Source organism: Acinonyx jubatus, chromosome A2, assembly GCF_027475565.1.
Source record: "Acinonyx jubatus isolate Ajub_Pintada_27869175 chromosome A2, VMU_Ajub_asm_v1.0, whole genome shotgun sequence".
Taxonomy (NCBI): Eukaryota; Metazoa; Chordata; class Mammalia; order Carnivora; family Felidae; genus Acinonyx; species Acinonyx jubatus.
The window spans coordinates 10062017-10134105 of record NC_069383.1 but is presented as its reverse complement, the minus strand read 5'-3'; the positions used below and the strand labels follow the sequence as shown (position 1 = coordinate 10134105).

Here is a 72089-nt window from a genome sequence, read left to right as displayed (position 1 = left end):
AGTGTTCACAAAAGACTGTATGAAAATATATGTAAAACTCCACTTGAAATTACCATGTTTACTTTTATTTTCACATTCATGTATTTTCGTTTTTTAGAAAAAGTTAATCGCAAAACATTATAAAGGAATTATATTATTCCACCTTAAGACCATAATAGTATTTAAAGAAAAATATCTTAAAGTCAACAGGTAAGGACTTCTTGCATTATGAAGTACTTTTTAGTGCAAAAACGAATTATATCAGGATATATAACATTTAACAAAAGTAGCTCTATGAAATTAAATAATTGACTATAATAAAAAGATACATAATAATAGCATCAACTTTCATTCATATGCAGGATTTCTACTTGCACCTATTTTCTCTGAGCCTTGTTAAAAGCCATAAAGGGCATGATATACATATTTTTTATTTTAGAGAGAGAACGAGAGTGCATGCAAGGTGGGGAGAGGGGCAGAGGGAGAGAGAGAATCCCAAGCAGGCTCTGTGCTCAGCATGGACGCAGGTTCCAATCCCATGACCCTGGGCGTGGTTATGACCATGACCTGAGCCAAAATGGAGAATTGGACGCTCAACTGACTGAGCCCTCTAGGGTCCCTGGACATGATATTTTTACATGGCACATAAGCTAAAAAGTAAGCTTTCAGTGGTTGCACAGACGCCCGCAAATGATATGACAGTCAAGAGTCGAGATGAAGGACTCTGTTACTCATGTTTGCATTGTTTCCCCTTGTGTAATGGAGCAGCACAGGTGGATCCTGCATGTGCAGTGGTTTTTTTCATCATAACTGAAGAAATGCAAACTAAGGAAATTCAGTTTTTTTATAATGGGCTACAAGAAAACCTGCTCAACCTTTGCCCTGGAAAGATATATTATCCTCATTATACATAGCAGTACACAAATCTTCCCTCTGCTCCAAAGAAAAATGCTATCTTCCAAGATTGTGCCATACAAACATCTTTGAGAAGATAATCCAGGACAAGAATCCAGTGCTTCTGTTCGTAAGATGCAGAAAGATGAGGCCCATTCACTGCCTTGTAACAAACCTCAATTTCCCTAGCTACAAAGTTGCTTTAAAATTTTGTGATGCGGGAAGCTGGTGGAGTAGGAAGAACCTGGGCTTTATCTCATCCCACTGATACACCTAGAAAGCACCCACATCAGTGTAAATAATGCATAAAATAATCCGAAGACTGGCAGAACAGATTCTCCACACCTAAATGTAGACAAGAGGCCAAATCAAAGAGTGTAGGAAGGGTGAAGATGTGGTCAGGAGTCAAAATGACTCATGGGACTGTCCTCAAAAGGCGCGGATGCTGCAGACCCAGACTGGGGAGAGGAACAGAATGTACACCAGCCAGCTTAGGCACGGCGAACTTACACTGAGAAGACAAATCCCCATAACATTGGTCTTTGAAAACCAGAGGGGCTTAACTTCATGAGTTCTTACCATCAGTGATGCCTAACACCTGGAACTTTAAAAAAAATCAGTGGTCTCAGCCCTGGGAGAGCCAGCAGGCAAGAAGAAATTGAGTGCCTGCCATTAAAGAGACAGAATAACAAACAGCCCCTGCTGAGGTATAGCATAGAAACGGCAGTTTGAAAAAATGCCTAGAGTATACACAAAGATTTGTTTACTATCTTAGGGCATTTGCTACAGGGGCAGGCATCCTTAGGAGACTTCTCCAAAAATAAAAGAGCTGGTAGGCACTATTTCCCTCCTGTGCCTCTGAGCCTGGATATAAGGACACCTGCTGGAAGAAGCATAGCCCTAACACTCTCCATCTAGCTTTCTACAGCACCACCTATGCCCTTCTGCAGATCTCCTCCCTCCAATCTGCCCTCAGCAGTTTTCCAAAACAGGTACGGGTCCCCTCCCATAGCAGAGGGGCACAAACTTTCTCACACCATATGCTTGACCTGTCTCCTGTGGACCTGTATCCTTCAACACTCCCTTGGAAGAAGCCCATTCAAGGCGGTGCCACAAGCATGGAAGTGTGCAAGTAACGTGGTGAAGGAGAGAGCACCACCACAAAGTGATGCCTGAAGCAGGGAGAGAGGAAGAAAACCACACACATCATTTCAACTGCAGCTCCAGCAGTGGGCTGCTGGGGGAAGACATATGGCCTGACAGCAGGCTCCACCCACTGATGAAAGCTTGTGAGGGTATAACACAGAGTAAGTACTGTGAAGTTCAGGGCTACTGCATCTCAGGGCTACTACACTCACATCAGGGTGAAGGTGGCCCCAGATTGGCCCATGAACAATGTAGACCAAACCCTGCCCACAATAAGCAAAGAGAGTCATTACAGATGATTGGACTAACGGCAAACATGGCTCAGCCACAAAAGTAGGCAACACACATTGGAAACCCCTGAAGTGCCTAGTTCGGTGAGCAGGGGACATTGCACTGCAGAGCACTACAGGACCTCTTCTTCAAAAGGCCACTTATTTCAAAAGCAGGAGACATAGCTGATTTTCCTTCCTAACACAGAGAAGCAGACACAAAGAGTTAGGCAAAATGAAATGGAGGAGTATGTCCCAAATGAAAGAACAGGACAAAATGACAGTAAGGGGCCTAAGCAAAATAGATAAGTAATATGCCTGATTGAAAAATGTAAAGTAATGGTCATTAACATCCTCACTGGGCTTGATAAAAGAGTGGAGGACTTCGGTGAGACCCTCAACAGAGAGAAAACATTAAAAAGAACCAATCAGAGATGAACTCAAGAACTGAAATGAAAAATACACTGGATGGAATAAACAGTAGACTAGAGGAAGCAAAAGAATATTAGCAATCTGGGGGACAGGGTAATGGAAAGAAATCAAGCTGAATAAGAGAGGGGAAAAAAATAAGAAGAAATGAAAATAGACTTGGGGAACTCAGCAACACCATCAAGTATAGTAACATTCACATTATATGGATCCCAAAAGAAAAGAGAGAGAATGGAACAGAAAATTTATTTAAAGCAACAATAGCTTAAAACTTCCCAAACTTGGGGAAGGAAACAGGAATCCAGACCTAGGAAGCACAGAGAGACCCCAACAAAATCAACACAAAGAAGTCCACACCAGGACACATAGCAATTAAAATGGCAAAACACAGAGATAAAGAGAGAATTAAAAAAAAAAAGCAAGAGAAAAGAAAACACTTACATACAAGGCAAACCTCATAAAACTATAAGAGGATTTTTCAGCAGAAATATTCCAGGGCAGAAAGAAGTGACATGATATATTCAAAATACTGAAAGAAAGAAAAAAAACCCTACAATCAAGAATACTCTATCCAGCAAGGCTATCCTTCAGAACAGCAGAAGAGATAAAGGGTTTCCCAGACAAACAAAAGTTAAATGAAGACATCACCACCAGTCAAGCCTTACAAGAAACATTAAAGGGGACTCTTTGCATAGAAAGTGAAGACTGTAAGTAGGAGTAAACATATAAGGTACAAAAGCAGTAAAATTAAGTATATCTATAAAAATCAGTCAAGGGTTTCACAAAATAAAAGGATATAAAAATATGACACTATATATCTTAAATGGAGCACAAAAAGAAGTAGAAATTTAGTGCTTAGAGAATAGGTTCAAACTTAAGCAACTATCAACTTAATATATACTGCTAGGCATTATATGTTATATATAAAACTAATGGTAGCCACAAATCAAAAACTGGTAATAAATATTTGAAAAAATAAAGAGAATTCAAGTACATTAGTTAAGAAAGCCAGCAAGCTGTGAGAGAAGACAACAAGAGAGGAACAAATAACTATGAAAATAACTATAAAAGTAGTAACAAAATGGCAATAAGTACATATCTTGCATTAATCACTTTGAATGTAAATGTGCTAAACGCTGCAATAAGAAAAATATAGGGTGACCAATAGAATAAAAAAGCAAAACCCAGGGCACCTGGGTGACTCAGTTGGTTGAGCATCCAACTCTTGATCTCAGCTCAGTTCACCATCTCATGGTTTGTGAGCTCAAACCCCATGTCAGGCTCCTTGCTAACAGTGCAGAGCCTGCTTAGGATTCTCTCTCTCCTTCTCTCTCCTGCTCCTCCTCCACTCCTTCTGCTTCCCTCTGTATCACAATAAATAAATAAACATTTTAAAAAAGCAAAACCCATCTATATGTTGCCTATAAGAGACTTTTTTCAGACCTAAGGGTACATGCAGAGTGAAAGAGAAGGGATTGAAAAGCATTTATCATACAAATGGAAGTGAAAATAAAGTTGGATAACAATACTTAGACAAAATAGACTTTAAAATGAAAACAGTAACAAGAGGCAAAGGAGGACACTATATGCTAATAAGGGAGAGAATCCAACGAGAAGATAAAACAGTTGTAAATATTTATGAACCCAACCTGAAAGCACCCAAATACATAATAAAGCTAATAACAAACATAAATGAAATAACTGATAATAATACAATAATAATAAGGGAACTTAACACCCACTTGCATCAATGGATAGATCATCCAAACAGAAAATCAACAAAGAAACAATGGATAACACATGTGAATGAAAACTGGACCAGATGGATCCAACAGATACATTCAGAATATTTCATCCTAAAACAGCAGGATACTTTCTTTTTAAGCACACGTTGAACATTCTCCAGAATAGATCACATATTAGGCCACAAGACAAATCTCAACAAATTTTTAAAAAAGTTATACCATGCATTTTTTTCTGACCACAACACAAAGCAACAAGCCATCAATAAGACAAAGCCTGCAAAGAACACATACATGGAGGCTAAATACTATTAAACAATAAATGCATCAAGCAAGAAATCAAAGGAGAAATTTAAAAATACATGGAAGCAAATGTAAATGAAAACACAACTGTCCAAAATCTCTAGAATGCTGTTATAAGAGGAAAAGCTGTTATAAGAGGAAAGTTTACAGCAAAGAAGGTCTGCCTCAAGAAGAAAGAAAAATGTAAATAAAAAGCCTAACTTTATTCCTCAAGGAGGTATAAATCCAAAACCAGTAGAAGGAAATATAATAAAGATTACAGCAAAAATAAATGAAACAGAAACAAAACAGATCATTGAAACCATGAGCTGGTTCTTTGAAAAGATCAACAAAATTGATGTATCTTTAACAAAGCTCATCAGAGAGAGAGAGAGAGAGAGAGAGAGAGAGAGAGAGAGAGCTCAAGCAAAAACAGAAATGAAAGAGGAGAGGGGCACCTGGGTGGCTCAGTCAGTTAAGCATCTGACTTCAGCTCAGGTCATTATCTCATAGCTCATGGGTTCTGGCTCCATGTCAGGTTCTGTGCTGACAGTTCAGAGTCTAGGGCATGCTTTGGATTTTTTGTCTCTCTCTCTGCCCCTCTCCCTGCTCATGTGCACATTCACACACTCTCTCTCTCTCTCTCTCTCAAAAATACATACACATTAAAAAAATTTAAGAAATGTAAGAGGAGAAATAACAACTGACATCAGTGAAATGCTAAGAATTATAAGAGAATATTATAAAAAACTGTGTGCCAACATATTGGACAACATAGAAGTAATGTATAAATTCTTAGAAACATGTAACCTCCCAAAACTGAATCAGAAAAAAATACAAAATTTGAACAGATAGAATAGCGGCAGTGAAATTGAATCATCAATCAGAAAACTTTCAACAAATAAAAGTCCAGGGCTAGATGGATTCACAGGTGAATTCTATCAAACATTTAAAGAATTGTTTTCAAACAATTCCAAAAAAAAAAAAAAATAGAAGAGGAAAGATTGCTTATGAATTCATTCTATGAGGTCAGCATTACCTCGATACCACAACCAGATAAAGCCACCACAAAAAAAGAGAGAGCCACATGCCAATACCTCTCATGAACATCAACACAAAAATCCTTAACAAAATATTAGCAAACTGAATCCAACAATTTATTATAAAATCATTCACCATGATCAAGCGGAATTTATTCCTGGGATGCAAAGATGGTTCAATATTCACAAATTAATCAGTGTGACACATCACACCAACAAAAGATAAAAACTGTGTGATCAATTCAATAGATGCAGAAAGAGTATTTGACAAAGTACAATATCTATTCATGATAAAAAAAACTCTCAACCAAGTAGGTTTAGAGGGAACACACCTCAACATAATAATGGCCATATATGAAAATCCACAGCTAACATCATACTCCATGGTGAAAAACTCAGAACTGTTCCTTATGGTCAGGACCAAGAAAAGAATTTCCACTCTCATTACTCTTTTTTTTTTTCAACACAGTCCTGGGACACCTAGCCTCAGGTATCAGACCAGAAAAAGAAGTACATACGATTCACATTGGTAAGGAAGAAGTAAAGCTTGGAGTATTTGAAGATGACTCAATACTATATAGAAAGAACCTTAAAGACTCCACCAAAAAACTACTAGAACTGATAAGTGAATTCAGTAAGGTCACAGGATACAAAATCAATACACAGAAGTCCACTGCATTTCTATACACTAACAATGAAGTAGCAGGAAGATAAATTAAGAAAACAATCTCATTTACAATTGCACAAAAAGGAGTTAAATACCTACGAATAAGCTTAATCAAGGAGGTGAAAGATCTGTGCTCTGAAATCTATAAAGCATTGATGAAAGAAACTGAAGATGAGACAAACAGAAAAATATTCCATACTCATAGATTGGGAGAACAAAAATTGTTAAAATGTTTATAGTACCCAGAGCAATCTACAGATTTAATCTAATCTCTATCAAAATACCAACAGCAACTTTCAAAGAACCAGAAAAAATAATCCTGAAATTTGTATGGAACCACAAAAGATCCTAAAGAGCCAATGCAATCTTGAAAAAGAAGGATTAAACTAGAGGGAACACAATCCTGTGTTTCAAATTACACTAAAAAGTTGTAGCAATCAAAACAGTATGGTAGTGGCATAAAGGCAGACACATAGATGAATAGAACAGCATAGAGAACCCAGAAATAAATCTACAACTATATGGTCAATTAATCTTTGACATAGGAGGGAAGAACATGCAAAGAGAGAAAGACAATCTCTTCAACAAGTAGTTTTGGGAAGACCAGTATGGTTACCTGCAGAATAAAACTGGACTACTTTCTTACACCATACACAAAAATAAACTCAAAATGGAGTAAGGACCTAAATGTAAGAACTGAAACAATAAAAACAGTAAAAGAGAGCACAGGCGGTAATTTCTCTGACATTGGGCATAGCAACATGTTTCTAGATACATCTCCTGAGGCAAAGCAAAAATAAACTATTGGGATTACATTAAAATAAAAATCTTTTTCACAGAAAATTAAATAACCAACAAAGCAAAAGTCAACATATTGAATGGAAGAAGATATTTGCAAATGGCATATCCATAGGGGTTAATATCCAACATCTATAAAGAAAGTATAAAACTCAATACAAAAAAAATAATCCAACTTAAAAATGGGCAGTAGACATGAACAGACATTTCTCCAAAGGCAACATCCAGATGGTCGACACAGGAAAAGATGCTCAACATCACTCATCATCTAGAAAATGCAAACGAAAACCACAATGAGATATCACTTTACACCTGTCAGAATGGCTAAAATAAAAGACACAAGGGCCTTAAGGATTGATTGACTAGGTTATGGAGAAAGAGGAACCCCTGTGTACTGTTGGTAGGAACAGAAACTGGTGTAGCCGCTGTGGAAAACAGTATAGAGGTGCCTTGAAAAGTTAAAAATAAAACTACCATTTGCTCCTGTAATTACAGTATTGGGTATTTACCCAAGGAATATGAAAACATTAATTCAAATGGTATATGCACCCCTACATTTATTGCAACATTATTAAAATAGCCAAATTATGGAAGCAGCCCAAGTGGACATCAATAGATGAATGGATAAAGAAGTGATACACACAGACACACAAACACCCTCACCCACACACACATATTTAGGCAATGGAATATTACTCTGCCATAAAAAAGAATGAAATCTTGCCATTTGCAATAACATGAGTATATCTAGACGGTATAATGCTAAGTGAAATAAGTCAATCAGAGAAAGACAAATACTATATGATTTCACTCATATGTGGAATTTAAGAAATCAAACAATTGAACAAAGAAAAAGAAACAAACCAAAAATCAGACTCTTAGCTATAGAGAACAAACTGTTTACCAAGAGGGGAGGTTGGTAGGGGGGAAGGGTGAAATAGGTGAAGGGGATTAAGAGTACACTTATGGTGATGAGCACGGAGTAATGTGTAGTATTGTTGAATCACTATATTGTAAACCTGAAATGAATATAATAATGTATGTTAATTATATTGGAATTACAACAAAAAAAGAGAAAGATTCCAAAGTTAAAAAAATAAAATAAAATTATACAATATTATCCAGAGTTGGAATCAAGTAAGATAATGAGTTTCAAAATATCACATTGGCATAAAGGAAAAAAGAAATTCAACTTTTAGACTTATGGTGTTTTTTTTTTTAAAGCTCATTAACCTTAGCTAAATAGTAGGCTTTCCCAGTCAATGACAATGTGAATTTAAACAATATCTGAGTAGTTTTACAACAGGCCTACAGAGGCTGTCTTCATAATATTTACCATTGTGTAGCGAACTATGTTAGTACCAAGAAAAAATACAAAATGATAAAAATTTTGTAAAAGTTGTTTATGTCTATTCAAGATCATATTACCATATGTTGTAGATTTTTTTACGAATATTTCTCACAATTCTAATTTTATACACCTTCATAGAAATGTGCTTATAATAACATAAGAACACCCACTTTTATACTAATATAACCATTAGCAAAAGAACACAGAGAGAATAATTCTGTTCAACAAATTTATTGTCCCAAGACATGAATTCTATATGCTATAGAAATATAATTCCAAACATAGAAGTTGTTTTATTCTCCCACTATTATAATTAACATTCTTTCCCTAATCCATATGCCCACCAAGAACAGAAAGAAAAAAAATAAAATTTTCCAAACAGAAATGTCATTGCCCTAGGGAAAAAAATCCAAAATACCATTCTCTTATCAATATCTAGAATTTGGGGAGAAAAATAAAACTTTTGGTTTATGAAAACATAGGGATGAAGGAGTGTTTAAACAGCAGTCTTACAAAGTTTAATTTTTTTTAATGTTTTTTTAACTCTGAAACAAAGAGAGAGACAGCAGGAGCCGGGGAGGGGCAGAGAGAGAGGGAGACACAGAATCTGAAGTAGACTCCAGGCTCTGAGCTGTCAGCACAGAGCCCGACGCAAGGCTCGAACCCACAGGGCTGCGTGATCCCAAGTTGGATGCTTAACCCACTGACCTCCCATGCACCTCTTGCAAAGTTTAAACAAGATAAAAAACATAATAAACTGTGACACTGATATTTACTTATTTTAGTCTGTAGCAGAGAGAGATGGGGTCTTTAGAATGTTTTTTAAAACTGTCCTTTCCTCTGTGAGCAGTGAATTTGCACAGGCATTCTTGAACAGAGAGCGTGTGAAAGATTCCGAGACAGGAATTTCTTTTATGAGTTTCATCAGTGAAAGAATGGACAGGTAGTGATATGTCCACTAAAAGAAAGGGTAGGAGAAGTAAACTGGCCGAACAGACAACCCTGTTCTTTCCTTTGGAGAAGGAGATTTGGGTTCTAAGACGTACTGTAGCATGAAAAAAGAATTATTACGGTTAGACAATCTAGGTCAGAAAAGTTAGGAATTTTAACGTAATCAATAAATTGCAAAATGGGTAGAATCAATTCAATAGTAAATTTGATTAAAAAAATAACTTGTAAAGGGGAGACTATTCTTGATTACAGCTTGTACTTGTATTTATTTTTTTAGAGGTTAAATTTCTTTTTTTTTTAATATGAAATTTATTGTCAAATTGGTTTCCATACAACATCCAGTGCTCATTCCAACAGGTGCCCTCCTCAATGCCCATCACCCACCCTCCCCTCCCTCCCGCCCCCCATCAACCCTTCTCTTATGGTTTGGCTCCCTCCGTCTCTAACTTTTTTTTCCCTTCCCCTCCCCCACGGTCTTCTGTTAAGTTTCTCAGGATCCACTTTTATGTGGATCCTGAGGAACTGCACTTGCATTTAAAAAAAATTAAAAAAAAGAAGTACATAGCTGCACTTTACACAGACTAGTTGAGAGAAAAGAGCCTAACGCACTCACCTCCCTAAGAACATAATTAATATGGGAGTAGTCATGGCTGAGCCAGCTTTAAAAGAAAAAAAAAAAAAAGACAAAGAAAAAAAACCCAGTACCTCCTCTCTCTCTTACCCACACCTACTCAATCCTATAATTACTTAAAGGGGAAGACTAAAATCTATCTTCTCACTGAGGCTTTCCTGATGACCACATGTGGAGGTGGTCTCTTGACTGCTCCTGGCTATTTCCACCTCTGCTTTCTACTTTGGGTTTCATTTCTGTGAATAAACCATCTTTCACAGGAGACTGCAGACTAAAAAAAAATTCTTGTAGTGCAGGGACCATGAGAGACTGGTAGTTTTCTCCCTTAGCAGTACCTGGCATCGCACATTGATAGCAGCTAGGAGCCCCACAAATCACCTTTGAGATAATGTAGTTTAGACACTAGAGTGACCAATATAAGAAAAAAAAAAGATTAGTAAAACTAAATAAATAAAAACTAAAGGAAAGGGGAAGAATTGTGTAGAAGGAAATTTCACATGTATGTGCATACAGTGTGCTACAACAAAACATCGTGTCTCTTTGCTCCCTGGGAACCATGTATGGCTCTAGCCTGATTACCATTAGCACTAACTAGAGAACCATCTAAGGATTGGTTGTTCAATTGCCCCATACACATTTAACCTGGAACAACAGTAAGATTAAGTAAAGAAATTGGTAATATTAGGAGTGTTGCAAAAGAAATCTCTACAAATAGTAAAATATGGGACTACTGTCCCCACATAGAGTGAGTGCGTAAATAAATTGAAGTGACAAAGTTAAAGGGGAAAAGGTACCAGTCTATTTAGGACCTTCCTGTGGCTATGTCCTCTGAGTTTGCTCATAAATAAGACAATTTAGTATATTTGAAAGATAAACAAAACTTCTGATAAGCAGATAAAACCTCAGGTAGGCAGAAGCAAATTAATATTTATAATATAGTATATATTTACATAATTATATAATGTACAACTATATTTTATAAAATACATAATACATTATATATTATTAATCTAATATAAATATCTTCCAACAAGGAAAAAAATCTATTAATTATCTCTTCCTCTGTGTTTAATTCCCCTTTCATAAGCCTGCATTTGACATTATTTACACTGCCTTGTAATTTCTTTCCATTCAGTCTCCTCTGTATATATTTAAGTTTTTCTAGACTAGAAGGTGTAGACAAGGACACTGCCCTAGGAATGAATCAGTCCTATGTTCAAAACCAGTCTTTGCCCTTCAGTTGTTCAACTTCTCTAAGAATTAACTACTTCAATTATAAAGTTTAAAAATTGGACAATTATATTCCAGGTTTTCTGAAACATATAAAAGGTGCCTAGCACATAATTTCTCACTTAGTAGGTGCTTACAAACAAAATATCACTAAATATAACAATGCAAATGCACAGTATGTAGGCATAAAGCTGAAAACCAGGGTAATCTCCTTATGGGGAAAAATTGTAAAATGTAAAACACTAACATGGTCCTGAATAAATGGAGAGACATGGAAAGTTCATAAACAGAAAATGCAACATCATAAATGTATCAATTCTCAACTGATAATAAACTCAATCTTGTTCCACTAAAAATCTCAATAGCGTTTTTGGTACAATTTAATTGGAAGTTTAAATGAAAGAAAATAGCAATGAAACTCAGGAGACAAAATGCAGGAAGAGGATAAGTTACTGATTTGCTACACTGTGTATCAAGAATATTTACATAGCCATGGTAATTACACTGTGTTCTTGATGCAGGGAAAGACACTAGAACAGCATAGAGAGCACTGAGGGATACACATGAATAATAAATGGAAATCTGATTACTCACCAGTGACCACTGCAGACCAATGGTACTTATGCAGTATACGGTGATACTGCAATTGGCTGTAACTACAGAAAAATAAAGGCAAACAAATCCCTACCTCACACCATATACCAATCATCTTCAACCTGGCATATGTGAAAACTAGGAGCTTAAAAGGACTGCTTAAGTCTTACATAAACACAGGTAGTTTGAAGAGAAAAACATTCTCAATTTTTAACTTCAATATCTGTTCTTCCATAAAACTATTCTGCCAGAGAATACACTTGACGTGAAGGCATCATTTATGGGTTGCTTTTTAAATGTCCTTTTCATTTTTGCCTATCTCCATGTTTGCAAAAGAGGGCCATACCTCTCACTCGTCCAAAATCATCTTGTGGTATAAAACTGCCAAAGTACCTGATAAAGGGAGAATTTAAAATGTTGATATCATTGGACCAACACACAGTATCCTTGCCATGAGGCTGTCTCATTTCCTCACTCTTATGTATATTAAAAAAAAAAAAAGCTTAGCATAAGAAAGGTAAAATTTTTTCTCTATTAAGATATTCTTCATCAGATTATTCCCATGTGGAGTACAGAAGTGATAAAGTCCAAATTATTTCCAAATATTTTAAAATTACTGTCAAATATTAAATGCATCACTCCTTTGGGAAAGTCTAGCAGTACAAAGGAGACAGAAGGAGAGAGAGAGGGAGGAGAGAGAGAAAAACGGATGAGATTGAATGAAAATTTAAGAAATGCTGATGATGTAGCCAGACCTTTATTTTATCCATACCACAAAATCAAGCTAGGAATCTATTTTAGAGTTGGAATTTAGAAGTTCAATGATTGCCAAGGGGAAGCTTATTAACACATTCATGTTACTTTCTAATGGAAAGTAAATCTCACTTGGGTGATTTGTCTGACAAGGATTGACTTTGCCAATTAGGTTATAGGACCATCATTTCCCATAAAATGAGTGAGTTTAACTATGGTTTCATGATTTTTGCTCAAATATATTTAAAATGTAAGGTAAGATAAAAACATTAATTAAAATATATATTGCACTTATAAGGGTATATTTAAATCAATTGTATTTTTATTTTCTTCTAATAAACTTTTAGTATATCAGGTTCAACAGGTTGCCTCTAAGTTGAGAAAGAATTACAAGAAATAATTAATGGTCTTTTGAAAAGTCTTAGCAAAGCCTTTTAGGTATAATTCCTAGAAACAGTATGTGATTGATCTTCATGACTAGGTAACAAATCTTTTTGAAAGTGAGGTCATTTCCAATTTCTTGCTATCAATAAAATTGAAGGGGGAAGTAATCAGCTTGTCAGCTGATATAACATTAAAAATAGGTTTTATGAGAAACCACTGTTATTTGCAATATAATTTGAAGAGTTTAAAGCACTGAGTAACAATGCTATTAAAGCAGCTTCTTTCATTTGTATCTCTCTATTTAAATACACAAAATTTCTCATCTGTAATAAAGAAAACTAGGAAAAGTTCTCATTCTAACAATAAGTAATAATCAGACATATATGAACTAATGGAAAAAATTTAAAAGTTGCCTTTGTCTCACAAAAGATTTAGATTTTATTTTTTACTTGCTATCTTTAATAATTACTCAGATAAATATCAACATGCTTATTTGTTCATTCTTATACCTCATACTAACTCAAATATAATGAAAAAATCCGGAAAAAAATTTAAATTATAGAGACCTTTGGAAACACAAAAATTCTCAAAATATTTCAAATTATGTTTACAGTTTTGTGGCAGCTATATGATAGGTGATTAGAATAATTTGAATCATAAAAGATATTAAATGTTGAACACAAGGCAAAAAAATCTGAATGTTAAATATGCTCTAACTGCCAATTTTATTAACTGGATGATTGTGGGTATCAAATTGCCATAATATTTTGATTCACTGGATACTTTTTAATGGTTTAATTTCATTTTTTTATTTTTTGAGAGAGAGAGAGAGCAAGTGGAGGAGGGAGAGAGGAAGAAGGAAGGAGAGAATTTTTCTTGTCATTTTTAAAAATTTACACCCAAGTCACTTAGCATGTAGTGCAATAATGATTTCAGAAGTAGAATCTAGAGATTCATCCCCAACATATAACACCCAATGCTCATCCCATCAATGTCCTCTTTAATGCCCCTTGCCCATTTAGCCCATACCTTCACCCACAACCCCTTCAGCAACCCTCAGTTTGCTCTCTATATTTAAGAGCCTCTTATGTTTTGTCCCCCTCCCTGTTTTTATTATTTTTACTTCCCTTCCCTTCTGTTCATTTGTTTTGAATTTTAAATTCCACCTGTGTGAAGTCATATGATATTTGTCTTTCTCTGACTAATTTCACTTTGCATAATTTATTCTAGTTCCATTCACTTTGCTGCAAATAGCAAGATTCCATTCTTTTTGATTGCTGAGTAATATTCCATTTGTGTGTGTGTGTGTGTGTGTGTGTGTGTGTGTGTGTGTGTGTGTGTGTTTCTGTGTGTGTGTGTGTACATCCATCTTCTTTATCCATTCATCTGTCAATGGAAATTTGGGCTCTTTCCATACTTTGGATACTGTTGATAGCACTGCTATAAATATTGGGGTACCTGTGCCCCCTTTGAAACAGCACACCTGTATCCTTTGGATAAATACCTAGTAGTGCAATTGCTGGATTGTAGGGTAGTTCTATTATTAATTTTTGAGGAACAGGAGGGAGACAATCTTAAGCAGGCTCTACACCCAGTATGGAGCCCAATGCAGGGCTCAATTTCATGACCTGACCATGAGATCATGATCTGACCCAAAATCAAGACTCATATGTTTAACTAACTGAGCCACCCAGACATCCCTCAGTGGATACCTTTTTCAAAATGACATAAGCTCTCTGTTGAAAGCCAAAAGTGACAAATACCCAAAACTTTATTTTTGCAACTATTTACATTTGTCGAACTACACACATGTCAAATTAAAACTTTCAAAGCAGTATATAATTTTTCAAGGTTTTTAGGAAATCTTGAAAAATTTTAAGACTGTGGCCATTTCCAAACGTCAATTCTAATTTGAAAAGCAGGAGAACATCTTTATAACTTAAGAAAAGGAATAAAATGTTTTATATAAGCAAAAACAGAGCAACTGGGAAAAAGACTGGTCATCTGAAAACAAAACAAAGCAAAATGTACTAATTTCTGTTAAAATGAAAATGACAACCAAACATGAAGAGAAAATAGTCACAACATATATAACTACCAAAGGAAAAATAATCAGAATAAATAAGGGACTTCTATAAATCAATTCTAACATTTCAACAAATTGGGAGTAACTGAGATGAGGACACACAAGTTGCCAATAATTATTTGACAATTAACTTTAATCAGAAAATGAAAATTAAAAGCATCAGATTGGGAAAAAATAGCCTAGCAATTCCACTCTAAAGATTCATTGGCATGTGGGCAAGAAGAAACACATATAAGAATATTCGTAATAAAAAAATATACTGAAAACAAACTAAGGTCCATCAAAAGAAAAATAAATTGTAGTATGTTCAAGTAATGGAATTATAAATACCAGTTTGCCACAAGGGTAAATCTCAAGCGATTTCACCACAAAAGATAGAATAGAAAGAAGGAAGGGGTAATGATGAGAGGTGGTGGACATGTTAATTAGCTTGATTGTGGTGATTACAGCACAAAGTACACATACATTAAACCATTAAGTTGTATACCTTAAAATATATACAATTTTTTATTTACCAATTATACCTCAGTCAAGCTGGGGGAAAAAAAAACAGCAGTAATAAGGGACTCAACTACATAATTAGATGTCAACCTAATGGATCTCATGATTTTTTTTTGATCTTGTGATTTGTTTAATTTTAAAGGAAAAGAACAAATAAAGCTATTTCATATTGCATTTATATAAAGTTCAAAATTAAGGGAAATCTGAACATCGTATTCTTTAGTCTTTCATATGTATGTGTTTATACCATAAAGAAAAGCAAGGAAAATCACAGGGAAAGAACATGTGCTTTGTTCTATTTAAAAAAAATTTTTTTAAACAGTTTATTTTGAGAGAAAGAGAGAGAGAGCGTGCACACACAAGTGGGGAAGGGGCAGAGGGGGACAGAGAGAGAGAGAATCCCATGCAAGCTCCATATTGTCAGCACAGAGCTCAATGCAGGGCTCTAACTCACAAACCACAAGATCATGACCTGAGCCAAAATCAAGAGTCTGTCACTTAAGCGAGCCACCCAGGTGCCCCTATGTTCTATTTTTAAAACTGTGTTGAGTTACATGATCAAGATGGTGACACACATTGTTTCTGACTTCAGTCCTCCTCCAGAAGATCAACTACCAACTATCCAAGACAAAACACCAGAATGAAAATCCCAGAACACAGGTGTGGAACTGAAACACCCCCCTGGATGACATAGACTGAGAAGGACCACAATGGAAGGAGGAAAATGGGACCCAGAGATATACATGGAACATGGAAGACAATGTGAACACACACAGGGAGAAAATGGCCAGCTAGAGCCAAGGAGAGGTCAGGAACAGATTCTCCCTCACAGTCCTCAGAAGCCAATCTTGCTAACACCTTGATCTCAAGACTTCTGGCCTCCAGAACTGTGAGAAAGTAAATTCCTGTTGCATGAATCCCACCCTCCCTGCCCCCCAATTTTTTAAATCCCTGTGTATTGTGTCTATGAGTGTTTATATTATTGTTAATCTTTCTAACCTGTTAGGCATATTTTAAAAACATTTACTATTTCATGGAATAATTCAAATCAGTTGTATAAAGGAGGAAAAAAATAAAGAGAAAATATTCCTCCAGCATGGGCTCAAGGAAGTCCTATGTCAGCATTCTGTGTCAATTCAAAAAAGTAGAATGGTTCTGAATCTGCAATGTGACAGCAAAACACACAGCAACATGTCATTGTTAGACAAAAGGAGACAGGTGAGCAAATTGGCTTCCAAAGTCTAGGGGAAAGGTTTTAGCTCATTACTCCATCACTTTTGTGGAATATTTGTAAATGGATAACCTCCTTACTTAGCCCTCAAGAAGAAATTCAAAAGAAGAAATAACTCTCAACATCTTTACTGGAGGATCATCTCTGAAGAACAAACATCATGTATTATGTCTATGTGTTCACATTAAATCACACACCAGTGTATGTAAGCGGATTTAAATAAATATTTTGATTCTTCACATTACTTCCCCCCCCCCAACTCTGTTCAGCCACCTACTACAAATATCTGTAAATACTCTGTAAATTCTAAATGAAACTTAGCTCCCTCTTTTTCGAAGCCTAGATCAAAACCGCTCTTGGGCATCTACTTGAAAAAATTTAAATCTCTGTTTTGAACGAGGAAAAATGCTTCCTGTAAAGTTTATAAAAATTCTTCATGACAATGTGTATTAATTATGTATAGGTAGGCTAGATAGTATTTTTTTGGATTCCATGTAAAAGGTAGATGTTATGTCCATTCTTCAAGTTTTGAAAAGCTTAGAAGTTTATTTCAAACACCTGTAATCCTTCCTAACTGCTTGAGCATTGGTTCAGAGACAGTTCTCTTCTCTTCAAACAACTCCAACATTGATTTTGAAATAAAAGGTTCCCAATGGGATTAAGAAGGTTTTACAGTGACTCAGGGTGAAGCAATAAACCTGAACTTTTAGGAATTTGTTTTATAACCTTGAGGTGTCTTAGACATACATGCTTGTAACCCTGGTTGATAGCCCTGTTGACATTGAAACACTCAATTTGTTTTACCTTTTTTCTTCAGGGGACCAAGCTGACTCACCCTGAGAAACAAGTTTATTTGATTTAGTTGGATCCTATTGTGCCTTCTATTTACAGGTCCACACACACCAACAAATGCCTTTTAAATAACTGTGCCCTTCCAGACAATTCCTTTTGGTCTCAACTGCTTTAGCAATGCAAGTGTATGAGAAAAAAACGAAACAATCATCGAGATTATTATTAGCATTAAGTTCATTTGAGGAACATGCAGCTATAAAATATCTTTAAATGTTTATTTAAGATGATACATTTTATATTTAAACCATATGTATATTATTTGTGTCATGCTAAAACTAAAATTTGTAAAGTGCTGAAGACTTTTTAGAACACAGTAAAAAGAAAAAAAGCAAGATTTCCCTCTATCATGTTCTTCATTTAATATAAAATTTTATAGAAGAAAAAAATAACAATTTATAAAAATATCATCTGGGAGCACTATGTTAAACGAAAATAAACTAAAATGGATAAAATAGGCATATACTTTGATATATAAATATACATATAATATATATGTTCTCTACGCCAACGAGTATCAGCTAAAAAAGTCTATTAAAAGGTCCTATCTAATTCTTATTATCTCTATCACATTATTGTAAAAAGTAAAAACTGAGAACAATTCAAAAATAATGGGCAAGAATGATATCAATAAAAACAGGACTTGAGCAACTGGACAGATATGATGGTAAGATGTTAGATGTCTATAATTTAAGTACAACTTCAACAAAATTTTGATCAATAACAAATGAGTAACACCAAAAAAAAATTCTGCAAAGAGATATAAAACACAGACAAATAGGGGTGCTCAGGTGGCTCAGTTGGTTAAGTATCTGACCCTTGATCTCAGTTCAGCTCATGATCTCAAGGGTTCATGAGTTCAAGCCCTGCACCAGGCTATGCACTATCAGTGGGAAGCGTGTTTGGGATTCTCTCTCTCTGCCCTTCCCCTGCTCATGCTCTCTCACTCTCTCTCTCTTAGAATACATAAATAAACTTATAAAAACAGACAAATTTTAGAAAAAAAATACACTTAAAGATAAAATGTTATCCCAGTTAAAGAAGAATACCAAATGATGATAAAAGAGCCCATAATCTCATTAAAAGATCTCATGAGAACAAGGTAATTATATCAAACTTCCACAAAATTTAAGAGAAAGCTTCACAATATGTAAAACAAAAATAGATACAGATACTTTGAGGAATTGTCAAATCTACCATCACACCGAAAGATTTCAACACTAATACTCTCACTTACAATTATATGCTAAATATACAAAAAGATATTGAAGACATGTAAGACTTGAATAACACAATAAACAAGCTTTATCTGTTGGCCATAAACAGGGCTAATTTCAGCTGCCATCACTGGGTAAAATGTACATGCCCCTAGCTGTTCTGATTGATTCAAGTTATATCTGGTTGTTTGGACCAACACAGCATTGGTTTTCACATAAGTTTTTATATTGCCTCTGAGCAATATATAAAACCCAATATGCAAAGATTATATTTTTAATGAATATGTAAAATGTCTAAAAATATTAACACATATATTAAGTCATCAAGCAATTATCAACATTTCACAACATCAACTTATCTGTATTGTCAGACTATGTTCTCTGAATAAAATGCAATAAAATTAGAGATGAATTTGAAAAAGAACTGAATAATTATAAAATAAAAACTTCTAAATGCCTCATAAATTCAAAAATAAATCATAAATATAATTTTAATTAAAGAGTTTACAATAAATGTGATAATTACTGGCAATGTAAAAATATTTATAAAAGGGAAAACAGAGGCATAGTAACTAACACAATCTTTAGAGATCAGAGTATTTTTATAAGTATTACTTTAAGAACCTCCCAACGGAAGAGTAGAGATTGCTCAGGAAAGGGGTGGAACATTTATAAGGCACATGATACAAAATATATGGCAAGATAATTGTTTACTTGTTTTTTATTTGTTTTCTTTTTTTTTTCTCATCCAGAAGCAATTCTTTTATTGGGGAAGATCAAATTTTTTAGGATTAGAATAAAAAGGAAACTTCTTTTTTTGTTTCTGCTTGGAAATTAAAAAAAAAAACGTTTTAAAAACTAGATTTTTAGATTACAAGACCTAAGCATTCAAAGGTTAAAATGCATTCTTTATTCTAAATATTAACTCAAACAGTAAAATTCAATGCTCAGAATATTGAACGTGTTTTTTTCCCCCTGTAAGTCATGACTCAGTGGAAAACACTGATTATGTTGTTGAATTATCAAGAAAATGCCTGAAGTCTGGACACAGTTTGTGGACCATGCAACTGGATGTTATAGCTAATGCTGTGGACAGGACAACAGTAATATATGCCTATTGTCAACAGACACAGCGAGACACAGCACCAGCAGATGGGACAGAAGATGAACCAGAGATTAAAATAAATTTATCAAGATACATTAGAGAGGCCACCACTGGCCCTTGGTGACAATTCAGAACTCTATACCCCCTTCTAATGCCACAAGGTTATAAACATTTCCCCTGCAGCTCAGACAGAGGAATAAAAAGAAAGTCTATTAAGAGGGGACACTATCCCTGATAGGAAGCTTAAATTTTAAATTGACTAAGCTTAAATGCAATACTGATTGAGAAATTAACCTTAAGAGACTGTTTTAACTGGAATGGCATAGAGTTTCCTTAAAGAGGCCAGATTCTATTTTCCTCCGTTGAGTGGAAATAAGAATTTAGGAGCGAGTTGATTGCAATCATAGGGGGAAAAAAAAACTAAGAAAATTGCAGTTCTGCACATCAGAGATGTAGCATATAAATTTAAAACCCATGGCTCACGTAAAAAGTGAGTGTGAATGCTTGCTGTGGAAACTGGCTATTTAAGTTGAGCTGAATGCGGGATTTGGTTAATAAATGAAGAAGGCAAGCTTAGAAAAACTAATCAGAGGAAATAATAAAAGACATGTTATATGGTGGAATATGAATTTCATTTTTTGGGCAATGTAGAATCATTTAGGATTTTAAAGAGTGGAATAACCACATTATTTAAGAGCCAAGTTTATTGAGATATAACTTCCATAATACCACATTTTACCCTTTACCGTACATTTTTATGAGCTTGGACAAATAGAGTCAGACATACCCCCAGCCACAATCCTCATGAATTCCATCATCCAGGAAGTCCCTCGTACTCTCTTCCATCCCCGGGTCTTAGTAGCCAGTGACCCATTTGCTGTCACTAGAATTCTGCCTTTTCCAAGATGTCTTATTAATGGATTCGTACACTATGTAGCCTATTTAATCAGGTTGCTTTCACTCAGCCTGACGCATTTGAAATTCATTCATGCTGCCGTGTGTATTCTCACTGGTCTGTTTCTTTTTTCTGCCAAGTCGTTCTCCAGTGTATTGATATACCATGAACTTGTTTCCAGTTTTTGTGATAGAACAGACCTAACTATAAACAGGTATGGGGACACAAATTTTCATGTCTCTTTATTAAAATAGATTGATATGGCTGGGTCATAGGTTGGTTATATATTTATTTTTACTAGCAACTGCCAAAATATTTCCCGACGTGGCTGTGCCAGTTTGCATCTGCACCAGCAGTATATGAGAGTTCCAGTTGCCCTGCATCCGTGCTGTTCGGGTGTGTTTTTGATTTTAGGTACTAGGTCTTCTAATAGGTATGTAGAGGTATTTTATTGTGGTTTTAATTTGCATTTTCCTAATGACTAATGATATCGAGCAGCTATATTTTGTTATCATTTTCCCTCCATGTATAGTTGCGATATTACCATTATTAATGTGGATGCTATTATATGCCATCCACATAGGGTTTTGCTGAAGTATCTGCACACCTTTTGCGTACTTTATGGGGTTCTTTGCATTTCCTGTTACTGACTTTGTTTTTTTAATGTTTTATTTATTTATTTTATTTTTGAGAGAAAGAGAGAGAGCACGAGTGGGGGAGGGACAGAGGGAGAGGGAGATAGAGGGTCCCAAGCAGGTTCTGTGCTGTCAGTGCAGAGCCTGATGCAGGGCTCCAACCTATGAGTAGTGACACTGTGACCAGAGCCCAAGTCAGAAGCTTAACTGACTGAGCCACCCAGGCGCTGCCCCTCTTGTTAGTGAGTTTTTAGAGGACCTTATATATTCTGGATGCAAACCCTTTTTCAAATTTGCCTTCAGCCAAAACTTTCTCTAAGTTTGCGACTTGTCTTTTCAGATCAGCTATGTGTGTTTGAAAGAGCCTGGCTCCAATTTATAGAATCAAACAGAATGGACAAGATTGGAGGCAGGAAGACTGTGTGGTTGCATTTAATTGAAAAACTAAACTCAATATAGTGATATTAAAGACAGAGAATCAATAGAAGCTATCAATTCAGACTTCCCAGGAGATGAAGGAGGAATAAAAATATGAACTAAGCTTTTTCCCCAAGCAAATGAAAGAAAATTTATTAAATCAATAAACATTCTGAAAAAAAGATATTTTTTCATTTGTTTATTCTATTTTAGTTTCATTTTCAAAATGTGAGCTATCATTTACTAGTGTCTAACTTTGTTTTTATCATGAGGCTTGATATGGTCAGATTCTGACATGTGCCATGGTTATTACCCTCTTCCAGGAGGTGAAAACTCCCTAGTCCATAAAATGTCATTGTCTTGATGGCCACTCTTATTCACACATTTCACCTCAGGGTGCCAGTTCCAAGAAGAGTACTTAGCACAGAGGAGGTCCTATGTGATTAATGAAAATGTGGATCTATGATTAATGTCATGTATTGATGTGTCTCCATACTCTTGACCACGTCCTAACCCATATTCTGAGATCTCAAGCCCAGCTAATTCCATGACCAGCCCCTAGGCTATTTCTTCAACTTGGCTCACATTTACATGATCCTTGCTCATCTTTCCAGTGCCACTGGATCCATATAGTGTCCCAAACTAAAACTTAATTATAGCTATTATTTGCTTTTATCGATATTAAGCACAGTTTTAAATCTGAGATGAATTTTTATCAGTTTCTGAGTACGTTAATAATTCCACCTATAACAAATTTTATCCGGTGCCCAAACTAATTCACCATATCCTGTATCCAAAAATCAAGTCACTTGGGGCAGGATACAAAAGTTAAAAAAGAAAAACACAAAAATTAAAAAAGAAGCAGACACTAAAAACTGTTGCATGTATTACTGTGTGCTTCTGTCTTATCAGAAAAAAAAAATAGTCATTGCATTTTATTCATGTCAAAGAAGCTAATGTTCCAGGGTAAGAATTATGACCTACTCTCATGGACTGTCTACGTTTTATTTATTTTTTATTTTAACATTTATTTATTTTTGAGAGACAGAGTATGAGCGGGGCAGGGGCAGAGAGAGTGACATAGAATTGGAAGCGGGCTCCGGGCTCTGAGCTGTCAGCACAGAGCCCGACATGGGGCTTGAACCCACGAACCATGAGATCATGACCTGAGCCAAAGTCAGAGCCTTAACTAACTGAGCCACCCAGGTGCCCTGGACTGTCTACATTTTAAAGAGTTGGTTGAAATCTACTTGCAATATATTTTCATATTATCAGAGCATACTCTATGTAAATGGTACATATTTTGAGAATTTTATAGAAGGAAGTTCTAGAACAGTTTTGAAGTCACAGAAACATTCTCTGAAAACACTAAAACTTTGACTCAAGAACAATCAAGTAATGACAGAACTTTCCCTACAGTCTTATCTCTTAAATTAGTTCTCTGATCTATTTGATCAAACTATAAATTATAACATTCAAGATGACAGACCAAGATCAAATTAGCCAAGTAAATTCAGTGGAGACTAGAAACATAAACGTGCTACTTAATATATAGTACAGACTAAAAAAAATGAATATCTCAGAATCTATGCATAATCATATTTTATTCTGTGTAGTCTAGTGTCTGTAGCCCAATCCATACTGTGAAATATTATTGACACATTTAACATTAAAAGAAAGAAGAAAACACATAAATATTCTGTGGAATTATCCCACTATTTTAACTTGATGGATTTGATAAATGTTCCCCGTTAAAACTGTAAAATTGTGTTTATTCAGCTTTCCAGTCAAAATAAATGTTGTTCTCAAGCCCACAGGTTCAGTGAAGCTTAGGGAAATCAAACAAAATCTTGCCTGCTTCATAAATTAGAAGCAAAACCTGTGAGGTAATGGAACCCATATCTTACTCTGGAATGATTCGCGGTGGAAATGGGAAATGCCCATGCAAACAGAAGTTGAAAAAGAGCGTGGTTTTACTTTCATAAACTAGGTGGGCCCTCTCAGGGTAAGGATAAAAGAAAGCAAATGTAAAATGATTCCCTATTTCTTTCAGCCAAACTAAGCATGACCACAAAATGGTGAAGATGAATAGAAGAGTTTAATGGTGCATCTGTCTTTATGCCCAATTCCATACATTGTTTTATGGGAGAAAAAGCTAAAACCAAGTTGTATTGGCATAGTATCAAAGTCCTGAGTGGATCTATCTTTAATCATCTGTTCAAACCTCTTTCCAATCATCTGCTCTGATACTTTTCAAGTGCATCTGTATTATATTGGTAAATTTTTACAATATAATTTTTTAATGTTTATTCACTTATTTTTGAGAGAGAGAGAGAGAGAGAGAGAGTGAGTAAGTGCACACAAGCGGGAGAGGGGCAGAGAGAGAGAAAGGGAAACACAGAACCCTATGCAGGCTCCAGGCTCTGAGCTGTCAGCATAGAGCCCGATGCAGGGCTTGAACCTGGGAACTGTGAGATCATGACCCGAGCGCAAGTCAGACACTTAAATGACCGAGCCACCCAGGTGCCCCTACGTTGGTAAGTTTTTAGTTCCTCAAATATAATGACTTTTATCCTTGATATTCTAGAATATGCTGTAAGGAACATGAATGCCAGTGTTACTTATTTATTTCTAATGCATTTCCAGACTCTGGAACTATGTCTGGTGGATAGAAGATGCTAAATGGAGTTGACTGGGTGGCTCAGTCAGTTAAGTGTTTGACTCTAGATCTCAGCTCAGGTCTTGATCTCAGAGTCATGATTTCAAGCCTTGCACTGGGCTCCATGCTGGGCCTGAAGCCTACTTAAAATAATAAAAAAAGAAGGTCTTAAATAATCATGTGATAATGAATGAGTGAAATTTATAATGATTGAGGAGTCTTAAAATTTCCCTATTTTTTATTACACATCAGGCAAATATTATTAATTAGTTTACTATGTTAGGGTAGGTTTTTCAGTGTTTGATTACTTTTTTATCAAAAAGGCAAAACTCAGTTACCAGTGAAAATGTGAATTACTACTAGGCACAGCAAAACTACCAACCCCTAAGTATATTCATTTAGGTGATTATTTATATCCATGTCAATAACACATATGTAGCTATGGAAGTACAATTTTTTCCATTTTTAATAAAACTGCCTCAAAGTTTCACAATATTATAATGGTCTCTGACAAATTTAACAAGTTATTATAAGAATTGAAGCTGAATATTGAGCTAAATTTGTTCCTGGTGCTGATTCCTACTAAAAAGTCTAGCATATATTAGAGTAAATAAAAGCAATGTAACTATATGAATAATTAATGTATTTTTAATAGAAACAATAGATATTTGAACTAACTATAAAACAGCATTTCATGGGCAAGAATGGGTGAACACCAAAATTCAGAATGTGTGCAGCTTAATTCATTTGTGCCAATTGATTAATTTACATAGATTAATTTGTGCTGAGTAATATATCTGGGAGAAGAAACGTAGGAGAGAGCTCTGTGCAAAAGTTTGGGCCTTAGCAAAATTGTAAAGATAAATAGTTGTTAGGTTTGGAAAATTAGATATTACGCAATACTGCTAGATTAGACATGGAAGTAGGAAGAAATTGCCCTGGAGTCTAGGCGGTAGGAAGATGATGTAGAAAGTTACTTATCGAATTACAAGACATGGGTTTTCAGTGTGAATGTTTCATTTTCAAACACTTCACATAAAAGCAACTCTATAGGCTACTAGAGGGAGGCGAAGGCCAATGAGTATGTTTCTATCAAAGGAGATCAGGGAAAGGTGAGTGGACCACACTAATGGTTACAATCTTCATGTACAGATTAAAATTGTCAGAAGGTGGATTAAAGCAGGTCTCGTTGACAAGGTGACATTGACCCCTGATAGGAAGAGAGGGGCTTAGCTGTGAAAATGTCTGCTGAAACAGCATTCCAGAAAGAAAGAGCAGCAAGGGCATAGTGCGAAGAACACAAGTTCAAAGTCCCCAAGGTCAGCACGTGCCTGGTGTGTTTTTAGGGATAGCAAGGAGGCTTGGGTGGCTGGAGCAAAATGAGTGTGGTGTATGAAGTAATCTGTCTTAACAGTAGCAATGAAGCCAGATCTTGTGGGATCTGGTAAGCAATGGTAGATATGTAGGAATTCATTTGAAATTCAATGGGGGAACTGTTAGAGGTTTTGACTAGAGAATGTTTCGCTTTTGACTTCAAAGGATTACTCTGCCATGTGAAAAACCAACTTAGAGAAGCAATTCTAAAAGCAGGGGGGTGGGCACTTAGGAGGCTTTTGCAGAAATTCAGGGGAGATGATGGTCTCTTTGGACCAGGGTGTTAACAGTGGAGATAACATGAAATGTTTAGATTCTGCCCCATTTAGAAGGTTGAATCGGAAATATATTCTAGATTGGATGTGATGTGTTAGGCACTAGAAAGAGTGCCTATGAGTACAAGGTTTTTGAGCACCTCCAAATGAATGCATGGGTTGCCTTAATTGAGTATGAAATGTCTGCAAGTAAAATCCACTTGGAGTTAGAATATCAGCGTGGGGCACGTGAAGTTGCAAAGATCTATCTGACATGGAATTAGAAAAACTGAATAGGTACTTGAATGTCAACGCATAGAGGTCCAGAGAAATCTGAACTGGAGATAGAAATTCCTGGGTTACATGCACATGGATGACAAGGCTGATGACATTACCAAGGAAGTGGACAAAAATGTGAATAGAACCAAGGTCTGAATACTAGGCACCTCAACATGAAGAGGTCAGGGAAGAGAGGAAGATCCAGTGAATAAGTCTCAAATGGAATAACAGGACAAGAACCACAAGAGTGTGGTATCCTAGAAGCTGACTATGGAATGTGTATGGAAGAGAAAGGAATGCTGCTAATATATCCAACTCGAAAAGGATTGGACTCTGGCAGTTGGATTTAGCAGGTGGAAGTCATTTGTTCCCCTGGCAAAGAATGTTTTGGTGGAACCCTATGAGTGAAATATTATTGATTTGGATTTAAGAACTAAAGAGAGGTTTCCCCTTCCCTTCCTGAACAATTCAAACCTGAAGTCATCAGGAGGGGCTTGACAAGGTATCTCCACTGGTGGGAAGACGGTTACAATGGCTCAGAGCAGGGTGGTCGATCCCGATCAGATGGAGAAGGGAGAAGGGCATGGAAGCACCTGTAGTGTTTGGAGGGCATTCTTGAGAAAAGGCATCAAGCGTTGAGTGTCAGCCTCAGGGTGGATGACAAAAACGTTTACATGTGTGACAGTAGAAATAGCCCAGGCAGCCTAAAGTCATATGTCATGAGGAGGGCATGTATGCAGGGGAAGAGATAATGATGGTTATGAGAGATAGGACACATACAAGGAGACTGCTAAAATTATATTTGTGTGTGTGTGTGTGTGTGTGTGTGTGTGTGTGTGTGTGTGTGTATGAGAGAGAGAGACAGAGAGAGAGACAGAGAGGCAAAGACAGAGAGAGAGAGAGAATATCTCAAGTAGGCTCCATACTCAGAACCTGATGCGGGGCTCAATCTCAGACCATGAGGTCATGACCTGAACTGAAATCAAGAGTCAGATGTTTAACCAACTGAACACCCAGGCACCCCCTAAAAAGTACTTTAATGTTCATGAGAACCAGGTTTCTATCAGAAAAAGGAGTAACAAGCAACACTAGAATAAACCCTGGTATTAGATTGAAATGGGAGGTATTAGTGTGAACTCATGCTTTTCGTTTTATAGCAATAGATAATAGAGAAATAAACAGGCATAGAAAGGTATGTGTGCACACACGCCCCCCCCCCACACCAGTTCTGTCTGCTAAGAGGGCTCAGGTAGAAACACCCCTACAGCAATGAGCAAAACTAGCACCTGGATCTTGGTTTCCTAACATTACTTTGTACTGAAAAGCAAACAGATACCTTGAAGAAATAGGATTCCAGGCCAGTTGAAGGACAAGAGGAACCTGGAACAGGAAAGGTATCACTCAAAGAAGGAAAGGAACAGGTTAAAAGGACACAGAAGCCAAATTGAACATGCTCTCATTGGGTGATCTGGGACAATTTGAGGTTAAAAATAATGATAGTAACAAATCACAACCCCACCCCTTTTTTTTAAATAGGAAGAATTGGGTTAATGTGACTGTATTGAGTTGAATATATTGAACATTTGTAAGAGACAAGATATTTACATAGTCTCAGTGTAGTTTCCCACAAAATACTTACTGACTGACAAGTAAAAAGTCTGACAGCTGAGATCTCTGACAAAGGACAGTTAGTGTAACCAGTAAGGGGAAAGATCAAATTCATGTGCATCTTGATAGGATGTAATGATAAAAACAGTATCACTTTCATAGTGGAAGTAGCCAACTTGAAGAAATACAATTCGCAACTGACCAGGAGAAACATCACACAAGCACATGTTGAAAAACATTCTGTAAGATAACTCCCCTATTCATTCACAAGCGCCCAGGTTACCAATATTAAAGAAAGAATGAACAACTGATCCAGATCGGAGAAAACTAGAGACAGGAACACTGAGCAATATTTGCAATTCTGAATTAAACACTTTTCCTATAAGGGCGCCCGGGTGGCTCACTCAGTTGAACATCTGACTCTTGATTTCAGCTCAGGTCATGAGCTCACAGTTCATGAGTTCAAGCCCCATGGCAGGCTCCGTGCTTACAGCATGGAGCCTGCTTGGGATTCTCTCCCTCTCTCTGACCCTTTGCCTCTCCCTCTTTCTCTCTCTCAAATAAACATTTAAACAAACAAACAAACTACTTGGAGCGCCTGGGTGGCTCCGTCAGTTAAGCATCTGGCTTTGGCTCAGGTTATGATCTCGCAGTTCATGGGTTCGAGCCCCGCATTGGGGTCTGTGCTGACAGCTCAGAGCCTGGAGACTGCTTTGGATTCTGTGTCTGTCAGTCTGTCTGTCTGTCTCTCTCTGAAAAATAAACTCTTAAACAATTTTTAAAAAATAAAAATAAAACTATTGGTAGAAATTGAACGGCATCTGAAAATTAGAGGGTAATAATGCACCATGGTAAATTTCCTGATTTTGTGGTTATGCATAAAAATGTCCTGCTTTGTATGAAATACACATTAAACTATGTGGAGGAGACGGTGCCTCCTATCAGCAACTCACTATCAAATGGTTCTGGAAAAAAACTGTTTTGGTATTACACCAGCAACTCCATGGTAAGTTTAATGGAAAGTTCAAGTAAAAATGGAAATAAAAACGGGCAGGAATTAGAAATAGCACATATAGATACTCATTGGAAGAGTTACAACCTGCATATAAAAATTAGGACAAATCATTGGTGGGTGAAAATAGTAAAGCTCTTTCATGATGATGGTGAAGATGAGTTGGAGATGCTAGAGGTATTTTAGGAAAGATTTCTGGATTAAAAGATACATATTGAAGTTACAAAAATACAGTAATTAGAATCAGGGAGTGGATAAGCGTTATGTTATTGATGATTCTGTCTTGTAAGCAAAACTCATTTATTGATTTTCTAAGGTAGGTATACATAAAAGGTAAGGGCGAGAGTAGAGAAACAGTTCAGCTCTGTGTCATGTTTCTGGTTTTTAATCCTGGCTTCACACATCCAGGCGCGATCGATGACATGTTGTCATAACCAGTCTGTGCCTCAGTTGTTACCCCCATAACATGGAACTAACAATAATAGAGTTTTCTGAAGTGTAAATCAGTTAACATATGCAAAACCTGTAGGTACTCTAATGGCCACAGTGTGAGCCCTCAGTCTTAGCTTACCACAGTTGTGATAATCATCTGGACTAACAAAAATCCTTTTCTTATAGGGAGTGAGTCAGTTTTCAAATATACTTGGTGATGACACCATTCAAAACTTGTGTAAGAGTAAACTGGCTATATTTTCTGTTTATCGGCAACTCCTTAGAGACATCAAGTGTTATTTCTCTGTACAGAAATAGGGACAGTAGGTTTTGTTTGCTTCAACTGAAAATGAGCCGCACACGGTAACAGCAAAGGATTGTTTCTTCCAACTACGTCAGTGGACATCTGCTAAAGGAATTGATGAAAAAAGTACTTCGTGTTGGAATCGGAGGAGTGATGATAGGTGCATCTTCAAGTAAGCACAGATAGGCTGATCTCCAGATGCATTTTCACCAGCATGTCCGGGACTATTTACATATTGGAAACCTTGAAAGGACTACAGAATTAATGTGGACGAACAAGCTGGGAATCAGAATAGCGCGTATCACACAACTATGGTGATTTACTCTGTGTCCCATTGGTGCAGGCCTACTTTTGAAAATACATATGTATTTTGCTGGCAAAATGTCCATGTCTACTTATCAGCTGCCCTACATTTATCATTGCTATGTGAAATTGTAACCAGCATTCATTTAAAGTGCATATGATATGTGTATTTAATTTTTTTAATGTTTATTTTTTATTTTTGAGAGAGAGAAAGAGACAGAGTGTGAGTGGGGGAGGGACAGAGAGAGAGAGGGAGACAGAATCAGAAGCAGGCTCCAGGCTCCGAGCTGTCAGCACAGAGCCGGACGTGGGGCTTGAACCCGCAAACTGTGATTTCATGACCTGAGCCGAAGTTGGATGCTCAACTGACTGAGCCACCCAGAAGCCCCTGATATGTTTATTTAAATAAGAACAAATTTCAAAATTATCACTTCTACATTTAAAAATATTAGTATAAAAGGAATATTCATATTTTAGTTTTATTTTCTTATAACATCAACTATATATCACATGCTAAATCAATATAATTTTTCTTTGAAAGCATATTTTAACCTAACTAGGAAAAATGTAATTAATAGAAATTAATATATTCTGACTTTAAAGGGAAACGTAAAGAATATGCATTAGTTGGGGCACCTAGGTGCCTCAATCGGTTAAGCCCAACTTCAGCTCAGGTCATGATCTCACAGTTCGTGGGTTCGAGCCCTGCATCGGGCTCTGTGCTGACCGCTCGGAGCCTGGAGCCTGCTTCGGATTCTGTGTCTCCCTCTCACTCTGCCCCTCCCGCACTCAAGCTCTGTCTCTTTCAAAACAAAATGAACATTGAAAATGTTTTTTAAATAAAAACAAAAATAGGCATTAGTTAATTTTCTACATAGGTCACATGTAAATCAAATGAGTTGTATTTTCTCGGGAATGTCTTACAACTTTGAGACTCTACTTCCAGCCAATGTGTAGTAACAGAAATCAAATTTAGCCTCCTATCAACAACAACAACAAAACCAGACAAAAATATATGAAATGGTGGCTTTCAAGACAGAGGACATCGGGCAATGAATGACACTAATCCCCAACAGACAGGAAACAAATGAGGTTGGCTCTCTTGTTGCCCAGTTCACGAATTTTAGAGAATTTTCAGGCAGCAGGGAAAGAAAAGAAAGGCAACAAAAAGCATTTGAAGCAAGAGCGATCAAAACATTTTCAAAATTGATGCAAACTGTGACCTCACAGATCCAAAAATCTGAATGGACTCCAAACATAAGAACTATGAAGAAAACTACACCAACCACACAACGTACCAGATTTCTCAAAATAAAGTGATAAAGTCTTGAAAGCAGGCAGAGAAAAAAGGCATGTTACTTACACAGAACAAACAGAAGAATAATAGCAGATTTCTCACTGGAAACAGTGTAAGTGAGGAGACAGGATACTAAAATCTCTAAAGTATGAAAGAAAAAAAATGTCAACATACAATTCTACGTATATACATTTCAAAAATGAAGGCAGAAACGTTTCCAAACATAAAAAAAAACTGACAGATTTTCTTTCCTGACAGGTCTGCACTATGAAAAAGTTTCGAAGAAGTCATTCAGGCAGAAGAAAGATGACACCAGATGGGAAGAGGAATCTTCGCCAAAGAGTGGGAACCGCCGGAAATGGGACCTATAGGTTTATGGTGACATCTGGTTGAAGTGTGGTTACATCTGTGGTTAAATTTTATGTTTATTATTTATATTTCTTTGAAGTAGGACTATATAAACAAGTATTATAATGTATGTTCTACAAGAGATGTAAAATTAAATCGTATGAAAACAATTGCACAGTAATTGAGAAAATACAAACGGAGCTATGGGTTTGATGTGAAGTAAAGCACGAAGCTAATTTTTCTTTCTCTGTGGATATTTGCGCGTCCCAAGCACCACTTGCCGAAAAGACTACCGACTGAATCACTTCGAGCAGTTTTCCCGATTTCACGTAAATTTATGAATTAGACCAGGGACACCCAATGTCTTAATGATGTTGAGTAACTTTATTACAAAATCTTGGTTTGCTTTTCCCTTTATGTCCAATTTTAAATTTTACGCTTGCTTACATAGGGCATGCATGTCGTTAGCCTAGTCCCACGTTATCTAACTTTGTTTTGCTGTTGGAAACATGTCTTATCATCAATGATATTTTTCCATCAGGTTGGTAGTAATGTGAAATCAGTGGCTGCCTATTCATAAATTTTGCATGTCACTGTGTGCCATCCAATTATTCTTTGTACTGCGTTTAAGATAAATCTCCTACTCTCTAGGCTTTTCTACATAAATGACTATCACTAGCAATTTTTTTTTCTATTTCTTACCTTTTATAATGTTTCATTTTACTTCTGTGTTCAACTAAGTGTTAATACTTCCAGTTGAATTGTTAGTAGTTTTGACAGAGACAGAGGGCATTTTTCTTAACTTGAAAGTGAATGACAGATATTTTCCCCATTAAAAATGATCTGAGGGGCGCCTGGGTGGCTCAGTCGGTTAAGCGTCCGACTTCGGCTCAGGTCATGATCTCGCAGTCCGTGGGTTCCAGCCCCGCGTCAGGCTCTGTGCTGACCGCTCAGAGCCTGGAGACCGTTTCAGATTCTGTGTCTCCCTCTCTCTCTGACCCTCCCCCGTTCATGATCTCTCTCTGTCTCAAAAATAAATAAACGTTAAAAAAAATTAAGAAAAAAATAAAAAAAATGATCCGAAATAGATAAGTAAATACATACAGTTGATGGATTTTTTTAAATCAACAATACTGAATTTTTTCAAATGCTTTTCAGCACCTAGGGATATAATCATCTGATTTATTTTTCCTTAGAATTCATTGGTATATTTTATGGAAGAGAAAGTATTATTTTCTAACTATGGATAAATCCCACTCTACTTTATGCTTCCATAATAAAAGACTGACACACTTAAAATGTAGTAATTTTAGGAGCAACTGGGTGGCTCCGTTGGCTGAGTGTCCGACTTCAGCTCAGGTCATGGTCTTACGGTTTCCGAGTTCGAGCCCCACATTGGGCTCGCTGCTGTCAGCGTATAGCCCACTTTGGGTCTTCTCTCCTGCTCTCTCTCTGCCCTTCCCTGCTTGCACGCTCGCGCTCTCTCTCTCTCCCCTCCCCCATCTCAAAAATAAATGCACATTAAAAAATAAATAATATAAAATGTAATAATTTTAGTTTTCTCTTATTTTGAAAATATTTTTAAAAATGTTTTGTTTGGCTAAGCTGACACAAAATGTTACATTAGTTTCAGATGTACGACAGTGATTCAACTTCTGTGTACAATATGCTGTGCTCACCACAAGTGTAGACACCATCTGTCACCATATGGCGCTATTGCAATATCACGGACTATATTCTCTGTGCTGTACCTTTCATCCCCACGACTTACTCAGTCCGCCAACTTAGAAAGCTGTACCGCCCACTCAACCTTCACCCATTTTGACCATCCCTCCAACCCCTTCCCCTCCGGCAACCATCAGTTTGTTCTCTGTATTTATAGGCCTGATTCTGGATTCTGTTTATTCATTTGTTTTGTTTTATTTTGTTGAGTCCACGGGAGTAAAATCATATGGTGTTTGTGTTTCGCCATCTGACCTGTTATTCTCCTTTCATCTAATTCTGCCATCACCCCACCTGCTTCCAGACATATTTTTGAAAATTATTTCCCATAATATTTAAACTGGTGATATAATTCCATATACTGCTTAAACTCCAAATTTTAGATATACTTATGATTTTTCACATAAAGTGTCTTTCCCAAACAGGATTCCTAGATGGCCAAGATACACGGGACATTTCACAGTCTGGAAAAGCTGCCTCTGTTGCTCTAGCACTGGCCAAAGTCTGCTTTGTAGAGGAAAGGATGGAGGCTTGATGTTCCTGAAGGCACCGAATTTGGGTTCTGCTCTTTCGTAAATGCATACATGGGGTCAGTTTACTTACCTTATGGCGCTAAGCTGCAGTTTCCTAGGGTATTAACCAGAGAAACAAACACATTACGTCATTATTATAGTTGTCTCATTACCAAGGTCGTGTGGGTTCCTGTCTTTGAGCCTGGCGTCAATCATGCAAGCCTGGTTTTTGCGGTTTTCAAAATTCCCTTTTCTTTTCTCTTGCAAAATCCTATGACAGACTTTTGACAGAAAATGCTTTCACAAAAACTGACAAGCTGTGTCTCAACAGAAAGTTCACGGTTACAACATCTGGCTTTGTTTGTGTTTCCTTGAGCTAAAGAGGAGGATTCAACCACCCGGAGGGTTGTCTGCCTAGTCAGCAGGCCAGTGGGAGCCAAAGGCAGAGTGAGGAACACAAGGTGTGAGGGAAGAGACAGACTGTCAGTCACCAGGAGAGGAGAACCCTGGAGAACAAGGACCTAGAGAGAGAGAGAGAGAGAGAGAGAGAATGAGAGAGAGAGAGAGAGAGAGAGACTGTAGCAACATGGTAACAGAAGGACGTGCAGCACAGGTAGGTGCCCCCAGTACTTTGTGTATGAGACTTTAAGGCAGTAGAAAGTCAGGGGGAAGTGGGCCTTTTAATTTTCTTTGAAATCCTCTAAAATCACACACAAGCAGACACACACTGGTGCCATTTTGTTTGTCTTCTCTTTTTTTCTTACAAACGTAGGTACTGAATTGCCTTTTCTGTATCCGTGCAAGCCGCTGTTCTTCCCGTCAGCTGTTACTGCTGTTCCAGTAACTTTGGAAACTGCTACTTTGCAGTGATCTGACTTTTTAAAAATCATGGAGGAAGGGGCACCTGGGTGGCTCAGGTGGGTAAGCGTCTGACTTCAGCTCAGGTCATGGTCTTGCAGTTGGTGAGTTTGACCCCTGCATCAGGCTCTCTGCTGTCAGGGCAGCGTGTGCTTCAGAAATTCTGTCCCCCCCTCTTTCTGCCCCTCCCCACTCTCTCTCTCTCTCTCAAAAATAAACAAACATTAAAAACATAATAAAATGAAATAAAATCGTGGAGTAAATTACTTGCGAGCAAACTAGTAATCACAGATACAGGAAATTCACTAAAAACATGTGGAAGAACTTACAATAGGACCTAGCTCTCTTTGCTCATTGAGGAACAAAAAGTTATTTTTCCCATTTGTCCCCTGAATTGGCGAGAGTGATTTAAGACCAGGTAAAAGACCTTACTCCACGTTTTCTTACCCTTCACACATGGAAAATCAGGAATCAGTATTTTCCTCTCAATGACAACAACAAATGCTTATTTTTAGATGAATTAGTAGAATAAAGAGTGCTGTCCCTCCAGATTCCCCTCCTTAAAACCAGGATGAGTGTTTAATTTTCTAATGACTGCGACTGGCCGTGGATAGTGGCACCTTTTGGACCATGGCTTAATCACTATTAGGTTCCCATCATTGGTTGGTTGGGCAGAGGCGGAAGCCAAGGAGTTCAGTCGTAGCTCGATAAATATGTTATAAAAGCAGGCAGGCTATGATACCGCAACAGTCTCCCCAGACCAGGAATCAATTCTTGTCCAACGTTTCTCTTACCCCTCCCTCCTATCATTGCTCCAAGATCATTGACATAAGGGATGAGGTTTTATGTTTCTATGGGCTTACTTACACCTAAGTTCAAGTCATTAAAAGTAGCTGCCTAATTCTCATTAACTCAACCATTTTAATTTGCTAACTGAGACGATATTTACTAATCCTTGGATTAGCAATGCTCAATACAACATGATTACTGTTTGCTAATCAGAACTTTCGCGTAATAACAGAAAACTGACAGTTGCTCGTGTGCCTTCTCCGCACACTGCTCCAGAGTGTTCATTAGCAACTCAGGGAAATATCCTCCAAAAGTGAAGGAGACGTGATGATTTTCAGATAGACAAAAACGGAGAATTAATTGCCAATAGATTTGCCCTGAAAGAAACGTTGAGGGAGACTCTCGGGCAGTTGTATTAACAAACACTTGACAGAAACTAGGATTCACACAAAAATATGGAAATGAGGTAAATAAAAATAAAACATATTCTGTTCATGTTAACTGTCCTAAAAGGAAACAATTTAAAGCCAGAAGATGCACTGTGTACTTGTGGCACAAAGGAAAATAAAACACATAACAAAAAATGTATATAGGATGGAGATAGGCATTGGGAATTTACTAATGTAAGGCCCTTACCACTGCATAGGAAGTAGTATAACATTATTTGTAGATTCTTATTGTCTATAAAGATGTAGACCATAAGCCCTGGTCTTATTTATTAATAAACATTTAAAATATTTACAAGCTAAAAATAAATTAACAGTATACATAAAATTGAATTTTTAAGAGTCTTATTAACCAAACATGGCAGACAAGGAAAAAGAAACAAAGAACAGATAGAAAAAAACAGGAAACAGGCTATCCAACTGGTATTTTTATCCAACCTTATCAAAAATGATGTTAAACAATCTATTAGGCCCAATGAAAATACAGAGCTGGTCGAGTGAGATGAAAGAGGAAAAGAGGACTACCCAACGTTAGGCGGTCTGCAGCTCATGTTAAAAATAAAGGCATGAATAGGTTAAAAGAAGACTGATAGAAATGATCTAACATGACAACACAATTTTTTTAACAAAAGAACTAAAACCGCTATCTTAATTCAGACACAACAGACTTCAGAACAAGGAACTTACCAGAACTAAAAAGGGATATTATGCAGCTATAAAGGAGTCAACTCTCCAAGAAACTTAAACACTCTGAACACGTATGCACGAATCACAGAGCTTTAAAATATACAAAGCAACATTTGCTACAACTAAAAGGAGAAATATATCTGTCCATAATTATAGTTAGAGACAACGCTTTTTCTCTCTCTAATTGATAGAATATGTATACAGAAAATCTCTCTGCCAATGAAGATTTCCTATTTCCATTTACTCAGACAAAATCTCATGTCACCTTTAATTTCTCCCTTTCCCATATCTCATCTCTACAAAGCATTTATGTATTAAATAAGCCTGTTCCTACTTATTGGAGGAATAGGTGTAATCTCTGAGAATCGTATAATGTTGGAAAGCCACCCCTGCATAATAACACCTGCACACCTGGGGATAATAACACTATCAATATCTGTTAAGGATAAACAACCAACAGGTATATTAAGTAGCAATTACTAGAAAACAAGACTTGAACTTGGAAAGAGAAAGCACATTTCTTTCAATCTACTTCATCAAGATTATCACGTAGAGAGTAATGCATACGAAAATATTACTAAGCCCTCCTCATAGAGGAATTGCTGGTGTCTTGGGAAAACTTCACAAAAAACTCACTACTACTAAAATCGAAAGACCTGCCTGTATTCCAGGTCACTTTAAACTGTTTTACTGACATCAGCAATGTGTTCGCATTAGATATGTAAGCTTCCTCAGCTATCTGTAATAACATGTCCTACAAGACAAGAACACTGTCATTTTATTTTTCTTAGCTGTATACGCTATAAGGAACAGAAGCAAAAGATTAGATTAAGCTGTTTTTACTTAAACACATCACTGATGACTCATTATTTTAAAGATTTACTTTTAATTTTTTTTGTCTTTACCATTTAGAAACTAACAGCATACCTTTGATTATGACCATGTAATTTCTTCTGCTTTGAAATAATGTGATAAATGAAGGTGACAAATCACTCCGAATTTATTTGTAACTGAAAGATTTTTAAGGAAAATCTGTCCATGATTTGGCTGTTGTTGATAATGCTGCTATAAACATAGGAGTGCATGAGCCCCTTTGAATCAATATTTCTGTATCCTTTGGATAAGCACCTAGGAGTGCAATTTCTGGATCATAGGGTAGTTCTATTTTTAACTTTTTGAGGAACCTCCATACTGTTTTCCAGAGTGGCTGCACCGGTTGGCATTCCCACCAACAGTATAGGAGGGTCCCCATTTCTACACAACCTCTCCAACATCTGTTGTTCTCTGTGTTGTTAAATTTAGCCATTCTCACTGGTGTGCTGATGAATGGATAAGGATGTGGGGTGTGTGTGTGTATACACACATATTTTATATATACATATACATTGTATATGTATATATAATGGACTACTACTCAGCCATAAAAAACAACGAAACCTTGCCATTTGGCTTGACATGGATGGAGCTAGGGTATATTATGCTAAGCAAAATAAGTCCTAGAAAGACAAATACCATATGACTTTACTCATGTGGTATCTTAGAAACAAAACAGATGAACATATGGGGAGGAAGAAAAAACTAAAGAGAGGGAGGCAAACCATATGAGACTATTAACCATAGAGAATGAAACTGAGGCTTGCCAGAGCAGAGGTGGTCAAGGGATGGGCGAAATGGGTGATGGGGGTGTTACGTGTAAGCGATGAATCACTGGCTTCTACTCCTGAAACCAGTACTACGCTGTATGTTAACTAAGAAGAATTTCAATAAAAACTTGAGACAAAGAAAAGAAAATCTTGACAGTTTAAGTTTAAAAAAAAGACTTTGCAATATTTGAGACATCTGTAAGAAGACTAGTTTCCTTTGGAAAGCACAAGTATAGAGTGATTAAAGAACAGAAGAGCTCATAAAACCCGTCTACTGTTGACCTGGGCAGCATGTTGACAGTGGGCTCGATGTTATCATGAAGTGACTGAAGCCAGAGCAGTTTTCACATATCGAGAAAGAGTACAGGGCAGGGGTGCCTGGGTGGCTCAATGGGTTGAGAGACTGACTCTTGGTTTCAGCTCAGGTCCTGATCCCAGGGTCATGAGATCTAGTCCCGTGTCCACCCGTGCAGCCTGCTTAAGATTCTCTCCCTCTGCCTTCTCCCCAACTTGTACTCACTTTCTCTAAAATAAAATTTTTTAAAAAAACTAATAAAAATATTTTTATAAGAGTACAGGGACGCCACGTAAGGCAGGAAAAGCTAGGCAGATGACAGATAAATAGGACTGTCCAAATCTACCATCCAAGTTTCTAATCATTTAACTGAGCGATGAGCATGTGTCTGTTGGCCGAGTTAGATACAGGCATGGAAATGACTGCATAAAGACGGAGCTTTTCAAGGGAATAATGTAGAATGTTTTTCCCTATCACCTATACTTGTGAGTTGGCTGCAATTGGAAGTGGGGAGCAGTACTGAGTTTTGTAAGATAAGGAATAAAGTTGAAGCACCAGTTATTCACCACTGCTTAAAAAAAAAAAAAATAAAAGCTATCTGCGATTCTACCTCTCTCTCTCTTCATCTACCTTACTTCATTCTCCGGTTCTCTCCTGGTCTACTCACATCCTGAGCTCTAACTCTTCTCATTCACAGTATTGCTATGTATTGCTTAGCAGATACCTATTCACTTCTCAGCACTCAGCTTGAGTTTAACACTCCCCACCTGCTCCGGCCCTCATTCAGAGCTCGCTGAAAACTTCATAGTCACTGGCCGCACACTTTTAAAAAATTGAATCTTAGGAAGAACAGATTTTGACACATACGTAAACAACTGTGGCGAGTTATCCTGTGTTTTATTGAAAGTGTGCAGCCAATTTTTGTGCAGTTCAATTTTTTAAAGTCTACGATTCTTTTATTTGTCTTTTTCCTGGTTCTGGAACAATACCTGGCATATGGTAAGTACTTAATATCTGTTGAATGCATTTAAATATAGTCAAACGAGGAAGAGGGACTCTTGCTTGGAAACAGAGGTATTCTGAGATAGAAGACACAGTCTTGGAATATGAAGCAGGTACAAATTGGCTTGATTTCATTGCAAAATTCAGGGATTAGCATTTATTATCTTTAGGGCTCTGAAGTTTTACGTCTACCTGTTTTTCCTCCACACACATATTTAAATATGCACCTGGTAATTTGAATTTACAAATTGAAAAAAACAATGTCATAATTTTTAAAATTACAATATATGATATCAGTATACCTATAATAAAATACTTGGCCATTTTACATTTACAAGATAAATCCTATTTTATGTTAAAATTAAGCTGAATTTTATTCCATTCAATAAACTCTTCCTTTTACTCAGAAAAGAGTGCTAGCTATAAAATAACTTGTAACTTTTACCTGCACCTGTGATGATGTCTAGTTTTATGAGTAAAATAATCATAGTGCTATTTGAATATTATTTCCTTAGACAGGAACTAATGTTTAAACTTCATGATATCATTTTATATCATGATACTTGAAAGGTTTACATTTCACATTATTATTACCACGATATGGCTCTCAATCTCTATTATGTAACATTTAAAATCTATGAGATTATTTAAAATAATAGGGGGGAGTATTCCCTTGTCTCAAGTTTCGCATTACAGAGTTTATCTAACATATTATATTTTTAACTACCAGTGTCTTGCGTCTAAGCCTCAAGAGATGTTATGCATGCATTACCACATTCATGATCATAAAGGAATAGAAAATGTTCAAAGACGACTTTGTACACATATATGCGTGCTTGAATGACACCAGGGCTGCCGGCTTCCCTTGGAGAGACAAAAGTTTTCTCTTGGTATTTTCACATCTAAATATTAACACCCTCAGTTGGTTTAGAAGCAGCTTCAGAGACACTGTGACCCTTTTGAAATTATGAAAATAAGTCCAGTATTATAACATCCCAGTCTTTTTGCCTTTTATTCTCTAGCCCTTCTACAACTTAAATTGTCCAATATCTATTTGAAATTTTGAAATTTTTTACTACATCATACTGAATAGAAAATTGTATATATTATATTATATTATATTATATTATATTATATTATATTATATTACATTACATTATAATTTCTTTCCTAAGGTCAGATAATTGTCTGGTTAAATCCAGGAGATAGTGATACACTAAGAAAATCGCTTTCATTGTGAATTCTATTTTCTTTGATTTGTTTATCTGAGTGACTTTACTTTTTCCTCCCATTTGTTTCCTCTGTATGTGATTCTTTATGAAAATGACGAGAAAAGGAAGCCAGGATGATTCATATTGGGCTCCAGACTTCACCTGTCACTCTCTTTTTGGTCACACCATTATCATCATTAGGAGGTAAGCTTGACTTCCCTTTCTGGCTTGATTATCTTTTTCCTTTATAGAGATAGCATTTGCATGAGAGTTGAAAGGTTTATTACAGGAAAAAAAATCTAGGAGGGAAAAGATAAGCATAGCAGACTATATTGGCCCCCTAATATAGTTCTATTAGGTCTGCAGGCTCTGACTGTTTAAATGAATGGAGTTACCCTTAACAGGTAGAATTCTAAATTTCTGTGCCCTCCTTTTTTTCTCATTTCCAACCATGAAGGGAAATTTTTAATCTATGTATGGAAACATTTAAATTCTTTCTTAATAATGTGAGTCTACTCTATGCGCATTAGTTTCAAGGGACACTAGCATTAGTGTTCTCATAGGGATGAGTATTCTCTACTTTCTATAACTGAGCTATCCAAAAACTCATTCAAGGGGTGCCTGGATGGCTCAGTCAGTTAAATATCCAACTTTGGCTCAAGACACGATCTAGCGATTCATGAGTTCAAGTCCCACATAGGGTTCTGTGCTGAGAGTTCAGAGCATGGAGCCTGCTTCATATTCTCTCTCTCTCTCTCTCTCTCTCTCTCTCTCTCTCTCTCTCTCTCTCTCTCTCAAAACTAAACATTAAGAAAAAAAGCTCATTCAAGCAGAGGTACGGTTATATGCATACATGGTAATGTAGGTATTTCAAGTCATTAAATTTGCATTACAGATAAAGTGAGGAGAAAACACAGCTTAAACATATTGCCACTGCCACTAAGAATAGTAACTTTTAAACTGATTTATTGGCCTAGAATTCAGGTAAGTATCATATATAGAAGACAAACAAAAAACACAAAAATATCTTGAGATATTACAAGGGTATATCAAAAGAGATTATTTGGAAAAAGAAGCTTATGTATTCTTAATAGAAAGAGTTTAAAAGAAACTATGATCCTACACGAGTGTTAGAAAAACTGGAGAGAAGTTCAAGGGGCAAGTCGGTTAAGCGTCTGACTTCCACTCAGGTATAGACCACATGGTTCATGAGTCTGAGCCCCACATCGGGCTCTCTGCTGTCAGTAAAGAACCCGCTTAGGATCCTGCCTGTCCCCCTTTCTCTCCGCCCTTTCTCCACCTGTCAAAAATAAACATTAAAAAAAAGATGAAGTTTAAGAAAGTTACCTCTGAAGATGTGGATAGTGGTTGCTCAAAGTCAGATATACCCAAGTGTAGGTCTTGGACTAGAGCGTAGGGATACAGGTTGAAAAGGGAGTTTGTGGGGAAATCTTCAGTGTTCACAGCAAAGGCAGACTGGAGGCTGGGGGATAAGTCCCAGAAGCTCCTGCATTTGCCACATGCAAGTTTGTGAAGCCAACAATGAAATCGACAAACTGATGAATTTTCTAAGCTTCAGGACCTCCCAGTGATTACGGTCTCACTTCTGCTTTGTGAATCTCAAGCAAATTTTCATCACTGGACATTTGTAAGTAAGAACTATACATGGGGCGCCTGGGTGACTCAGGTGTTATGTGTCCAACTCTTGATGTGGGCTCAGTCATGATCCCAGGGTGGTGGGATCAAGACTCGCATTGGGCTCTATGCTGAGTGTGCAGCCTGCTTAAGACTCTCTCTCTTTCCTTGGCCCTTCTCCCCCACTCACACTCTCCCCCTACCCCCTAAAAAAAGAACTACACAAAAGCCATGCCTGTCAGGGATGGAAGTAGTGGTTATAGAGCCAACTTGACCATGAAGGCTACAAAGAATCTAGCATTTATTTTTTTGGTACATTGCAATAACTCTAGTAGCAGTAGGGTTATGAAAAGTCTAACACAAACCTGAAACTTTCATAATTACACCAAATAGACTTGGAGGTGAGACTGATTAAGTAATCACAATTGAAGTCACTAGAGAGAAGTGTTTTACAGAAAGAATTAAACGAAGCAGAAACCAAGAGAAGCAGATGTGAGAAGCCAGATTATCCTGGAAAGAAAGGAAAAGGGTGGGATTAGTGACTCATGCAACTTCACTGGAAATTGTACTCTGGGACCAGATAAATTTTGTTATACCCTTGTGGCACATTTCTCTCCTTATTCTCTGATAAATGTAGATATATGATACTTTCAACAAAAAGTACACTGACCAAGAAAATGTCCTGGCTAAATTATGTTCTTTTTTCTGTCATGCAATTAACTAACAACCCTGTTCTGTTTGTAAAAGGAACTGATCAATCAGCATAAACTGTAAATGGACCCACTGTAGACACAGACTATGTAGATTCACATTTTAGCTGTGCCACTCAGAGAGGCTCAGGGAGAATTACCTACTTACCTTGTCTATCTGTGCCTAAGGTTTTCATTTATTCACTGAGGACGCCATTATTGGAAGGTAGTACAAGGCTCAAATGATTAACGATTGATACAATTCTTAAGAGACTACCTGGTAAGCTTCAAGCAATTTTTGAGCTAATAATGACAGATTCAGAGATGGGCCAAAAAATCATTTTTGAACAATTCTATCTCCAAACATACCAGAGTCCAGGATCTTTATCATAAGTATTCCAAAAGAATCAATGAAAAATAATAATGAACAGTGGGAGACCTCATAGTCACTATCTAGAATTTGTCTTTACCATGTTGATGGGTCTTTCAAGTCTGATGCGTATTATCAGTTAGGAAGAGGCCACTGAAAAAGACCTCGGCCAACAAATTTCCTCCCTTCCTTGAATCTCTATGGACGATCCATTCTACATGTTAGCAAAACAACAAAATTGATCTCTACGCCAGAAATCTGGGTATTGAAAAGGTATGAGAGATAATAAAATATATTTTGTAGATACTTAAGTTTCACAATAGATAATTATTTTATAACGTCATTTCTTGTGAAGTTCTAGATTCTAACTGAATAATAAGGACATCTGTGAACCCTTAAGCATATGATGATTAACACTAAAAATTGGCAGTATACAAATATTATAAAATAATGAATAATCAATCTAAGTATTATTATGTACTTGGATACAATGCACATGTACAAGTTCAGTAAATTGTACACTTAAGAATAATACCTTATATTTTCACTAGGTTCTCAAAGTTGTTCTAAAGGTTACTATTTTTCAAATGTTTTATTTAGGATATCAGCTTGTTCTCAGTGGAAGGACCCATTCATGTCACTATCACACATATTATTGGAACCAGAACAATTTACTTTGTCTCTTTGTTTCTTTCCTCCCCCCTTTTCTTTTTATTTTTGATCCCTAAGATTGTCAAACAGATAAACTCAACTTTTCCAAATTAGTTGTGAACCTGCTGATGTGTTGTAATAAAATCAACACTTTCCCTTTGTATGGGTTGATTTTTTTTTTAAGTTTATTTATTTTGAGTGGGAGAGAGGGAGACAGCATGAGTGGGAGAGGAGTAGAGACAGAGAGAGAGAATCCCAAGCAGGCTCCACACTGTCAGAGCAGAGCCTGATGTGGAGCTTGAACTCACACACCGTGAGATCATGACCTGAGCTGAAGTCAGATACTTAACTGAATGAGCCACCCAGGTGCCCTTCTATGGGTTGATCCTGTCTTGTTCATTGAATTGCTTGTAAGTTCGTGACTGATTTTGTTGTTTTTGCAGATTCTTCGAACATTTCCTGTTATTCTTTTACTTCATTTGTATTCTTCACCTTAGATTTCATATTATGATATCAACATTGCTAAACTGGCTTTTTTTATTTGCTCAAATTTCAAATTTTTAACTCTTATTCTTTTTATCTATTTTTAATTTTTTTTAATTTTTTTAATGTGTATTTCTTTTTGAGAGGGAGAGAGAGAAAGCAACCGAGGGAGGAGCAGAGAGCGACGGGGACAGAGGATCCGAGGCACCGAGCCTGATAGGGGGCTCTAACTTGCCAAAGTGAGATCAAGACCCGAGCCAAAGTTGAACACTTAGCTGACTGAGCCACCGAGTCGCCCGTATCTATTTTTTTTTCATTTGGCAGTTGCAAAGACCCCCAAATTTATTTTTTTCTCCTCTAGAAATCTAACCTGCGAGCTTCTCATTCAGCGAGCGGGTTTATATTTGCTCTCTTAGATTGCATAGGGCAGACATTGCCACCACTGTGTCACCAGCACAGTGTCCAGCACCAGCGAGAATGTCAAGAAACTCTGGGCTTAGCCTCTTCTCATTTACCAAAATTATTCCACTCATACTCTATCTGTCTTACTTCCCTCACCATCTTTACTTCTGTCTCAGATGGAACTAATCTTTTTTGCTCCTCTTTTGTATAGAGTGTGAGCTTAATGTACATTACCTTTATTTTTGTATTTTTTTTTGAGTGTAGTTGACACACCATGTTACATTAATTTCAGGTGTACAACATAGTGATTCAACACATTTAGACATTATTCTATGCTCCCCACAAGGGTAGCCACCATCTGTCCTCAGGCGTCACTATTACAACACTAATGACTGTATTCCTTATGCTGTGCCTTTGATTCCCGTGACTTAGTCCCTCCAGATCATTTACGCCTTTTTATCCAACCAACATCTCCACGTATTTCTTAGGAGCCTACATCTATGCTAGCATATTAAATTTAAAAACCCGGAAATATCTGTACTGCCGGGAGTCTCAAACTAGGGAAAGAAAGCTAAAATACAAAATTGCCATAATTTGGGATACATTCTGTAGTAAAAGAAGCTTCGAGGTACTTTTGACATCAGAAAAACAAAAAAGGCAGCTGTGGTCTTTATGCTGCCTGGGAATTTAATGAGGTCGGAGGTAAAATGGGTAGGGGAGGCTTCACCTTTGTTGATTTGTAAATAATTAGTTCAGTTCTAACGGGCAGAAGAAAGGAAGTCTCCCAGGGAAAAGGCCAGTACATGCAAAGAAGATGAAAGAAACCAGGGAAAGATGTATGAACTGCAATTGGAGACTTAGAAGGTAGATGCAGGACTATCTAAAAGCCACCTCGTTGGGGACGGGATTTGTACAGTTATGGCCTTCATTTAGGTCAGGTTGGTGGCTTGAAGATCAGAGTTTGAGTAATTATCACACTGAAATAGGCAAACACTACAAACCAGGGCTTTTTATCCCAGGGATCTAGTTGCTCAACATTTGCTAGCACACTACTGACTTTATCTCAAGTGTAATGAGGAATCATTAGAAGATTGCAAATTAGGGTGTGACATCTAATTTCCTGTGGCTGCTGTAACAAATTACCAAGCTATCATGGTAGCTTGAAACAACATTTATAAACATACACTTCTGGAAGTCAGAAATCCAAAATGGGTGTCAAGGCTAAAATCAAGGTACCTGCAGGTCTGCTTTTCTTTGGGAGACTCTAGGGAAATACTCTAGGCTTCCTTGCCTTTCCACCTTCTAGAAGCTGACCATATCCCTGGCTCATCAAAACTGCTACCTCTGCACTGTCAGCACAGTGTCGAGTACCATTTCTTATTCAAAACCACCAAGGTCTAGAAGAGTCTTTCTTACAATACATCAGTCTGACACTCCATCCTCCCTCCCTTTTCCACTTATAAGAATCCTATGATCACCCTGGGCTTGCCTGGATAATCCAGGATAACCTCCCCATATCAAGGTGAGCTGATTAGCAAACTTGATTCAGCCCTCAATCTTCCTCTTGCCATGCAATATGTTTATAGGTTCTGGGGAGTAGGACATGTACATCTTTGGGGAACCATTCTATACCTACTGTTGCCTTCAATAAAATTTTTTCTAGAAGTGGTACAGAAGATGGCCTGGATGCCATGTTAGAAGGCTGAGACAATATCTCGGTGAGAGAAGATGAGAGCTTGAATTAAGTTAATGGAAGTTACAGTAAAAGTGGTGAGGAAAATTGATGACTTCTTTGTTGGACATAATGGTATGGAGAAAATGAAAGAAGGTGAAGCCTTAATACAATGCAAAACTCTATCAACAAGGAATGATATTATTTCCATTTCCATTACAAACAAAAGTTATCAAATGGAGTTTATATTTTGGTAAAATTGTCTATTTTGTATTAGATTGCAAACCAAAACTGCAGTGTAATAGAAACGTTGTGTAACTTATCAAATCCTAGCAAGTAAAAGGCAGTTACCCTGATTCTTCAAATTTTTCCTCTGTGCCTTGCCTCTTGCTCTATAACATTCTGTCCATGGCTTTGCAATAAGTAACAATGGATTGGAGAAACAAATATTGCTTACTTCTTTATATAACTATACTCTAAAACCCACTCTTGAAGAACTCATAATAACTTTAATTGGTTCGTGGAGCTGGGATAATAGCCTATATGCTTTATATCTCCAAAACAATAGCAAAAACTACCTATAAAACAGTTATGGAAATGAAATATTTGCTACTGTTATAAGAAGGCACAATTGTACATATTCTTAAAATAGTGAGATAAAAATAATTTAGTGTATGTCAGGGGAAGAAGAAAGGCATCTAACTTGGGTCTGGCTCTTACCAGTTATCAGGGGGAAGGATTGATTAGGTAATACCTGTTCTTCTAAGCCTAGTTAAAACAAACCAACCAACCAACAAAAAATGTTCTTTTTATGATCAAAAAATTACCAGTTGTAGTATTCCTAAATTTTTCAAAGTGACAGAAAATGACTATGTTGCCAGCACAAAGTAGATGTTCAACAAATATTTACTGAAGAAATAAATTGACATAAAGCCAAAGAAATATTTCTCAAAAATCTTTAAAGCTCCAGAAATATACATTGATAACTCATATAATACCATATATTAACATTTGTGGACATTGAACTTTGGTCACAGAACTAACCCAAGTCACTGTCATATCTACAACTGTCACACTGTCCCCAATTTTCTCCTTGCTGCCATTCTTGACCCTCTTAAATCCACACCCATGGAACATCATCATTAGTAAAAACAAAATACAGTCATACCTCTCCTGCATGAAACCCTCTAGCGGCTTCCCGCTTCACTGAGAACAAAATTCCCAACCTGTGGTCTCCAGGGTTTATCCTGACTGGCACCTATTTAGACATTGAGCCTCAGAACCTTCCTGGAATGTGCTGTCCCCAGATCCTGGCCTGTCAACTCTGAAGAAAGTCTTAACTAAAGTAATTCCCCTTTTCATCCTACCAAGGTAATCACCTCATTTCATATTATTCATGGATCTTAAATATCTTAAACCTTTTAGATTAGATCTATCACTATTAACCTATGTTTATCTCATTTCCTCGTTTATCTCTGGTTTACTGCCTCCTCCCCCCCATTAAAATCCAAGTGTCACGACAGCAAGTTGTGTTTGTTTGTGTTCATTGTTCTATCTCTAGGCAAGCCCTCAGCAAATATTTTTGTGTGATTTAATGCATGGTATTCCCTTTAAGTATAATAAATGCAATCTTACACAAGCACCGATTCATACTGTCTGATGAATTTAAAACTGACATCCATATATTCGCCTCCGTTAAAATTTTACATAAATGAGACTCTTTTCACTGTTCAGGCAAGAAATATATAAAGCACGTTTTTGCTCATTTAGTTCTCTCTCTCCACATCATCTTAACCTTCAGCAGATTCTCTGGGCTTTATCCTCAAAATATACCCAGAATGTGACCAGACTCCCCCTATACCTCTAGTAACATGATCCAGAGAGCATCAACTCTTGTCTAGACTCCCATAAAGGAAAAAATATATACATATCATGTAGGTTGAGAGTTATACAAGACTGAAGCTTAATGAAAAATATATTAAGATATAAAATGGGAATTTTTATCCTGACAGGTATAAAATAATATCTCATTGTGGTTTTGATTTGCATTTCCCTGATAGTGATGTGGAGTATCTTTTCATGTGTCTGCTGGCTATCTGCATATCTTTTTTGGGGGGAGAAATGCCTATTTATGGCTTTTCCTTTTTTAAATGGATTATTTGATTGGGGGGAGGGGGAGTTGAGTTGTATAAGAATTAGAAAGACAAGAAGTAACAAGTGTCAGCAAGGAAATGGAGAAACAGGAATGCTTGTGCACATACGTTACGTAACGTGAAAATGTAAATTGGTGAAACCACTGTGCCAAACTATGGAGGTTACTCTCAAAGTTAAATATAGAAATATTGTGTGATCTAGTAATTCTGCTACTAGGTATTTACCCAAAGAAAATGAAAACACTAATTTGAAAAGATATATGCACCTCTATGTTTATCACAGCATTATTTATAATAGCCAATATATGGAAGTAACCCGTGTCCATTGATAGATGAATGGACAAAGAAGATGGGAGATACACACACACACACACACACACACACACACACACACACACACTGGAATATTACTCAGCCATAAAAAAGAATGAATTCTTGCCATTTGCAACCAAACAGATGGATCTAGAGAGTATAATGCTAAGTGGAATAAGTCAAACAGAGAAACACAATACCCTATGATTTCACTTATACGTGGAATCTAAAAAACAAATGAACAAAGAAACAAACAGAAAACTAGACACTTAAATACAGAGAATCGGTGGTCACCAAAGGGGAGTTTTGTGAGGTGGACAGACAAAATATATAAAGTGGATTAAAAAGTACCAATTTCTAGTTATCAAGTAAGTCACAGGGATGAAAAGTACAGCACAGGGAATATAGTCAATGATACTGTAAAAATGTTGTTTGGAGATAGATGGTAACTATACTTACCTTGATGAGCACTGAGTAATCTAGAATTACCCAAAACCTACATTGTACAACTGCAAATTGTATAATATTGTATGTTAATTATATTTCAAAAAGAGAATTGGGATTTTTCAGCATACACATGGTGTTAAAGCCATGAGTATCTCTCTTAAGAGATTTAGTTTAGATTGGATGCAATGCTACTAGGCTTAGTGTTTGAAAAGAGGAAGAAGTACCAGAAAGAGATATTAAGAAGTTAGATCCAGTGAGATTTATGAAACGCCAATAAAATGTATTCACCTAGAACCAAAATTAGCAAGAGTTTCAAGCAGGAGCGACTAATCAACTATATTACATGTGCTGACAGACCAATTAAGATGAGGGCTAAGAGTTGAACATTGGATTTAGCAACTCTGACAAAAATAATTTCAGTTTAGTGATCAGAATCAAAGCTTGAATAGAGTGAATTCAAGAGAACATTAGAGCTTAGTCATCTTGCATAACTGAAAATTTACATCAGTTGAACAGTAACTCCCCATTTCCAACTTCCTCCAGCCCCTGGCAATCGACTTTCTATCTCTTCGTGATCCTGATTTCAATTCCTGTGGACATATATCCTGAACAAGTTCTAAATATCTGTTGTATAAAATAATATCTATAGTTAACAATACTATAGTAAACAATTTGCACTTAAAAAAACTGTTAAGAGACGGGCACCTGGGTGGCTCAATGGGTTGAGTGTCTCTTGATTTCGGCTCAGGTCACCATCTCATTGTTCATGAGCTTGAGTCTCGGTTCTGAGCTGACACAGTGCTGCTGCTTGGGATTTTCTCTCTCTCCCTGTCTCTGCCCCTCTCCTACTTGTGCTGTCTCTGTCTCACTCTCAAAGAAAGAAACATTTAAAAAAATTATTAAGAGAATAAGTCCTATGTTAAGCTTTAACAAGCAAACAAAATCAAAGGGCTATAAAGAAACTTTTAGGTGTGATGGATAGGTCTATCACTTTGATTGTGGTAATGATTTCCTCCAGTATATGCACATGTCCAAACTCATCAAACTGTGAACATTAAATATATGCAGTTTTTTGGGGCACATAGGTGGCTTAGTCAGTTGAGGTTCGGGCCCTTAATTTCAGCTTGGGTCATGATCCCAGGGTTGTGGGATTGAGCCCTGTATTGGGCTCTGTGCTAACAGTACAGAGCCTGCTTGGGATTCTCTCTCTCTGTCCCTCCCCCACTCGTGTATGTGCTCTCTCAAAATAAACAAACATTAAAAATAAAATAGACATATACAGTTTTTATCAATTATATCTCAATAAAGCCAGGGATAGGGGAGACCATTATGGGAGAGAAAGCTTAGTGGTTTCTATAAAAATATCTTTTAAGTACCTTGCTATAAATGGGGTTATATTTACTCTAATTTCTCCATTTTTTACAATGAATGGACAATGGTTTTAATCGGCTTTAGAATAAGGATTGAGGTATTTGTGATTTTACTCTCTGGCCTTTTCTTAAAAGTGTAAAAGCAGTTAGTTGACTATAGAACATCCATTCCCACTCTTTGAAAGTTCCTTAAAGGGTCATCAATCCTGAACTCATCAGATACTATTAATGCATGTCAACAAAGCTGTATAGCTTGTGCTTATCTTTAAAAGTAAGGCTTTTTTGTTTGAATATTCAAAAATGAATTTACTGTGAATAATTTAATGTCTTATTTTCTTTTTTAGTATAACAATAGATAATTATTTTATTATTCAGCCTCTGTTCCACATTCAATGGGGGAAAAACACATTTTCCCCTAGTTTTTTCTTTTTTTTAACTCTTTGAAATTATACATGCTTGGTCGTACAGCTATTAAAATGTGTCTTTCCTTCATAGCCAAAAAACAAACAAGAAAACCATAAAATTTGGGGTAAGTTTTTTTCCCAAGAACTATTAAATTCTATTTGAATAGTAAACTCACCTTGCACATTATTCAATCAGAACTAGAATTTACAGGACTGATTAACCAGGAAATAATTGTTTGATCTTATCAAGAAAAAATCAGAGGTAAGTAACTTAGGATCAGTATTTATCTAAGTACTTTCTCTTCCTCCTGTAGGTCAGAGGATGAGCTGGATTATACCAGGTGTTTTGTGAAGCTTTTTTATAACATAGCTATGCATCCAAGATATTTAGTTTCTTGAGGATCTTAATCTTGCTATCAATAGTCAAAGAAAGGCATTATGTCTTTTTTAAATGTTTATTTTGAGAGATAGAAAGCACGAGTAAAGGAGGGGCAGAGAGAGGAGAGAATCACAAGCAGACTCTGCTCTCTCAGCTGTCAGCAAAGAGCCTTATGGGGCGGTGGGGGGGTGGGGGGTTCCATCTCATCATGAGCTGAACTGAAATCAAGAGTTGGATGCTTAACCAACCGAGCACCCTAGGTGCCCTGAAAGGCACTACATTTTTAACTCAGCACATACTAAATGTAAGATGTAGTACCAGGTGCTAAGCAAATAACTATATAAACTCATGGGTAATCATCATAATATTCATGTTTCTATGCTAACTACACTTTGTAATGCACTAGTTGTATTTTGAATATGTAAAAATTGGCTCAAACTAAATTAATGATGTCTGCTGTTAGAGTTAGTAGTCTAAGTCATGAAACGATATGACATTCTCATCAGTAATAATCATTTTCCTAATTCTACATTCCATTGAAATGGGGTAATTCAGACAAGTTTTGTATCTTACTATTTTTAAAAATAAGCATCATTTTACCTAATTGTTTTTCCTAACGGGCTGAACTGTTTCCCCTTCCTGTTATAGGTGGGAAATAAGCTGGATTAGACCTGGTGTCCTTTGAGGTTTTTCTTTAATATGGTCATAACCATGAGGCACCTGGGTGCTTCAGGGGGTTGAGCCTTGGATTTGGTCTCAGCTCATGATCTTGCAGTTTGTGAGTTCTAGCCCCACATCAGGATTGCTACTGTAAGTGTAGAGCCTGCTTCAAATCCTCTGTCCCAAAGTCTCTCTCTGCCCCTCCCTTGCTTATGCTCTCTCTCTCTCTCTCAAAAATAAAAATTAAAAAAACTCATATATGGTCACAGCCATGTGTCCAAGCTATTCAATTTCTTTCTGATCTGTAACATTTTTCATGAAGACCTGCTTAAAATTATATTTTATACTCACTGGGAAGAGATGTTGCTAAATAGATTCCATTACATAGATGTGCTGCTAATATTTACGACTTATCCTGAAAATCAACAGCCAGAAGCTAAGAGGAAAAATTTAGTGTGCATCTACCAATCAATTAAAACTTACGTGGAGTCTCAGGAGAATACGAAAAAAAGGCAGGAGATACACTAACCTTCAGAAATGTTGACAGTGAGGAGGGAGACAGTCTAAGTCCCAGAAATACTTAGGTCTTGATTACAATGCATTTCAGAAAGACTCTAGATTGGCCCAACCATCAAGAAGAAGTGTCCCCTGTAAGGACTTATTAGTGTTTCTTGTTGATGATCGGTATGATTTTGCAGTCATCCTTTATAGCAAAGAGTAATATTTTAACATTGTTACAAATAAAGACTATAGAAGATCATTTTCGGATTAAAAAAATTCAACCTTCCTTTGAACTCTTACCTACATCACCATCATCAAAATGGGAATCAGTACTTCAATGGATCAAAACAGGATTCAAATCTATTACATTTGGGGTTTTATCTTCTCTTTATGATGATAAAGCATTATAATGGAAAGATATCTTCATTGTTATCTTCCCCAGTTGACTAATCATGTAATAATTCTTTAATTCCCTCATCTACTCAGTCCATCTGTGCTTCCTGGATTTAATACCCTCAAGTTTAAATGTTCTTGCTTTCCTCACATATTATGGTTTAAACAACCTGTTAAACAAAAGTTTAATATTGCTCTCTCAATATCGATAACAACAGAGGGACAAAAATTGCCTTTCTCACAGTCCAGAACAATTTGGTAAACTTCAATTAACCAGCAATACCATCATTTCAAATTTAAGAGTTATATTACTTTAATTAAACGATCTTAGCCAAAAGTTTCCTGTAGTTACTACTAGATATAACAGTTCTACAAAGGTGTATATCATCATTTAATAATTTAAATAAGCAGGGGATTAGTAAATTTTCACTGTTGTATAAAAAGTATTCTTAAGTAAGCCTGACCCCTAATGAAAGACTCTTCTGTTTTTGTTTTAGTTTTGGAAACAGCATGAGTGGGGCAGATGGGCAAAGAGAGAGAGGGAAAGGGGCGGGGGGAGGAGGGGAAGGAGGGAGGGAGGATCCCAAACAGGCTAGACACTCAAATACAGAGCCTGACACGGGGGGTTGATCCCATGACCATGAGGATCATGGCCTCAGCCGAAATCAAGATTTGGATGCTCCACCTACTCAGGCATGCAGGAGTCTCAACATTCTTCTGCTGTAAGACAAAATTCTCCAGAAAATGTGGACTTCCTTTCAGTTCAGACTAGTCAGATTGCAGTTGACAGTGTGGCAAATTGCAAAAATGACCATAGCTCGCCACCAGTCTTCTCCTTTACAGTATGACTTAGCAGTTCTTTGCATCAAGAAACGGAATTTATTTCTCCACCCCTTGAATTTGGGTTGGCTCTGTGACTTCCTTTGCCAAGAGAATGGTGACAGATGGCATAGTGTAGAAGTTCCAAGCCTAGACTGCAGAAGGTCCTGCTCTCTTCCTTTCCTTCTCCTGGAGACCTACCTGGCTGCCATTTGAACAAGACTGGACTAGCTTTCTGAAGGTAGATAAACCATATGGTGCACAGAAAAGGCACCCACCTGAAGTTTTCCTAGTCTAACTGAGCATTAGCTGGTATGGTACCTGACTACAAAGATGTGCAAGGCAGTGCAGCCAACCTCATGCACCTACCTAACGTTACATCAGCAGACTTGCCTAGTTGACTCATAGACTCTTAAGCAATAATAAAATGTTTTAAGATAATTAAGTTTTGTGGTGCTTGGTAAGCAGCAAAAGCTAACTGATCCAGGTGGAAAGAAACCCAAGAAAAAGGGAGAAATTATTGTAATCTTAGTGAAATACATCAGGACAGCTACAGGAAAGTCAATGATGAAAGCCCCTTAGGAACTACTAGAACCCAGGGGTCAATCTTATGCTTCTTCTTCTATATATCAGTCAACTAAGGCTAGGGTTACATTGCACAAAAGGACAGCTCTTTAGCAACACTACTGAGAACACTGTCAGAAAAAGAGGTTTAGGAAAGATATCCATTGCAAACTCTTGTTCAGTTGTGAGAAGACCTGTGGTTTTAGTCATAGATAGTACATTATCCATTAATACCCATCCCTACTACACAGACCACTTCATGATTCCTAATGTATATTCTGAAACCCCATCCACTGATGTGAACCTGTCTGTGTATCCAAATTTCCTCTTTCATCCTGTTTTGTACTTTAATACCGTAACTCCCAGCTGATTTTGGCAAAATCATGTAATATTCTTTCACAGTAACAATATCTAGAAAGTAGAAGAATCCCTTTTTAATATTCAAGAGTCTGAGAATCCATGCAACTCAAGGAACCCACTAAGTGCAAGGTAGCGTAAGCAGGAATATACATTCTTTGAATGTCAGGTCAATTCATGTTCTGGCACAATCACATTATGACTGATTTTTACTAAGCATGTGTTCATGAAATTCATGTAAATTCAGGTAAAATAAAGACTTTTTGTTTTAAAGTCTGAGACCTGAATCACTGACTACATTTTTGTTGGAAATAAGTGAGTGATCTTGCTCAAAGTGATATGACCTAAAAAGTATGTTAAAATGTTTTACTAGAAAATATATTTGTTATGCAAAACCAAGTGAGAATAGAAAGATATTTTTTAAATTCTCATTATTCATGAATGTTATGTTTGAAAATTTTTAGATTAAAAATTATTGTTAGACGTAGGTCTAAACTTAAATACAAAATGAAACCTTTGAATCTATTCAGTTTTTGAAAGGGTAGCATTTTGGTGGCTCCATCAATGATAATCAATGGTAGTCAGTCATGTCAATATAATCTTGTGCAAATGGAGGATGGTAATCAATTTTCAAAAGAATAAGGTTTTACTAGATTTGGTGGCTCTGAAGAGATGCATGTTGTGTGCGTTTTGCGTTTCATTTTGGAATTGAACAGTCTACACAATTTTGTAACCATATATATGATATATATTGTATACACACACACACACACACACTCTGGAGGGTTCATATCATATTATTTTCAAATGATCCATTTCATCTAATGTCATTGTTTTTACAAGATGAGTTTTATAATGTATGGTAATTTAAAATTGCTTGAAGAAAATATGCTGAGAATTTTGTGACAAAAATATAATGTATCATATACATTGTAAAATGCTACATCTAGCTTAATCATATATATATTTACAAAATGAATTATTGGACACTTATTACTTAATATTGCTTTCTTCATTGTAAATGCTTTCTGTTTATGTCTGTTATCCGTCCATTTATAAAGAAATAATTGAATTATCAAAACATATATCCTTCAAGCAACTGTGGGCAAAAAACAAATGCACTTTTTAAAACCAGTGGCATTTCTAATGAAAGGTATTTCACTGAAGAGCCCTGGTGAATTTTATCTAAAACAATAGTGTTTAGAAACAAGTATTTGGTGACTGGATGTGCTCAATGTTGTTGAATACAACTGCTTCTAACCTTCTCAGCAAACAGAGCTAGGAAATATACATTTGTACATACAAGACATCTATACTTACCTATCTCTTTATCAATACTCAACACCGCAAGTTCATACCAATAACTCCAATTTCAGTTCAAATTTAAAAGCTTCATTTAATTTTCCCCCCTTGCTTTATTTGTTGTGCTTCTCTCTCATTGTGGTACCCAGTATTCAGAATAAAATAAATTTGCTTGATCTTTTCAGTCTTAGACTATCAAAAGACAAATGCATCTGTGATTTTTTGGGATGTTCTCAGACACGTCTCCACAAGAATTCTTCAACAAGGACTTCATTTTGCCTTCATTCCTGAGAGTTGCTATTTTTGGGGTATGGAATTCTGGGTTGAACTATTTTTTTTCCCCAGGAATTTTAAGATGCAATTTCATTGTCTTCTGGCTTCCATGGCTTCTGAAAAGAAAAAACCATTGTAATTCTAATCCCTATTCTTCTCTATATAATTTTTTTTCTTCTAACTTCAAAATGTTTTCAGATTTATTGAGGTATAAATGACAAATAGAAATTGTATATACTTAATATGTACACTTGATGTTTGAGTATATGTAGACACTATAAAATGATCCCCCCAATAAAGCTACCTAGTATTTTTATCACCTCACATAACTTTTTTTTATGGTGAGAGCACTTCAGATCTACCCTTTTAGCAAATTTCAAGTATACAATACAGTATTGTTAACTGGAGTCAGCATGCTGTATGTCAGATTTCCAGACCTATTCATCTTTCATAACTGAAACTTTCTCCCATCAAATAAACATCTCCCCATTTTCTTCATCACCCAGAGTCCTGCCAGCCCCATTCCTCTTGGTGCTTCCAGAAGTTCAAGGATTTTAAATTCCACATATTTGTCTGGCTTATTTCACTTAGTGTAATACCCTCCAAGTTCAAGTAGGAGTCCAATCGCAGACAGGTAAGGACGTTTGATATTGTCCAACAGCTTTTGGATGTTCTGGGGTTGACTGTTGCTACTGTTAGTTCTTTTCTCATTTTGTGTCCTTTCCTAGGATGTCTTATATCTACTGACAAGCCTGCCAAAACCTTTTTTGTCTTTCTACCTGTTATTGTTGTTAGTGTTTGCATTGACTCTTTCCTCTGCTTTCCATCTTGCTCCTGTTATTGGTAAAGGATGTCCATCCTGTGCACTCGATGCCTTTACATGGTAAGCATTGTTATTTTAACACCCTTATCTGATTGTGTCAACATCTGGTTCTTTGGTTGAGTATATGTTTATTGTTCTGTCTCTTGACATTGTGATTTTGTGTTTGCCTCAAATTTTTTTTATCAAATCGTGGTCATCATGCGAACACAGGAACACTGAGTTATATAGCATTTACCTCTGAAAATGGACATACCTGTTCCTGTGCTCGATTTTTAGTTTTAGCTGGAGTTAGTTGAATCAACCTCTTCCAGAGTTGGGCTGGTTTTGATATGTGTTGTTAATCTGGGTAACTTCTACGCATCCACTTCCATTTGTTTCTTGCATTACCTGTGGTTAGGATGTTGGCTTGGTTGCTGTAGGGGTTTTCTTCAATGCTGCTGTTCCATGTTTAAGTTTCAAACTTCCTGGTGACTGGTGCCTAAGAGGGAAACTCTATGTATGTGTCCCTCTCCCAATGGCAGTCTGTGGCTGCTTATTACTCAGTGTTTGCTGCCATGCCAGTGGAGTCAGGTGCCAGGGGAGTCTAGGTTGGGGTCTCAGAGATGTGTCTTTCGTGGTGATACTACTCTTACTCCTATGGAGGCCAAACTCTACCTTTTTTGGCAGCTATTTTGTGGAAGAGGATTTCTTGTCTTTTCTTCAGAAGTAGGGAATCTCTAAATTTTCCCACCATTGGCCTGTTGTAAAGATTTTTTTCCTTTTTGTTTTGTCTTTAGTTCCTCTCCACTAGCCACACAAGATCCTCACAGGTGCTCACAAAGATTGCCGCCCTTCTCCAGTAGCTTAAGATGCTTGTTCTGCAGAACAAAAAAATTGTCCTTGTGGACCACTTTTTCTTCCTTCAATGGGAGCAACTTTCATCCTTCAGTTCTGTACCACTCATGGAGGTTTTATTCAGTATGTAGCTCACCCCTAATCATCTTCCTAGCCAGTAGAGGTCTCTGAAGAAAGTCTGTAAATGCATCCTAACTCCCTTTGTGTCTGAAGCTCAGAGGGGCCATATACACTCCCCCTAGCGCACGCTCAATGTTTAGCACATTTTTAAGTATTGTAGCTCAGTTATTTTTATCCACTCATGTGGTGCTTGGTGTCCATTTTGCTCATGTTATGCCAAGGTGATCCAGGGTTTGTATTCCATTTCTCTTTGGAGGAGCTGGTTTTTCCAAAGAGTTCAGGCTACTTGCTTGCCCTGCAAACTCTTCTCTTCAATAACCTGAAGAAAATTTATGAAAATGTATGCTCTTGTAGTTTATCCAGCTTTTCCTTCTTGTGAGGACAGCAGCGACCGGTGTTACCAGCTTTCCACCCCGTTCATGGGAGGGGTACCCAGAAAGACGATTTTGAAACTTATTCCACATGGTTTCTTAGAGGACCCCAGTAACGTTAAGCCCCTACTGCCCACAGCATTATACCCACTCCTCAATGACCCTTTATTGATTTTTCATACTTTCCTGTCACTTTCTCCTGCTTTCTCTACTCTGCACATCTTTCTGGGATTTACTCCTAAATAAAACAACCATCACTAAAGTCTTTTTAATACTATATTCCAGAGGGACTCAAAATAAGACACATCTGTTTCAACTCATGTCAAAACTTAGTTGTCCTCACGGAGCTGAGGTCGTGCCTAGAACTGGAAAATAAATGTACTCATAGATCTAATGTATGTTTGTTTGTTTTTTTGCATTTAATTTTTCTATTTCTCTCTCCCTCTCTAAAGGAAGGAAAATCATCATTTTTATGAGGCATAATGTATAACCTCTGTGTATAATTTCTACTGCTTAAGAAACCTACCCTTTCTTCCATGCAACAACTTGCCATATTCTGGATAATTCTAATACATTTTTTAAAACAAGTTTGGTGGAAAGGACTTCACTTAGTATCAGCAGTAAGGTAGTAAGCTATCTTTCTAACATTGTTCTAAAATCATTTGTTTTGGGGCCACCTAGTGGCTCCATTGTGTCTCACTTTTGATTTTGACTCAAGTTACTATATCACAGTTTGCCGGTACTGAGCCCCACATCAGGCTCTGTGCTGACAGCATGGAACCTTCTTGTGATTCTCTCTCTCTCTCTCTCTCTCTCTCTCTCTCTCTCTCTCTCTCTCTCTTTCTTTCTCTCTCTCTTTCTCTCTCTCTCCCTCTGCCCCTCCCACCCACACATTCCCTCTCTCTCTCTCAAAATAACTTAAAAAAATAAATATAAAATCACTTGTTGCATATATTGCCCTGCCCTCTATATTTCTGAAACTGTGTACTATTTCTTATAAATTCTGTCATGAATTATATGTATTTGTTTAAAATTATCCATGTACAAAGACATTTAGAAAAGATGTTTCTAAGTTAAACAAGAATTTCATTTAACTATACTGCACAAACCTTAAAAACATCTCATTCCAGGGGCGCCTGGGTGGCTCAGTCGGTTGAGCGTTGGACTTCGGCTCAGGTCATGATTTCGGGGTCTACAAGTTCCAGACGTGCATCAGGCTCTGTGCTGACAGCTCAGAGCATGGAGCCTGCTTCGGATTCTGTGTCTCCCTCTCTCTGCCGACCCCCCCACCCCGTTCATTCTCTGTCTTTCTCACTCTCAAAAATGAATAAATGTTAAAAAAATTTTTTAAAATCTCATTCCAAAAAATTCACTTATAAATAGCTAGATCAGAAAAAGGTTATGCACATGGAAAATACCATATTTTCTATGAATTTCTTGGATTATGAGATTAACATAAATATGAGTTCTGGTGTTGCATTTTTAGACAAGAAGCTCAGAGCTCAACTCTTTATCTGAAGTTCTCTGGCCTTGAAAATATAGTCCTATTGTTTTCTGAGAAAATAACTTCTCAAAATGCTGTAAATGCATTTTGGCTTGAGGCAGATCTGGAAAGGTCCAGGAATGGATTGCCTGAGCTTTATAATTCTATTCTTGAAGTTAGGTAAAATAAAGAATGGGAAACAAAAATAACTTTTTCGAGTTAAAAAAAATTATTTGGGTAAAGTAGAACTTTAAAAGTTAATGTAGAACTTTTATTTAAAACTAAGATTCATTTAAAATGAATGTTTTAAGATTCAGAAAATATCCCACTTATTTCTAATTTAAAATAGTGTATGACTACAATAATTCATTAAAATATGACCAAATTATGGCTATACCTTTCATCTACATTATGCCTAAAATCATGATATGATTGTAATGTACTCATTTATAAGATGATTAAGAACAGTACTGATTTTATTTTGCTTGGTTTAGTTTACAAAGTAAATCAACAACTTTTAAGAGAAGATTATTTTATTGCTCACATAATCGAGCATTTCCATGATAATGAAGTATGTTTAAAGTCACAGGGGAAATTGGCAGTTGATCATTCAGGGAGGAAGGGATAGATCTCTCTTCCTTTATCATTCAACTTTCTGTGATTTAAAAACAAATAAATTTCCTGATTTTTAGAGAAAATTAACTTTTTTGGCACCACAAACATTATTTGCATCAATTTTTCAGAAATAAAAATGTTTCTTTGTCATGTGAATAAGTTATATGTTAGAGCTCTTTTAAAAAGCTCCAAAGAAAAAGCTTTTAAAAAGTTGGAAAATTTTTAAATGTTTTCAAGGAACTAGAAGATAATTAATGAATATATTTTATATTTTTAGAATATGGCTTTATTATTAATTTCCCTCCCAGTGTGCATTGTATTTCACATGAGTTAAATATATGATCCAACCATATGTTAATCTTTCCCTTGAAGCTAATGATGAAATCTAAATAGACACTGAGCATTCCACTACCAAGAAAAGAAAGTTAATATCACAATAGAAGAGCAAAAATACATGGCAAAAACGTGGATGTTTTTCACCCTCTATGTCAAGCTATTCCTCACCTGAAGACAGATTTTGTAATGTGATTTCTTGTCTCATCAAAATAGAATGTAAAATTTGTTTAATATTATGAATATTAGTTTCTAATCTTAGACCGGTGGAGATTTAATTTTTGCCCTTGCATTATTATACTAATTTTAACTAGTCTAATAATGAATTTTTCAAAGAAGACAAAAAAGGATAACACTAATAATGGTGATAGTAGTGCATAAAGAGGTAGAGGGAAACATAGAGAAACAAATTTAAATGGCTATGAAAATTACTATGTTGCTTGCCTACATACATTAAAAAGTGGATTACTCAAAAATAGTTTACCTTCATCTCACAAAATCTCTCTGCATTACATTCTGAAAATCATGTTCTACAAATAAGCTAGTACATGTTCCCATAGAATCCTTATGAAGTAGGATAAGTAATATAAAACAAAACAAAAAACCACCTTGAGTATTACATAAAAAGGGATTGGTTTATAATTAGCTAAAAATAAAAAATGCTATATCCAATTTTGTAACTTCTGTCAATATGGAAAGAGAAGTTTATCACATTTGTGTTTCACAGCAAAGGGATGATTAATAGGAAAGAGAAGACTGGCTGAGCCCAAGAGCCTAGCACTGAAAAGTTTTGCACACATAAATACATGAACACACACACACACACACACACACACACACACACACACACACGCACACACACACACACACCAGAGACCCACACATGAAATACTGTCTTGGGATTTAGGTATTAAACCAGTTTGCTAACTACATAAAGATCATCTATATCACAATACCTAAGAGATGTTCTTTCAAGTTATGCAATAAAAATTAGCTCTCTTTAATATTTTTCACCTAGTAACAGGTATGTGTCTCTTCATCGCGCTTGTCATACCTATAATTTTAAGTTAGTTTTTTGTGCCTATTTGCCTAACATCTCTTTCTCCATACAATCATTGATGATACGGATCATAGTCATGTTTGTCCATCATAAACTCAGTGCGTGACACAGTGCCTACAACGTGACAGACACTTAATACCTATATCTATTGAACAAATGTGAGTATTTAAAGCAATGAAAGGATGCGTTCTTGAAAGCATCACAGTTTTCCAAACAGTGATAGAAATAATTTTCCCTTGGTATAAGATCAGTACTGAGCTCTAGGTGAAAATTCGAGATGTACCATAGTTACTGATCTCAGAATACCTCACAACTCAAAGCAATGAAGTGAATAGAGCCTTTGGATTAGGTCTATGTCTCAAGAAAAATTAAGTTACCGTTCGACTTACACGATATGGTGTAAGACCAAATGTTGCTACCAAACCAAAATGAGTCTTTGTAGGTAATGGGTGTCATACTCCTTTAAGGAAATCTTAGGACACTCACCATGGACTAGGAGCAGGCTTTGAAGTCTGGTCCTGCCCAATGTCCCCAGGGAAGCTGTGGAAGCCCTCACTGCCTCAAGTACCTCAATGAAAAGTGAGTGTGTGATATACCTAACATATCTGAGGAATAAGTATTACTTGTAAACCTCTTAACTGAATGGCTGGCACATATCAGAAGTTTTGGTATAGGTTAGTTTTAATAATTTTGATGACAATTTAAAGTTACGTTTTATGCCTTGCATTTATATATGAATGGTGCTTCAGGAGGCAAATTTTCTTTTGATAAGAAAGGACTAGAAGATAGTCAAGTTAACCAACAGCTCAATAATTCAATCATATATATATATATGATACATATATATATCATATATATACATACAATATATATATTATATATTACAATATATATATTGTAATATATATTATATATATAATATTATTCAGTGACCAAAACACAAATATATAAATATATATTTATAATATATTGTATATAAATATATATAAATATATATATAATATATTATATATAAATATATAAATATATTTATATAATATATATATTTGTGTTTTGCTCACTAAATATATATAATATGTAAAATAATATTTGTCAATAATTCAATCATATTTATACACAATATAGGATATATATTAAAATATATATTATATATGGTATACTATATAATATAGTATAGTATAATTATAATTATAATTATATAATATATAATTATATATATATAATATATATGTATAATTCAGTGACCAAAACACAAATATATATATAATATATATAATATAAATAATATATAAATAATATATAATATATAATATAAATAATATATAATATAATATAAATAATATATACATATTAATATAATATAATATAATATAATATAATATAATATATAATAATATTCAGTGACCAAAACACAAAAATCCTCTAAGAATAAAGTTTGACTTCTAGTAGATGAGGCAGACAGTGACCAATAAACATAATAGTTACATTGTATGTTAGGGGATGTCAAGTACTATATAAAAAACAAAAGACAGTAAAATGGAGTAGGACTGAGGGTTCAATATTGGCGGAGGTTAGGCTACAATTTAAAAAAAGATAGTGAATACATCTTCAAGGTTCATTGGCACAGACTCAAAGGTAGTGAGTGTGTTAGGCATGTGGAGAATATGCCAAGTACAGGGAAAAGCCAGTGCAAAGGCCCTGTGACAAGAGTAACCATGACGTAATCAGGGAACATCAAAGAAGCCTATGTGGCTGGAGTTGGGTGAGTGGGGGCAATCATACAGGAACTTCTGTATTTTTTTTAATCTTCTGATATCTTTCCCTTAGTTGCTAAGATGTTGAATGAAATATATTTTAGTGTAAATTAATCAGTTCTATATTTTAAAAATTATTATTTAATAGTTAATTTTGTTTGTCTCATAGAGCTTATAAAACACCAACATCTTACAAGAACCTGTGTCTGATATTTTTTCCATAAGTGACCAGGGGTTGATATAATTTTCTTTCACATCATCAGGTCTCTTAACTGATACTATCTTCAATCAAACTTACATTCTTCTCTCCCAAACCTATTTTGTTTCAGCATTTCTTATTTGGTGATGGTCACGTAAGAATCGAACAGCATAGTTGTCCTTTGCTTTTCTGATTCCCTGATTCCTCTTATCTGTTGAATCATCAAGACTTGCTCATCTTTTCCTTTCAACAGTCTTTCCATTCTCAGTTCTACTTCTTCAGCTCGGGGGCGATGGGAAGGCTTCTAACCTACTTTTTACACCACTTTCAAATTAAGTGTGGTGAGTGTGCAACTCTCCATTAAACTGTTCTAGCAGGACAAATCGATAACTGGTGGATGGGGTTACAGCAGCTCTTGAATCTCTCCATCCCTCGGCCCCTCCTTGTCTGTCCCATATTAATTGGGTAGTAATTTAGCCCTGGCTCCAAGTGGGACTAAGTATATGTTAACAGGCACCAGCGTGATATTTTTAGTGGCTTTCCGATACCGTTAAGCCAAAATGCTCCTTCTAGTGCTGACTGAAGCAGCAGAAAAAGTAATGAGAAACCTGATTTATGACCTTATTTAAAAGACAAGTTTGTAAAGATGAGGGTACTCTTAGGGTGGGGAATTCGTATGATAGATGAAGTTAGGGAGTAAAGGTTGCTGCAATACCCCCAAAAGGCGACAACATTGTCTTCCAGGGAAACTGAAGAAAGCAAGCCACCCAGGTGCTTCGGAATAAAAGACAAATTCTTTTTCCAACAAAGATTGGATTATATTTGTTTGCAGTGATTTTATGAATTTATATATTATACATTATATATATACATATACATTATATATATACATATATACATAAATAATAATGTATAATTTATATATTAAACATTATATATTATACATTATATATATATATATCATCCCATAGCTTGAAATGTCAGAGATATAAAAATATCAAATTTATGAATAGTCTAAAATGCAAAAGGTATAGTTGTGTCATTGTCATATTCCACTGAAATTTCACTGAATTTGGATTCAATGTCTAAAGAAAACCTAAAATGAAGTAAGAAATGCAACTTAGACACAGACAGACTTTCTATTTATATAAAAAAGAAATCAGGTTTCAACAAGTGGATGATTTTTCTTAATGTGACATTTTTTGGCCCCAAATATTCACCCATTCAGTGTCCTAGAACTTAGCACATGATTTATAGCCCTCAAATAATCTGTGCTATATAGCTATAGTTACAAAATTGAATGACTGGATGAACTGAGACACACAGCCTAGATTTGAGACTCAGGTCAATGCAATTTTAGGCAAGTAAGTTATTTTATCTTCATAGGTTTCACGGATTTTACAACTGAGATGATTATGTTGACTTGTTGATCTCTAGGACCCAGCTCAGTAGAAAGAGTGGCCTTGAGAACAAAGAAAGAAGATCTATATCTGTATCTACCTTTATCTGTATCCATCCCTGTCTTTCAATTGAAAAGCCACATAATTCAATTGGAAAGTAAAACGCAGCTCACTTATTTCCATTATTTCTATTAAATCATGGATTTCCATTATTTCTATTAAATCATGGCTATGTGGTCAGGGCAATTCTCCCAAGGGCACTCTTGCACACAATGTTCACTTTATGTGAAACCAAAACAATAATTTAAAGAGCTCCAGAAGCTACGTGAGTCCATTACAAAACTCCACTTGGCTGCATTCCTTAAAATTAAAAATGAGTAAAAGTTAATGCTTCCCGCAGAACTTTAATTTCTGAAAATGCCAAATGCACACATACGTCTGTTCCTTTTCCCATCCTATCAACATGGTCATAATTGAGTTACTGCCTCAAATTCAATATGGCATGTATATACATGAAAAGTGATCTAAGTGCCTTCAATAGAAGGATAGAATATACATCTTATAATTCTTTGTCAATTATTAAGTTAAATACATTAAAAATAGACATGTATAGATAGGACATTTTCTTAACTGGGGTAAAAACTGTGTAAACACAAATATTGCATTGTATCCCTGACTGTATTATAAAGTTAAAATATAGACTTTATAGTGATTATTTTAATATATATTAAATGATTTTCGGAAGCACTCGGTCAGAGCCTCTTTCTCTCTCTCAGCTCTTTAAGGGGAAGATTCAAACAAAGCCATGAAGAAAATATAAAATAATTGCGTAGCAAACACATCCCACAGTACACTTCTGTGGCAAGCAGAATTCTAAGATGACCCAATGATCCCCACCCTCTGTTATTACATCCATAACTAGGATACACTACATGATAAAAGATATTTTGCAGATGTAATTACAGTTACTAATCAATTGACCATATTATCAGATTATCCAGGTGAACCAAGCCTAATGAGGTGAGTCCTTTAAAAACAGTGTTTCCAGGGTGCCTGGGTGGTTCAGTCGATTGAGTATCTGACTTCAGCTCAGGTCATGATCTCACAGTTTGTGGGTTTGAGCCCTGCATCGGGCTCTGTGCTGACAGCTCAGAGCCTGGAGCCTGCTTCAGATTCTGTCTCTACCCCACCCCCTCTCCAAAACAAAAATAAACAAAGATTTAAAAAAATAAAAATAAAAACAGTGTTTTCTTGCACTATATGCTAAGTAACTTGGATGTAAATTTTAAAAAGTAAATTAAAAAAATAAATAAATCAGTGTTTTCTCAGGATGATAATAAAAGGGGAAATCAGAGAGATCCAAATGCAAAAAGGATATTATGAGAAAGAGAGAGAGAGAGAGAGAGGCAGAGAGGGAGGGAGAGAAATTTCATTGCTGGTTTAAAGATGGAGAAGGTTTTTAGAAAGGACATGAGAGGATTCTAGAAGCTAAGAATGATCCCAGTTGACATCCAACAAGAAAATCAAAACCTAGTCCTACAACAGCCTGAACTGAATTCTGCCAAATGAGGTGAAGGAGCCTGAAGGTAGATTCTTTCCCAAAGACTCCAATAAAAGGCTATTCCAGCGACACTTGGATCTCAAACTTGTGAGACACTAGGTAGAACCCCCAGTAACGCCCATATCTCACCTACAGAAGTGTGCAATAAGTGGTTGTCTTAAGCTGCTACATTTGTGGTAACTTGTCCTGCAAAAATGGAAAACTACTAGCACTTCTAAGGCCTCAGATTCATCTCACATATAAAAATAAACTGTAAATGAATTCGAAACCTAGGGGAAAAACAAAGCTCCAATTTTTTTTAAATATAGGAAAATGTCTTATGACCTGAGATCAAAAAAAGGACATTTTAAAAAGAAAAAATAGGAAACACAAAAAGTAATAAAAACATTAAATTTGGATCCACTAAAAATCTCAGAAAAAAACTTGCAGATTCAAAGTAGAAGGACAAATTATACACTGCAAGAAGATAATTTTTAACATATATTACTTAAAATGATCATTTAATTATAATACAATAAATTTTAAAAATGACAACTCATTAGAAGTCAATCAAACAGAAAAAATTAGAAAATCATGTAAAAAGAGAAATTATATAAAAACTGAAATGGTTTATACATACATGAAAAATACTCAATGTCAACAGTAAGTACAGAATTGCAATTTTCCTAGAAAGCCATATACTATTTCATGCCTATCATATTGACCAATGTAAAACAGTCTGTATAGCAATAAAAGGGAAATTTGTATGAGGCTTTGGACACTAAATTGCTGTACTTTGGAATCTAATTTGGGATTACCTACTAATGTTGAAGGCTCCAATTTCCATTAGTCAACTATCTTATTCCCAGGTTACTCCTAAGAGAAACTTGCACATATGTTCAGGTGGGGAATTACAACTTGCTTCTAGTGAAAAACTGTAGGCTACTTAAATTGTGGTCTTCCAGCAGAATGTGTAAAATAGAAATGATTTTAAATTACAGGCACTAGATACTATTCATCTTAAGTTAAATAAATCCCAAGATCCTAAATTTCTAAATACATTATTTTCTAGCATTACATGGGAGTTTCCCATTTCTAAGTACAACTTTTATAACACTAAACCACACACATAAACACACACACACACACACACACACACACACACACACACACACACACACTTCACCAACTGTCAATTTCTCATTTATCTGGCAAATAAAAATACGTCCGTCACACTAAATAAATTTTAAGGTATGTTCTGGGAGGGATCTCCTCTAATCATGAGTCATGTCATGATTTATCAGGGCTTCCTTCTTTCCTTGGTTATTCCTAACAGATAAAGGATGGCACTGGATATGGGTTATATTGGTCTTTATTTGGGTTATCTAAGTTAGAAATATTATACACATGGTCCATAACAGTAATGGCAATTCTGGTTTAGCAACCTCCAATCTTTAATAACTTAAATATTACTAACAAAATATTGTCTTTGAGACAGGGTCTTATTAAAGAAAAGTAAATTTGGAAAGAAAGTTTGAAAATTAAAGAGAATTTAAAAATATAATTAAATGCAGGGCGAAAAACACCAGGCACCCAGGAGGGACACGCCATTCCTGCTGTTGCATGCACTTTCAGGGAGTTTGTGCTCTTTCTTCATTTTGGGACCTCCTTCATCAGTTTCTACTCCAGGGGAGGTATTTTGCCCTTAGTCATCCCCCACCTTTTCATAGAGTATCACTAGAACCAAGGCTGAATACCCCTATGTGAAGTCCACCAGACTCACGTTCAAGGACCGAGGCTAAGAGTAAGAAGAAAAAGAGTAAACAGAAGAAGAAAAGAGAGAGGATGAAGAAACAACTTCATCTTATAATCTGGTGGACAGTAACAACCTTTGGTGAAATACCAGGAACCATAGCAATTGAAATGGATAAAGGAACCTACATACATGCACTTGACAATGGACTTCTTACACTGGGAGCTCCACATAAAGAAGATGAGGAGGCCCCTAGTACCCCAGAGCACTTTACACCTGTTAAATTGCCTGATTCCAGAATTGCGCTGAAACCTGGCTATGGAAAATACCTTGGTATCAAAGCAGATGGACTTGTTGTGGGGTGTTTGGAGCAACTAGACCAAGAGAACAAGGGGAACTAGACTTTCAAGAGGAGAAAATGGCTTTATTGGCTTCAAATAGCTGCTCAGATGCAATGAAGCAGGCAATATAGGAAAAAAAAAAGTAAAACAGCAGGAGAAAAAGAAATGATGAAGATTAGATCCTGGGCTGAAAGAGAAATTAAGAAAAAGGATGATATTCCAGAAGAAGACAAAAGAAATGTTAAGCAGTGTGAAATCAATTATGTAAAGAAATTTTGGAGCTTCCAAGCCCACAAACTTAAGTAAAGACGACAGTGAAATTCTCAAAAAGGCCTGGAAAGATGGGTTTTTTCATCAAACACTTCTGGACAGGAGAGCAAAATTGAAAGCTGATAGATATAGCAAATGACCAGAATTTGTGTCTCTGTCTTCTATTTTTTTTCTGAATAGTCAGTGGAATGAAGTGTTTCTGCAAAATATATATAACATATAAAATTAAATGCAAACACTTATTTATATGCATCCTTATTAGTTGGGCCACCAATTTTTTTAAGTTACCCTAAATAAAATTCAGAGTTAAAAACTACATGTTTTCTTTCTTTCTTCCCCACCATGGAGGGTTCTTCAGTAAGGGTAGTTAAGATCTATTTTATGAGAATTTCGACTCAGAGTAGATGTGTTTCTATTTCTCCTGACGACTACCACTAAAGCCCTTGGAGACACATAGATTATTTCCCTGGGTTTACATAGATCTTTAAATATAAAGGAAACCCAAGAAGAATTTGAAAGGTGGAAAGAAGAAGGCAGAAAGGCTAGGAATCTTGAACCCTGATAGATGGTATGTGATGATTTGACTGGGCTCTCATTACAACATGTGTAAATAAACAAGGCTGGTTTCTAGGAAAGCTGGCAACATAGAAAAATCAAGGAAAAATAGATAAAAGCAATTCCTCATGGTGTTACTTGAGTAGTATGGAAAGTCTGGATTCTACCCCCACGCAACAGTGATAAAGTAACCCTTCTCTCCCCCACTGGGGTAATATCAAGGAGGCTGAGTAAAGAGGCAGGACTTTCCCCACATTTCTGGAGTAATGAGCCCCGTTCACACAACATCAGTGGAAGCAGTGCCCAAAACAGTAACAAAGGACCTCTTCCCTTCATAGATGTGGTATGAAGAGAAGCCTAGTAGGGGGTCTGAACTCTTACTCCTGGGTCAGCAAGTAATGATAGTCCTCTTCCCTCCACCTCAGGGTATCAGTGGAAGCTGAACAGGAAACCTGGACTTCCATTCCCATGTGAAAGTAACAGACATCTTCTTCCTTCTTAAAAGAAGTGATTTAAAAATTAGAATGTATCATAAAAGAAAAACCTATAAAGAAGAACCAAATGGAAACTTAAGGACAGAAAATAAGGTAACAAAAATTTTAAAACCCGATGGATGTATTTCACACAACGAACTGGACAGAAGAAATATTAGACTGGAAGACAGAATAGAAATTACCTGAACCTAAACAACAGAGAGAATATACACTAAAACAAAAACAAAAAACAGAGACTGAGGGACATGTGGGACTATAACAAAAGATCTAAAATCCCAAAAGAAGATGAGGCTAAAAACTTTTAAACTACTTAAATTTGGCAAAAAACATAACCTATAGATCTAAGAATCTGAGCAAGCTCCAATCAGGATAAACCATGGCAGATTCATTGTAATTAAACTTGTGAAAAATTAAAGACAGAAAACAAACGTTGAAAGCAGCCAGAGAAAAAACAACACCTTACCTACAGTAGAAAATCAACTCTAATGAAAATAGACTTCTTACGAGAATAAGTGAAGCACAGAAAGGAGAAGCACACTATTTCCCAATTATGAACAAAAGAACTACAATTTCAGAACCTTATATTCAGTGAAAATATCCTTTAGTAATGAAGGGAAAATCAAGATATAATCAGATGAACGAAAACTAGAATTTGTGATATATAGAGAGAGATAGAGATAGAGATTGGCTAAAGAAAGTTCTCTCAACAAAAAGGAAATCATTAAAGAACAAATTTTAGAACATCAAAAAGAAGAATATGAAGAATATGGTAAATAAACATATAGATAAATGCAATACTTTTTCTAAGTATTCTTGATATTCCCAAATTATACTTGATGTAAATATATTTTATTTTTTTAATGTTTATTTTTAAGACAGAGAGAGAGCATGAGCAGGGAGGGGCAGAGAGAGGAGACACAGAATGGGAAGCAGGTTCCAGGCTCTGACCTGGCAGCACAGAGCCTGTCGCGGGGCTCAAACTTGTCAACCACGAGATCATGACCTGAGCTGAAGTCGCACACTTAACCGTCTGAGCCACGCCGGCGCCCCAATATATTTTCTATATGTATATACACATACGTACACATATGTAATGGAACATCCAGAGCAACTAAACATGGACAAATGCAACAGACTTCCTAAGTCTTAATGTTCCTAAATTATATTTGAAAAATATACTATATACAATATATAAAT

General features: G+C 36.2%; 1 pseudogene; it reads left to right on the top strand.

Moving 5' to 3' along the window:
• The first annotated feature begins 54327 nt into the window (after positions 1-54327).
• On the top strand, positions 54328-69982 carry LOC106981981 (protein FRG1-like; annotated as a pseudogene).
• The last annotated feature ends 2107 nt before the right edge of the window (positions 69983-72089 follow it).